At 46.3% G+C, this 72,089-nt stretch overlaps 1 protein-coding gene and 1 long non-coding RNA gene across 5 annotated transcripts; one reads left to right on the forward strand and one right to left on the reverse strand.

Moving 5' to 3' along the window:
* Positions 1-7,276: 7,276 nt before the first annotated feature.
* On the reverse strand, positions 7,277-13,508 carry LOC132208826 (uncharacterized). Of its 2 annotated transcripts, XR_009444954.1 has the most exons (3): positions 13,425-13,508; positions 13,220-13,314; positions 7,277-8,225 (listed from the first exon to the last, which is right to left on the reverse strand). XR_009444954.1 is itself a non-coding variant. In XM_059644147.1 (2 exons), exons 1-2 carry the CDS (start codon positions 11,132-11,134, stop codon positions 8,019-8,021), a joined length of 636 nt encoding a protein of 211 aa, XP_059500130.1. In that variant the 5' UTR covers positions 11,135-13,182; the 3' UTR covers positions 7,277-8,018. The 2 variants fall into 2 exon arrangements, 1 of the variants encoding a protein (XP_059500130.1); XM_059644147.1 differs by lacking the exons at positions 13,220-13,314; positions 13,425-13,508 and adding an exon at positions 10,706-13,182.
* Positions 13,509-21,597: 8,089 nt separating this feature from the next.
* On the forward strand, positions 21,598-33,545 carry LOC132208810 (uncharacterized). 3 transcript variants are annotated; one of them, XR_009444937.1, is made up of 3 exons: positions 21,598-22,165; positions 22,594-22,735; positions 26,567-33,545. It is a non-coding gene; the product is annotated as an uncharacterized LOC132208810 (long non-coding RNA). The 3 variants fall into 3 exon arrangements; XR_009444939.1 differs by having other exon boundaries at positions 26,589-33,545; XR_009444938.1 differs by having other exon boundaries at positions 21,598-21,826.
* The last annotated feature ends 38,544 nt before the right edge of the window (positions 33,546-72,089 follow it).

Genomic DNA, 72,089 nt, shown 5'->3' on the forward strand with positions numbered 1-72,089 from the left:
CCTGGCACATCCCTGGTTCACTTAGAGAACAGTTCACCACTTCAATATGGAGCATACAGAAAGAACTGGGTGGGAATGTGTGGAAGCTCAGAACTGATAGGGTCGACAGTATCACAAGGAACAAAAAGGAATGAAGGTTTGGGGGAATCACCTTGATTAAAGGGCTGAGATATGACTCAAACTGCAATTGAGGAAACAGTTTCTACCAAACTTGGAGTGGGCAGAGTAAGTGGCTGTTCGTGTCTGAGGACACAGGCTCAGTGAGTAATGTGAGAGCCTTCTGGGGTCAAACTACACTAATCAGACACTCAGAGACTGGGTTAAAGAAATCTGTAATCATGTGTCCTGTATGTGAAACCCATGCAGCGATCAACAGTGTGTGATTCAATTCCTGGCCACAAACAATCTTAGCCATGTCATTGATCATCCCATGTTGATCACAGTCATCGCTGTGAAGCAGAAGTAATCTGAGGTCACCTTAGAATTGTCAACTGCAGGGATCAGAGATTTTTGTGAATGGAATCAAAGGTTATTTGGAGGATACAGGAGCAGACATGATCTGAGTGAATGGCAAAGCAGGCTCAAGGGGCTGAATGGCCTACTTTTCCCAGTATGTATATTTGAGGTTGGCAGGAATGACTTTGTCACCTGGTACCCAGAAGCAGCAGTACAAACACCACCAGCTTAAGCAACTGACCAGGGCTCCTGAGATAGCACATTCCAAAACCATAACTTGATCACCCAGAAAGTCAAGGGCACCAGATACTTGGGAAATAATGGTGTCTACAACTTCCCCTCCAAGCCACACACTGTCCTGACTTGGAAATGCATCATGTTCTTTGACTGTTGTAGGTCAAATTTGTAAGCCTCATTGTTCAATCATCGGTTTCTAACTGGAGAGTAACTAGCATATTTGATTAATTGCAGGATGTCCTCTTCAATTAAATGTTAGGCGCATAATTAATTTTATTACCTTACTTCAGTCAAAATAAGTTTAACTGTTCAGAAGATAGAAGCAGAGAAGATAGAAGGATCAGGAGGGCATTTGGCCCTTTGAGCTTGGTCCACCATTCATCACAAGCATGGCTGATCATTCAAATCAATAGCCTAATCTTGCTTTCTCCCCATAACCTTTGATCTCATTTCCCCCAAGCGCTATATCTAGCTGCCTCTTGAATACATTCATTGTTTTAGCATCAATTACTTCCCGTGGCAATGAATTCCGCAGGCTCACCACTCTTTGGGTGCAGAAATGTCTCCTCATCTCCATCCTAAATCGTCTCCCCCGAATCCTCATGCTGTGACCCCTGATTGAACACACCTACCATCAGGAACACCCTCCCTGCAATTATCCTGTCTCGTCCTGTTCGAATTTTATAAGTCTCCATGAAATCGCCCCTCAAAGAAACTGAGCTTCAGCGAAAACAATCCTAACCCAGTCAATATCTCCTCATATGTCAGTCCTGCCATCACTTGAATTGGCCTGGTAAACCTTCATTTCACTCCCGTGAGAGCAAGAGCACCCGTCCTCAGAAAAGGAGACCAAAACTGCACTGAACATTCTAGCTGTAGCCTCACCAATGCCTGTATAACTGTGACAACACATCCCTGCTCTTGATCAAGTTCGATTGAAATTCATTACCCAAGCCATTTTCCTGGTATCTGAAGACATTTGCTTCTTTCCCATATTAGCCCCAATACCTCAAGCAGTGGCCAGGCTATCAAACACAGTTTTATTGAAATATTCATAGAAAAAGATACAAAAATCTCCAAGAGAAGCTTTCTAATTATTAATCTTACCTAAACTTTCTTTTCACTGAATCTCCATCAGCAAAAAGAGTGAACTTAATCCCTTTCGACTCCTCCACCATTCAATGCAAAGAGGACTGATGCTTATTCCAAATTGCTCGAAGACTTTAACAAAAATCTAACACTGCAGTTTTAAAATGTATAGTTGGTCCTTAGTATCCATAACCTGTTGGAGAAAGTTCTACATTTTAATGCTCCATATTGCTGTCACACTGATATTTCTGTCATCGGCTCAATGCACTCTTCCAATGATGCTAAATGTCAGCTCCAAGAAAGCAGCACACCTTTCAATTCAGCACTTTACAGTTTTCTGGATTCACCATCGAGACTAACAATTAGTGTGTGAATGCTGCCCCCTATTCTGTTCTCTTTGTTTGTTTCAACTTGTTTCTTTGTCAGCTGCATACCTGTCCCAGCCACATCTTTTGTTTCTGTTTCCTTCACAGCCCCAATTCCATTCCCCATGGCCTTGAGAGGCGAATTAATGTTGTGTTCCCTGCTCGTCTAGTGGTTAGGATTTGGTGCTCTCACAGCCCTTTCCCAGGTTCAGTCCTCATTCAGGGATTTGTTGTTCTTGTACAAACTGATAAATCCCAGGAATTCTTCACAGTGACAACAGCATAAACAGTGTAACTCCATCTGAATCACTGTGGGTTTTACTTCAGAGATGAAATCAACACGCTACACCGGGAACAAATCACATATTTGTCCACTCCTGAGTATTTAGCTGCTCCTAAATACTGGCCACAGGACTACATAAGCCCTGCTCATATTGAAACAAGACTAATAGACTAATAACTAGAAAGCTTCTCTTAGGAGCTTGACAGCTTCTTGTCAAAGTTGTTTCCCCTTCTGGGACAATCTTAGAACAGAAAATAGAATCTCAGAACGAGGTTCACACATTTCAGACAGAGCTGAGGAGGAATTTCTTCTCTCTGAGAGTTATGAATTTGTGGCATTCTTGACTGCAGAGAGCTGTCGAGACTGGCACATTAAGTCAGATTTCTAATCAGTAAGGGACTCTAGCGGGGAAAGTCAGGAGAGTGGTGTTGAGAATTACCAGATCATCCATAATCTATTTGAGTAAACCATGACTCAAAGCCTGAAAATACATTTCACTGGAGTGGCTGACCGTGAGTAAAATAACAGAAAGTTCCAGCACAGATAGAAGGGCATACTGAAGCAACTACCTGAGAACAAATGTGTTTCTTTTTTGCCAGTGAAATTCACCTAATCTCAAAGTGGGGGCCACTGAAGTGCAGCAGTGATGGTGATGTTCCTGTTCACACCACAACTCTGCAGCATGTGAGCACTAGCAGGTCAATGGTGTAATGAGTAACACATCTGACTGCAGATCTTAGGTTTGTAGGTTCAACACCTACCTGACTTGTGTGCAGTTTGCAGGTTTCCCATCAGGAAATGCCACTGAGAACATCAGAGTCCTGAAGTTGGGTGTTGGGAATTGAAAGTTGCACATGAGCAGCTTATGGGATGATTTCACCTTCCCTTTCTCTGAGGCTGCTGGGACGTTGACTCTGGCATTCTTGATGATATTTACTTATCTGAGACATTGAAAGGATTCTTGTTTCTGCATATCAGGAATTCAAATCTCACCTTCGCTTGAGCATAGTGAGAAAACTGATATGAGAACTAACTCTGTTCTCGTATTTGTAATATACAGGAGAGCTTGTTAAGGACGGAACTTGGTTGTATTTTCTGTTAATTTGATTCAACAGACAGCAAAGTCAGGCATATTGTCTGATGAAGGGTCTCGGCCCAAAATGTCAGCTTTTGTGCTCCTGAGATGCTGCTTGCCTGCTGTGTTCATCCAGCTCCACACTTTGCTATCAGGCATATTGTGTGCTCTGATTAGACTGTGGTGACCCAGGGAGTCCTGGGGATTGAGAATCAGTGCACAACCCCCACCCCCCCCCCCACCCACTGGGAAGGTGATGGCCTAGTGGTATTATCGCTGGACTGTTAACCCAGTGACCCTGAGAATGTTCTGGGGCCTGGGTTTGATTCCCACCGTGGCCCATGGTGGAATTTGAATTCAATAAATATCTGAAATTAAGAAGCGAATGATGACAGTGAATCCATAGCCAATTGTCAGGAAAACCCATCTGGTTGACTACTGTCCTTTTAGGAAGGAAACTGCCATCCTTCCTGGTCTGGCCTACATATGACTCCAAACCCACAGCAATGTGGTTGACTCTAAACTGTTTAGGAATGGACAATAAATGCTGCCGAGTCAGCGACACCCTCATCCTGTGGAAATACATTTCTAAGTGTCTTTTAAACAGTGTAACTGTGCTGACATCCACTACTTCCTCAGAAAGTTCATTCCATGTTAGAAAACGTATTTTTTAAAAATTTTCTCCTCTCACCTTAAAAATATGCCCGCTTGTCTTGAAACCCCCATCCTTGGAAAATGGCACCTACCATTAATCCTGATTTTATAAACCCAATAAGGTCACCCCTCAACATCCAATGCGCCAGAGAAAGCAGTCCCAGCGTATCCAGTCTTCCTCTGTAACTGACATTCCATGCTAGCAACATCCTGGTAAATCTCTTCTGAACCCTCCCTAGTTTAATAACACTCTTTCTTCCTGTTCTTTAGTATCATTCTTTGTTCACTCAAATTTGTACAATCTTCTGACCTACCACTGACCTTTGTAAATGGGTGCAGTGTTTCTTTAAATTTGGAAGTATTCTTAACTTCATTATTTAGTCACTTTCTGACTGGGATGCATTGTTGCTAAGATTTGGTAAATGTCTTCCTGAAGGTCTGCCAGTATGCCGCTACAGTCAAACCCAGTTTCTCCATACTGTCACACTTTCCTGTATTTAGATTTCAAATGCTGTTCTTAGAAATGTAAGAAAATCCCCAAACCTGCCTTATGTATTTTCATGCCCCTAACCATGGACCAAATAAGATGAGAATACCTATGAGCTGTGACTATCACCTGGAACAAACTGTCCAGGTAACTTTCTCCCTGATATTTTGCAGCATTTGTAATATAACATCTAATTCAATGATTATGGGCTGAGGTTCCTCTAGCCGCAGATGCTTATTGAAGATATATCAGTCTGGGATCACACCAGTCTCCAGGAGTTCCCACATCCTGAAGTCACAACACATCACCTTCCCTACTACCTGATTGGGCTTTAAAAACTAATTATTTTATTTAAAATAAGTAAAATTTACTGCATCTACTTATGTTCTTCTTATTTATTATGGGTGTAATTAAACCAGGGGAGGAAATCCACCAAATAATTATAGAATGGGATTAACTTGGTCACACAGCACCACAAACAAACAAGGAGACAGACAGTTCTGACATTTCAAGAGTGCAAAAGGACTTGTTCAATTTTTCTTCCTTCACATGTACAAATTTTGAAACTTTAAAGCGTTCCTTCCATATTCAACACATTTAAACTGAAGAAAGGTTATTTTAAATAGGTTGAAAATTAACAGTAATTCAGTTAATTCTTCTGCATTCTTCATAGTTCTCATGACCCCACTAAAAACATTATCTCATTGATTTCAGTCTGTTCCTGCACACAATGTGTGGTGAATTCAAAGCAGACAAGGGAGAGGGAAGGAAGAGACTGGAGTGGAAAAATGAAATTGTATAAATGCTCGAATATTTAGATTTCAGCCGACGAGGGCCAAGATTAACAGATTCACTACAAGAACAGGTTTAAAAAAGATCCAGCAGAGCACCAAGGTCCCACGAGCAAACACTGCTGCTGCTGCATGCAGACCTGAGAGTTCAACACAGCAAGGGAAATGAGCAGCAACACTCTCAGGGAACAAAGAGGGCGTTGGGTGAACAGGACCAGAATTCCCTCTCATTTTCATTCCGGTTGTGCAGGCCTCCAGGAATGGTGCACGCTCATGACTTCCAAAACTGGAAGTCAATGCCTCAGTCAGACCACTTAAGCTTGGAGTGACTGCACTCACACAGTTTAGTGGGAATGTCAACAGGAATTGCAGAACACAGATTTTGGGAGATCTCACATTTCCACACGGGTCTGGGGTGAACGTGAGAAGGTGATCAGGAATGCATTGCAATTATCAAGTTTAACATGGGTACAGACAAGGATTTCAGGGTCAGATGAGCTGGGCTGAGGTGGAGATGGCTGGCTTTATGGAAATTAGAATATCTGGTGTGAGTGAAAGGATGGTTTTGTGATTGAAAATTCATCTTCATGTCAAATCTGTGACTGAGACTATGAGCAGTGTAGTTCAGCCTTACTCTCAGGAAAGAGTTACAGGTTCAGATTTTGAGAATGGAATGTGTAGCAGTAACTGAAGAAAATGGATTGTTCTTTCAAACGTTTCCCTGGAGGACATTTCAGCTTTTCCAGTATTAGGTGTGGGATCATTGAATAACAATAGAGGAATAGACAGGGCTGGTGATGAGTTAGAACGGGTAGTTGTCAGTGACCATGTGAAAACTAACAAAATGCTTCTGGATGATGTTTAAAAGTGGCAGCGTGTAGGCGAGAAATAGGAGGGACCGAGAACAGCTCTTTGGTGAACACCAAGTTCAAGTCTTTGCAAATACCATGAAATCTAGGCTTTTCAAAAAAAATTGGGAAGATGAAATTTTAAGGGACAGTGAACTTTAACATTATTAGCAAATATGTTTCGTGAGAATAGGTCAGTGGAACGAACATGGGCCTCATGGGCAAGACAAGCTCTGACAGGAGAGAAACTGGAGAAAGCTGGGGATCCGGGGTCAGGCTAGAAGCACTTGACAAGCAGTTTGACCCAATGAGTTCGAGGAAGGGAGGGGAGCAGCAGAGGCAGCCAATCAGATTGTCTCAATTGTACTGGGGTCTCAGCTCCTTGAACGTCTCACCCGTGTCATGAGAAGAAAGAGGGAGAGCCTTCAAAAGGGACTCACTTGTGTTCGAGCTATGAAAAAGACTCAACACACTGGGTTTAACACTAAGCTAATTCATGTGAGTTTTTATTCTGAATATTTGCATTTAAAACTTCTGGAATTTATTAACACCAGTAGAAAAAAGACAAAATGAGAAAATGAATGTGTCTCGCATCTGATTAACAGGAAATCCAACTCCTGTAGTCACTAATGAACTCACTGGCGTCTCAGAAGGTGAAAGGTCTGAGTGAATCTTCTCATGCTCAGACCAAGTGAACAGCTTCCCTATTGTGTGAACACACTGATGCGCAGTGAGACAGACGATTGCCTGAGGCCAGCCCTGCAACAAGAGCACCTGAATGGTCTTTCCTCTGTGAGTAAATACATTGGTGGAAAATCAGACCCATTTTCCAGAGCAATTTTCCCAGTCTGGGCAGAGGCAACTGATCAGATGGTCTTCATCTCAGTGACAATGGAGCTTTCATACTTCTTGTTAAAGGTGAGGGTGGAGGGGAGTGGGACAGCAATTGAAAGGGAATCCCCTGTGTTAGAGACAATAAGAAGATGAAACATTGTATTTTACACAAAACTGGTTTATTTGATACGTATCTACATTAACATATACCTGAACAGGTGGTTATTAATATCAGCAGAAACAGATCACAATGAACCTGGTTAATTCCTGAACGCGGTTAATAGTAAAGCCCAATCACTGCAGTTTCTTGTGAACTCTCTGGTCACTCAGCAGATATGACACCTGTGTGATTCCCTTCCCACAGCTGGGGCAGGTGAATGGTCACTGCACAGTGTGAATGTGCTGGTGCCTCAGCAGATGGGGTGACTGACTGACTTCCCTCCCACGGTCAGAGCAGGTAAAGGGCTTCTCCCTAATGTGAACGTAATGGTATACAGTGAGCCGAGATGATCACTGAAATGTTGTCCCACAGTCAGGACACCCAAACAGTCTCTTTCAGTGTGAGCACATTGATGGAGCATTAGTTCCCCAGACCTTTCATAGCACTTCCTGCAGACTGGGCATTTAAAAGGTCACTCATCAGTGTGAACTTGCCGGTGTGTCACCAGGTTTGAAGAATTGATAAATCTCTTTCCACACTCTGTGGGGGTGAACAGCCTCTTGCCACACTCTGGTGTGTCAGCAGGGTGGATGATTTGAGTGAGTCTCTCTCCACACTCAGAACAGGTGAATGGCTTCTTCCTGGTGTAACTACGCTGATGATTTTTCAGTACTGATGGATGAAAGAAGTCTTTACCACAATCCCCTCATCTCCATGGCTTCTAATCATTATGAGTGTGTTACATTCTGATAAGCCAGATGATTGATTGAAGCCTTACCCAAAAAAGAACCAGTTTCTCCCCACTGGGAACAGTGCTTTCTCCTTCCATGTCCAATATTCTGTTGTATTCAGGTTGTGATACGTTTGGTAACTCTCTCAGATCCTGAGTGACGTTTGGTTTCAGTTTGTAAACTGCAAAATCTCCTCTTCTGAAAACCATGTTCAGCTGATTTGGATGAAACAAGGAGAGTGAGACAGAAACCATAAAATCAAAATGGTAGGTTATAAAATGTGAACTGGATGAATCTTGTAATTTGCAGAGTAGAAGTTGATAGCAGAACACTAAAAACAATTTCTGACTATTAACAATTCTGTGAGAAAATCAAGTTGGTCAGTCAAAAGCACACGGTCAGGGGATAGGCAGTGGTGAAAGTCTAATTAAGGCACAATTAGCAGATGTAACAGTAAAACACAAAACAGAGCTAAAATGCAGGGACAGAAGTTAGACAATTGCAGACAGAAGATCTAGGACAGTAGAAATGAAATACAGCAATGGTGAACATGAATTCAGAGCCAGATTAAAGGAGTCACATCAGCCCTGGACCATGCAAACTCTCACAGATAACAGAACACAGCAGTACCAACTCAAAATTTGCTGAATAGTCCATTATGCTCAGCTCTGAAACAATTTCACTGCTTCCTATATTACAGTCTCCTGCTGGAACTTGCAACTGGAAATATGTCAGAGCACTGTAAACAGAGGATCCAATTCAACACATTACCCTGTTATCCATGCGTTTTTACTTTTGACCAGTTTGCTGTGTGGGATCTTGTCAAATATCCTCACAAAATCTATGAAAACAATATCCACTTCACTACCCACACTGAGACTCCTTACCAATTTCTCAAAGAATTCAGTCAAATTGCTCAAGTATGACCTTCCCTCATCAAAGCAATGCTGACTATCCCGGACAAGTTCATGCATTTCTAACTGACAGTTTCTCTGATCTCTCAGGATTGATTCTTACAGTTTGCCCACCACCAAAGTAAGAGTGACTGGCCTATAGTTGTATGGCATTTCCTTTGTACTTGTTTTAAACAACAACACCACATTTGCATTCCTCCAGCCCCTTGGCACCTCACCTGAGTCAAGTGAAGATTGAAAATTAATCCTCACAACATCTGCTATTTCCTTCAACACGCCAGGGAACTATCTATCTGGGCCTGGTGACTCATCCACTTTCAATGATTCCAGCTCCTCTAACACTACCTCTCTCTATTTTGTCTTGTATTTCACACTACACCTTTTGGATTACTTTATCCACATCATTCCTTTCTTAGTGTGTGTAGCAGGGGGAGGTGGTGGGGTGGGGAGCAGAGCCCTGCAGTGGGTATGCCTAAACCAAACAGTGCCTCAGACTCTGTCTTGTTTTGCCAGAGGGAAATGAAGCAAAAGTGAGGGAACATCACCCACTTCCCGCTTTGGGAAATGCTTTAAAGTGTTGTCAACAAGTGATATCATCTCCAAATCTGACTTGAAACCAAGACAGCAACTGGAGCTTCTTCTTGATTCATGGTCAGTGATAACTTTTGTCCCTCACTCAGCAACACAAGAAATTGCTGTTTGCCTGCAGCAAGAATAATGTTTCTTTGTTTTGGAGACCAAACTTGCTCATAGATTTCATTGTGGCCTCACAAAACCCAACACAGCTGCTGTAAGACCACCTTGCTGCCATACTCAAACCCTTTTGAAATGAAGGAGAAAGTTCCATTTGCCTTCCTAACTGCTTGCTGCACCTACAAGCTTGTATTGAATGACTGGTGTACAAGCACACCCAGGTCCCTTTGTACATGAACATTTCCAAATTGACCACCACTCGAATTATACTCTGCCATTCTGAATTTGGTACCAAAGTGGATAACTTCACATTGATACTGCATCTGCTATGCATTTGCTACTCACTCAAATCATCTAAATTACTCTGAAGTCTCTTTATGTCCTGCTCACTCACAATCCCCCTTCTTTTGTGTCAACAAACCTAGAAATAGTACATTGGATTCGCACATACAAATCATTGATGTACACTTTGAACACATGAGGTCCAAGGGCACTGATCTTTGTGGTGTCCCAATTGTCAAAGCCTTAGACACTGAAAAAAGATCATTTATTTCTACTGTTTCCTGTCTGCTAACCAATTCACAATCGACACCAGTAAATTCCCAACAATCTTATGAACTTTAATTTTGCACACTAACTTCTTAAGTGGGACTTTATCACCAGCTTTGAGAAAATCCAAATGACCCCATCCACCGGGTTCTATCAGTTACATTTTCAAAAAACACTTTTGCAGATTTGTCTAACATGATTTACCCATCCGAAATTGACAGGCTTCAGGTCCAGTAGAAACGCTGACTTGCCTGGTCCCCAGCATAATAGGCAGTCAAAGATTATAGACATGGTCCATGGCAGCTCTTTCTCCACAGCACCCGAGATGGGCAATAAATGCTGATCCAGGCAGCACTGGCCACATCTCACCAACAAACATTTCATAACAAACAATCTAAGGCCCGCTGTTCAGCCCCATCCTTATTTTCAAATTCCTCCATGGTCTTCCTTCTTTGCCTCCACATGGTCCATACCTTTCCCCACAGACAGAACAGGCAAACCATAAACAGACAGAACAGTCAGAGGCTGATCATGGTCACCTTCTGATTCAGCAATTGCCGCCGGAGGGAGGGGGAGGGGCAGATCCCGAGCAGCTTCTCGCTCTGATTCGAGCCGCCCGCTGGTTGCCCCGGAAACCTTGGCAGCAGGAGGGGAACAGGTGGGGGCGGGGCTCCCGTGTCCACGTGCCTGAAACCTGAGACATCACCACGGAGCACAGCAATTCCTATTGGCTGCTTCAGTCCTGGGCTCACAATGCAGATGTTGTCTTTCCAGTGAAACCTCCTCCTCTGTGCAACATCTGGGAGCAAAGCAATGTCTCCTTCCTTTCCATTTCTTTCGTCTTCCTGAGTGGTAGGGTGGGGAAACTGTTCACTTGCAGCAAAGGAAGGGACAGGGAGTGAATCCAGGGAGGGTGCCGACACTGCAAATGTTGGTTCTGGTACGTCTCTTAAATTTACTGTCATCATTTGCTCTCTTAGCTTTACACATTTGTTTTCCTGCTAAAATGGTGGCCTCTTTCCTCATGTTCATGTTTGCATGATTTCTATTAGAGATGATCAAGATTTAGGGGACAGCAAATTGATGAGCAATAAAAGCCAAAATGTGATTTTCGTTCCTCATAATTTGCAGCACCATACATTAGAGCCTCTCATTTGAGGTCTAACTGTGGAGTGAGCAACATGTAGCAAAATTGTCTTACAGCCAAAATCCCCATTTACAATCCAGGACTGTGTCATGGTGTATGTTGATGGGAAAAGGAAATAGCCTTCCTCCCCTGGCTAGTCAACTAATCACAAACTGTTTGATTAACAAATGAATTCAAGGACAGGATAACTTGTCCATGTATTGCTATTCACGAATCTAGATCAAATTCCATTTACCACTGATCAGCCTGTCTGTAAACTAAGGCTATCCATCTCATTATTTACCATCTATTACTTTTGCATCATCTGAACTAACTGATCAACCTTCATACATTCAAATCTAAGGCATTTACCTAAAACAAAAATAAGGGCCCAACATTGGCCACTCTGCCACACCAATGTGCACAGATTTGCGGTTAGAAACAAGAAAAAACCCACCTCTCTGCTTCCTGAACCTCAGCCAATTGTGGATCCAATTTGCTAAATTTCAATGGATTCTATGCGCACTTAGCTTTGCTTTCAGTCTCCCAAAAGCCTTGCTGATGTCCAAAGAGATTAAATAAAAGTATTGGGAACAAAAACAAAGTTGCTGGAAAAGCTCAGCACTTCTTGCAGCAACTGCGAAGGAGAAAACAGAGTTAACGTTTTGGGTCCGGTGGCCCTTCAGAAGGGTCCCTTTGTGGTTAGTGGGGAATTAAGAACCTTGCAAGCACCCTGCTATTTCATCCTAACATCACAGGAGACATTTCACTTGACCTTGGATACTGACCTGCATTTAAACCTTCCAGACTACTCAGTACTTCCTCTCTCTCTCTGTGATAGTTTCTTCACATTCTATCACAGACCTTCTCCCTGATTCATCTATTTCACTAGTGAGCACTGACACAAAGTATTCATTTCGACCCAGGCCAACACTCTCTAGTTCTACGCACAGATACCTCTGTGGTCCTTAATGGACCTTACACATTCCCCCTTATCCTTTAACCATATGTCTACCTGTAAAACAACAGAGCATTTTGCTTCATTTCACTTGGCAGTATCAATTCATATTTCCCTTAGAGCTCTCCTTATCTCTCCATTTATGTTCCCTCTTGCACATGTACCTGAAAGTATCTACTTCCTGTGCACTATGGCCAAATCATATCTTATTAAAATCAACCAAGTTAGAACTTTGATTACAGGTCCATCCTTGTCCTTTTCCATAACAATCCCAAATCTTTTCAAAAGAGTTCTGATAACTGCCTGCAAAATTCTCCCCGCTGATACTTCAAGCACTTGTCCGCGTTGGTTGTCTGAAGTTAGGTCCCCTCTTTCCTCATTGGGGTTTCTACATCCTGGCTTCAAAAACTCGATCCGAAACTTGAGCTCTGATTTCTCTCCAAGATGCTGCCAGATCTGCAGAATGTTGTCAACAATTTCTTTTTTGTTTCTGATTTACAGCATCCCAGTTCTTTCCGTGTTTATTTTATACATCTCAATAGTTCCGGAAATGTTATGACCATTTCTAGCTCGACCAGGCTGCCAGGCAGTGAGTTTCAGTTTCCCCCCATTATCTGAGTGAAAAAAATCCGCTCAACTCATCAAAACTTCCCGCCGCTTACCATCAATCCATGTCGCCCGATACTGATTCCACCACTAAGCAGAAAGATTTGTTCTTGTTTTCTCTATTTCCCTCATAAATTTATACATGTCAGTCATGTCCCCCCCTTAGTCTACAACAAAACGGAAGTTGCTGGAAAAGTTCAGCAGGTCAGGCAGCATCTGGGAAGAAGATATAGCGTTTCGGGTCCGATGACCCTTCCTCGGTCTGTTCTGCTGGAAAGAAACTAACCCCAGTCTGTGAGGGCTGTATGGTCCCTGCTGACAACATTAGAATCTGTCCTGCTGGGCAGAATGATCTGTCATTACCTCAAAAACTAAACCGTCTTCTGTGAACCGAAACCAGCGCCGAGATTGACCACAGCCCCGCATCCGCCAGAGCTCCCTGAGTCAGCAGCGTGTAACTGGGGATTGGGAGAAAGGGGATGAGAGAGGGTTGGCGATATGATCTAACACACAGTGAGCTACAGTTCACCTACATTACCGGGAAACCGACAGAGTTCTAAACACTCACCAACTCGACTGCAGGGAAACATTCACCAAGAAAAGGCGGAGCAGAGGCTGTTTCTGGACTGAAAAACACCCCCTACCTGTCAATCACAAATTTAGTCCCGCCCACTTCACAGAACTTGCAGTTTCCGGAAACTGAACTCAGACCTGCCCAAAAGCGGGGCGGTCCAAGGCGAGTACCACAGGGAGCCTCGCTGTGCTGTCCCCATTCTCTGACCCAGTTACGTGTCTTTATCCCGCGATTCCCAATCCAGTGACTCCCACTTTTCGCTGTTGACCCTGTATCCCGGTATAACCAACAAATTCCCTCCCCATTCCCCTGGTTATCTTGTAGTGTGTGTGTGTCAGACTGTGTCCCGCCTTGCTAAGTGTCTCTTGCATTTCACTGTTAGTCTTTCAGCTTCGAACCATCAGCAGTGTTTTTTCGTTCTATAATCCTATCACACCGATTAAACATTATTAACAATTCAATTCATTGCTCCATATGTGTTTTATAACTTCCTTGAAATTGTGTTCAATTTTCGAGGGATTTTTCAGTTGGGGGAGGATTTAAATGTAATTGCAATGTAACCTGTTCCTCCGATTCGATCACGGCTGCTGGCACTGATGAAATCCTCACAAAACATCAATGGAAGGACTGCATCCACTGTACATCTGCCAATGTGGTATACTGCATCCACTGTACCCGGTGTGGCTACCTCTACATTGGGGAAACCAAGCGGAGGCTTGGGGACCGCTTTGCAGAATAGCTCCGCTCAGTTCGCAACAAACAACTGCACCTCCCAGTCGCAAACCATTTCCACTCCCCCTCCCATTCTTTAGATGACATGTCCATCATGGGCCTCCTGCAGTGCCACAATGATGCCACCCGAAGATTGCAGGAACAGCAACTCATATTCCGCCTGGGAACCCTGCAGCCTAATGGTATCAATGTGGACTTCACCAGTTTCAAAATCTCCCCTTCCCCCACCGCATCCCTAAACCAGCCCAGTTCATCCCCTCCCCCCACTGCACCACACAACCAGCCCAGCTCTTCCCCTCCACCCACTGCATCCCAAAACCAGTCCAACCTGTCTCTGCCTCCCTAACCTGTTCTTCCTCTCACCCATCCCTTCCTCCCACCCCAAGCCGCACCCCTTTCTACCTACTTACCTCATCCCACCTCCTTGACCTGTCCGTCTTCCCTGGACTGACCTATCCCCTCCCCACCTCCCCACCTATACTCTCCTCTCCACCTATCTTCTTTTCTTTCCATCTTTGGTCCGCCTCCCCCTCTCTCCCTATTTATTCCAGAACCCTCACCCCATCCCCCTCTCTGATGAAGGGTCTAGGCGCGAAACATCAGCTTTTGTGCTCCTGATATGCTGCTTGGCCTGCTGTGTTCATCCAGCCTCACATTTTATTATCAATGGAAGGAAGGTGCGTGGAAGGTGGAAGACAGAAGGAGAACAGATATCATGTGGTCAGTTCAGTTATAGATTTCAATGTTCCTCCAGGCTGTAAAGTGACGAAGTGGCGTAAAAGAAAACAAAAAGAAAACAGAAAGAGATATGCAACCAGACAGCAGATGAGATTAAAAAAAAACTTATTCAAAATTTTAGGGGGTTGATACCCTGCTGATGGAGATAGATCGTTTTCTGCCTTGTATGTCTGGGCATTATTATCGACATCTGATTAAAATATGAACTGGAGCAGAACAACAATTGTAATACACAGAAATAAAGTCAATTTGACAAGCGAGTCGCTAACCCTCCAACTCTGGCAACATCCTTGTCAATCCTCAGCCCTTTCACAACATCCTTCCTATAGCAGTGAGACCAGAACTGCACACCATTCAGTCATGACGGAATGGCACAATTCTGTTCGGATGCATTATGGTCTTGTGATCTGAACACTCAGCAAAACCAGCACAGTTTGAACTGACATATCAAACATGGGGAAAGGCATAGCAGCAAAGTAGTAGACTAATGGTCACTGTTTCAGGTCAATCTCTTCAGAATGAACATTTCCCATTCTGTCGAACATCCTCCCCACTCATCCACAATCACAGCCTGCCTGGACTGGCAATAAGCATTATCTTCTTTTGTGATTACACTTGTCAGGCAGGAGCAGGCTTGGCAGCAGAGCTGGGCTGTGAAGCAACAATCAACTTTATTGAAACAGAGTCAGTAGAAGGTGATCTGCTGTCAGGCAAACTGCAGTGATAAATGCAGACAACAACTTACACTCAAACAGTTGTACTGTTCCTGTCAGTGGCTAAACAACAGTGTTAAAAGGACTTCTGGTAGTTTTTGCAGCCTTGATCTTCAAAGTGTCTGTCTTGGGCCTTCATCTTCTGATTCTGGTTGGTCTCCACTGCACAGACACAGATCTATTTTATCCTGGTTCTTATCTGATTAACTCCCCACTGTGCCCAGTCACAGTTCATATAAGCAACACTGACCTTCGTCAACCTCGTGATCTTCTGCATATTTATGCCTGTGCTGTTTTCCTCTTAACTCAGGGCTGCTACATCTATAATCCTTTATTTCACCAGCACTTCTGTACTCACTGACAAAAGAACTGCAAGAGCTTTCTTTAACTGTTACCTACACAAAACAGTTTCAAATCTGACTTAAAGTCCCAGCATGTCTAACTTGGCATCTTTTTGAACTTTTACTTTTTATGTTTTGTTTATCTACTGTCCTGCATGTCCATGAAGACCTCACCAACCTTTACAGATGCACCATACAAAGCATCCTATCGGGTGCATAATGGCCTGGTGCAACAACTGCTCAGCCCAAGGGCATAAGAAACTGCAGAAAGTTGTGTGCACAGCACGAATCATCACAGAAGCCAAACTCTTATCCAGAGAATAACAGGTGTAGAGCTGGATGAACACAGCAGCCAAGCAGCATCATAGGAGCAGGAAAGCTGACATTTCGGGCCGAGACCCTTCTTCAGAAATGGGGGAGGGAAAGGGAGTTCTGAAATAAATAGGGAGAGAGGGGGAGGCGGATTGAAGATGGATAGAGGAGATGATAGGTGGATAGGAGACAGGTCAAAGAGGCGGGGATGGAGCCTGTAAAAGGTGAGTATAGGTGGGGAGATAGGGAGGAGATAAGTCAGTCCAGGGAGGATGGACAGGGCAAGGGGGCAGGATGAGGTTAGTAGGTAGGAGATGGGGGTGGGGCTTGAGGTGGGAGGCGGGGATAGGCGGGAGGAAGGACAGGTTAGGGAGGCAGGGACGAGCTGGGCTGGTTTTGGGATGCAGTGGTGGGTGGGGAGATTTTGAAGCTGGTGAAGTCCACATTGATACCATTGGGCTGCAGGGTTCCCGAGCAGAATATGAGTTGGTGTTCCTGCAACCTTCGGGTGGCATCGTTGTGGCACTGCGGGAGGCCCAGGATGGACATGTCGTCTGAGGAATGGGAGGGGAGTTAAAATGGTTTGCAACTGGAAGGTGCAGTTGTTCAGTGCGAACCAAGCGTAAGTGTTCTGCAAAGCAGTCCCTAAGCCTCTGCTTGGTTTCCCCAATGTAGAGGAGGCCACAATGGCAACAGCCTCCTATCCATGGACTTCATTTACACTTCTCTTTGCTGCAGAAAGGCAGCCAACATCATCAATGACCCGTCCCATCTCGGTAATGCTCTCATCCAACTTCTTCCATTGGGCAGAAGATTGAACACACCCATCAAGGGGTTCAAGAACAGCTTCTTCTCTGCCATTATTCGACTGATGAATGGACTCTATAACTCCAAATAGTGTTGATCTTGCTTTGCACACCTCCTGTGCAGGCATAACCTTGCATGCCTTGCTCTGTCTATGCACACTTTGATCTGTAAATCATTGTTTGCTATGATCTGCCTGCACCACTCTCAAAAACACTTCACTGTACTTCGGTACACGAGACAACATAAATCAAAATCAAAACATTCTAATGGCAATCGATGATAGCTTTCAATAATCTTCAAAGTCAATGTTGAAACTCATCTTGTTGCTGACTTCATAAAATTGCAGGATGAAACCAGAGCAAGAGTGACCTGGCCCTCCAGATCTGAGCATGGATAAGGGTTAGAAGTGGTTCCAAAAAGGCATTTCAGGTGACTATTCAAAAAGGAAACTGAAAATTTTGTCAAGTGTCCCAAACCCCCGGCCTGTCCAAATTTGTACAGATGCACACTTAATCAATTCCAGTTTGTATTCCACATGCTGCCTATTGCTTTGACCTGGTGCTCCTGTAAGTTTCAGCAAAGGTGCAGACAGTCTTCTCAAATCTTTGCTCTCACCGCTCAGATGCTTTTGATCTTCACTCAGAGTTTCAGGTCACCACATGGTCCTGGAAAAGACTCCCACTTCTCCTTGTGCAGGGGCAGACACAGTTATTGTGGGGCAAAGTGCTGTGACGGGAGATAGAGGTGGTATGTTAGGTGCTCCCTTGGTTTTGCAGTGAAAATAGTGAGAAGAGGAGAGCGTTTTATGTGACATTCCTTGCTCCCTGTCTCCTCTTCTGTAGCAGCATCCCAACAATACCATGACTCTGAGGTAGAGGCGATTACTGACATTTTGCAAGCCCATCGATACAAATATTGATCAGCCTGATTAAGGCATCAGAAATCTTCTGTACCTTTGTGGTCATGACTTGTAATGGATTGAGTGCAGAGTAATGCCTTAAGCTCCATGCGACATCCGTACTCTCCAATGACAGTCTCTGAAACCTTTGCCATCATTAAGGCCATATGTGTTTTTTACACTCCTGCAATTCCCCTTTCCAGATATTTTTCTGACCCACCCCACTTACAACACTCCAGGGTTGGAGCTGCTGACAACCCAAACTACGGAATTTCCTCCCTAAACCTCTCTTATTCTTTATGATACATCGTAAAATTGATATCTTTAATCGATGTTTTGCTCATCTGTGAAGCACCTTGAACATAGAACGTAGAACAATGCAGCACAGAACAGACCTTTCGGCCCTCGATGTTGCGCCGACTTGTGAACTAATCTAAGCCCCTTACCCTATACTACCCCATCATTATTCATATGCTTATCCAAGGACTGTTTAAATGTCCCTAATCTGGCTGAGTTAACTACACTGGCAGGCAGGGTGTTCCATGCCCTTACCACTCTCTGAGTAAAGAACCTGCCTCTGACATCTGTCTTAAATCTAACACCCCTCAATTTGTAGCTATGTCCCCTTGTACAAGCTGAAGTCATCATCCTCGGAAAAAGGCTCTCACTGTCCACCCTATTTAATCCTCCGAACATCTTGTATGTCTCTATTAAATCCCCTCTTAGCCTCCTTCTCTCCAATGAGAGAACAGACCCAAGTCCTTCAGCCTTTCTTCATAGGGCCTATGCTCCAGACCAGGCAACATCCTGGTAAATCTCCTCTGCACCTTTTCCAATGATTCACATCCTTCCTGTAATGGGGCAACCAGAATTGCACGCAATATTCCAAACGAGGCCACACTAGCATTTTCTACAGTTGCAGCATGACATCATGGCTCCGGAACTCAGTCCCTCTACCAATAAAACCTAATACACCGTAAGCCTTCTTAACAGCACTATCAACCTGGGTGGCAACTTTCAGGGATCTTAGTACATGGGCACCAAGATCCCTCTGCACAGCCACACTACCAAGAATCTTTCCATTGACCCGGTATTCTGCCTTCCTATTATTCTTGCCAAAGTGAATCACCTCACATTTAATCCATATTAAACTCCATTTGCCACCTTCCAGCCCAATTCTGCAGTTTATCCAAGTCTCCCTGCAACCCGCAACATTCTTCCACACTGTCCACCACTCCACTGACTTTAGTGTCATCTGCAAATTTACTAACCCATCCACCTATGCCTGCGTCCAAGTCATTTATAAAAATGACAAACAGCAGTGGTCCCAAAACAAATCCTTGAGGCACACCACTAGTAACTGGACTCCAGGCTGAATATTTTCCATCAACCACCACTCATTGCCTTCTTACAGAACGCCAGTTTCTAATCCAAACTGCTAATTCTCCCTCAATCCCGTGTCTCTGTATTCTCTTCAATAGCCTACCATGTGGAACCTTATCAAAGGCTTTACTGAAGTCCATGTACACCACGTCAACTGCCCTTCCCTCATCCACATGCTTGGTCACCTTCTCAAAAAACTCAATGAGTTTTGGGAGTCACAACCTGCCCTTGACGAATCCATGCTGACTATCTCCAATCAAATTGTTGCTTGCTAGATGATAATAAATCCTATCTCTTATAATCCTTCCCAAAATGTTTCCTACAACAGATGTAAGGCTCACACGTCTATAATTACCTTGGTCAGCCCCACTGCCCTTCTTGAACAAGGGCACATTTGCAATCCTCCAGACATCTGGTACTGAACCTGTAGATAATGAGGACTCAAAGATCAAGGCCAAAGACTCCGCCACCTCCTCTCTGGCTTCCCAGACAATCCTCAGAAAAATCCCATCTGGCCCAGGGGATTTATCTACTTCACACCTTCTAGAATTGATCACACCTCCTCCTTACTAACCTTAATCCTTTCAATTCTAGTAGCCCGTAACTCAGTCACCTCCTCTACAATATTCTCCTGTTTCTCAGTGAAAACAGATGAGAAATAATCATTTAGCACCTCTCCAATCTCCACAGGGTCCACACACAACTTCCCACTTCTGTCTTTGACTGGCCCTATTCCTCCCCGAGACATCGTCTTATTCCTCACATACCTATAGAACGCTTTAGGGTTCTCCTTTATTCTACCTGCCAATGTCTGCTCATGTCCCTTCCTTGCTCTTCTTAACTCTCTCTTTAAATCCTTACTAGCTAATCTGTAACTCTCCATCGCCTCATCTGAACCATCTTGTCTCATCGTCACATATGCCTCCCTCTTCTGCTTAACAAGAGATACAATTTCTTTCGTAAACCACAGTTCCCTTACCTTATCGCTTCCTCCCTGCCTGACAGGGACATACTTATTAAGGACAGCAATATCTGTTCCATCAACCAGCTCCACATTTCGATTGTCCCCATCCCTTGCATTTTGCTAACCCATTCTATGCCTCCTAAGTCTTGCCTAATCGCATTATAATTGCCCTTCCCCAATCTATAACTCTTGCCCTGTGGCATACTCCTAAACCTTTCCATTGCTACAGTAAACATAACCAAATTATGGTCACTCTGTCCAAAGTGCTCACCTACCACTAAATCAAACACCTGGCCTGGTTCATTACCAAGTACCAGATCCAGTGTGGCCTCCCCTCTTGTCGGCCCTTCGACATACCGAGTCAGGAAACCCTCCTGCACACATTGGACAAAAACTGATGCATTCAACATTCTAGAGTTATAGCATTTCCATTCAATGTCAGGGAAGTTAATATCTGCCATAATGACCACCCTGTTCTTTTCACTCCTGCCCAGAATCATTTTGCCAATCCACTCCTCCACATCCCTGGAACTTTGCGGGGGCCTATAAAAAACTCCCAGCAGTGTGACCTCTCCTCTCCTGTTTCTGATCTCAGCCCATACCACCTCATCAAAAGTTCTTTCAGCCACCGTTGTTCTGTCCTTGGCTAACAAAGCCACACCTCCCCCTCTTTTACCATCTTCCCTGACCTCAATGAAAGATCTAAACCCTGGAACTTGCAACATCCATTCCTGACCCTGCTCTATCCAAGTCTCTGAAACAGCCAAAACATCGAGGAAAATGACAGAGTAAAAGTTTCCATAAAATACAAGCTGTTTTGCCGTACATTAGGAGAATCAGGAATGGCCCTTTTTTTACCCATCTCGGGATGAACCCTCACCATCACTCACAGAGCGAATGAACAGCAGGAAAAATCTTCACCACTGACTACCTGCACTCACCTATCACCTTCCCACCTACCTTCCCCAGCCCCCACTCTGTTTATGTCTCAGCTCCCATCCTCCCCCCCCCCCCGCCGCCCCATTTCTGAAGAAGGGTCCTGAACCATTAACTTTCCTGCTCCTCTGATGGTGCCTGGCTCGCTGTGTCCCTCCAGCTTCACACTGTGTCATCCTTGACTCCAGCACATGCAGCTATTGCTGTCTCCCTGTGAGCGATGTCAGCTTTGGTTCAATCGGAGCACGGGGCGGGGCTTGGAGGACCCAATGGAAGCGGCCTATCCTCCAACCAATCAGAGCGAGTGAGATGTTTGTCTGTTTGAAAGTCACGTGATCGTCTTTGTCCGGAGACGCAATATCTCTGCGACTGAAGGTTAGCTGCTTGCCGAAAGTACAGTACACGGGACAAAAAGGAAAGCTGCAAAAAAACGGGAGGGAAATACTTTCGGTATTGACTGAGAGGCTTTAATAGCCGTTGATGCATGTCAGAAAACAAATTTTAACATGCCGGCCCCGTGTTTTGCAGCAAACGAAAAAACTGCTGCGGACCTGAGGCTGCGATAGGCAGAGGTAATTGCCACCATCTTTATTAGGGGCAATGATCTTCGGGACTCATGCGGGATCGCCATATTTATAGGTGGCAATCTGCAGTGGAACGCAAGCGCAGCCTTTCTTGTTTGGGAGAGGAGATTAAGACAAGAGAAATGTTTGTTTTTGTTTTTCTGGACTTCTTTCCCAGACTGTGAGACATGGCGTGTATTTCCTGGGAAGGACTTTTGACACTGGCGGAGTACTGGCTTCAGGCAGTATAAATTGCTGCAAGTTATACGTTAGATATTTAATGGAGGAGAAATGCCGAAAACGCGTTCAGAACTGCATGTTCAAAAACAAAGTTGCTGGAAAAGCTCAGTAGGTTTGGTAGCATCTGTGAAAGAAAAAAAAATAACGTTTCGGATCCGCTAACCCTTGCTTAGAACTTCATGTTACCTGTTGCACTCTCACTGTAGGAAGTCCTGCTTTAAATATTATGATCTATTAAAGCATATCCGTTTGCCCAGTATTCATATGATTGGGATCAAATCACTGAAAGTGCTCTGAGTCCCCTTGTGCTCCCTGGTCAAATTTATTAATGTCTGACTTCCTCAGTCTCTAATAATGGGTGTATTTTACCTCTGCATTTTTCTGTGTGGGGGAGCAGGGTGCTTTGAAGAGGAGGATTTATACATAACTAACAGAAACCAAGAGAAATGTTTGCCTTTTCCAGACAATCTTGTTGTGTTTTCTGGATTTCTGTCCAGGGCTGACCGTTATTTATCTCTTGTGGATTTGCTTTACAGGATATTTATTGAGAATAATTTGCAGACCAGGATCACAAAGCATGTTCTCCATTAAGCGGAGTGATCAGGATCTGAGTATCATTGACACTTAACTGGGAAAGGGAAGAGGTATAACCATTCTATGCGTGGGAGAATATTCCTGGTAAGTTTGTAACTTGAAAGCAGGATATTCAAATTTTTGGTTTGATCACCCCTGGGATAAGTGTTCAGTTCTATATCCTGCAGCTGAGAAAGGAGATATTGGCCTGAGAGGGGTAGATTTGTCCAAACAACACCTCGTCTCTTTTAAAGAACTGCCATATTTAGTCCCAATCGCCTACTTCATGATTTTAATCCATACATTTTTCATTCTTGAATACCTGCAAACTTCCTTTTAAAATTCCTTATGTGCACAAATTCCAGCACCCCTCCAGGTGGAATCTTCCATTTCCTGACAACTCCATTGATCCTGAAACTGAAGTCTGTGTTGATTCCTGAGGGTTATAAATTACTGCATTTAATGTGAAGATGCTGTTCCCTGAGCTTCCATTGAGCTGCGTTGAAACAGTATGGGAGGCTGAGATCAGAGTGGGTGTGAGCAGACAATGAAAATGAAAAGGCTGCACTGTGAGTACTGCTTGGCTAAGTGAGAGTGCTTTGGAGTTGGGTGAAACAGAAAGTGAAACTGAAAGATTGAGTGTGATGCTCAGTCTCAGTTTGGGCAGTTCAGAAAGTCTCTCAAATTGATATTTGATACCGTAAAGAACTTTCTTACAGTTTTTAAAGTATGTATTAGCTTAAATAAAGTTAGGGGCTTTAGGTTTATAATAGTAATGTTTGAAATGAAGGGGGAGGACCTAGCTTAATTAAATTCTTTTTAAGGCAGAAACTGGTTTAATCTGGAGAGAAGTCATAACAGAAGACATCACATCTGTGGTGTGCTCCTCTTGCACAATAGAACATAGGCTCTTGATGTTGTGTCGACCTGTGAAACCACACTGAAGCCCATTTAACCTACACTATTCCATTATCATCCATATGTTTATCCAATGACCACTTAAATGCCCTTAAACTTGGCGAGTCTACTACTGTTGCAGGCAGGGCATTGCACGCCCTTATTACTCTGAGTAAAGAACCTATGTCTGACATCTGTACGATATCTATGACCCGTCAATCTAATGCTATATCCCCTCGTGCTAGCCAGCTCCATCTGAGGAAAAAGGATCTCAGTGTCCACCCTATCTAATCCTCATATCATCTTGTATGTCTCTATTAGGTCACCTCTGAACCTTCTCTTTAACGAAAACAGCCTAAAGTCCCTCAACCTTTCCTCATAAGACCTTCCCTCGATACCAGGCAACATTCTGGTAAATCTCCTGTGCACCCTTTCCAATGCTTGCACATCCTTCCTGCGATGCGGTGACCAGAACTCCAAGTGCGGCCGCACCAGAGTTTCGTACGGCTGCAATATGACCTCATGGTTCTGAAACTCAATCCCTCGATCAGTAAAAACGAACACATTGTACACCTTCTTAACAACCCTATCAACTTGTGGAAACTTTCAGGGATCTATGTACATGGACACCGAGATCTCTTTGCTCATCCACACTACCAAGAATCTTACCATTAGCCCAGTACTCTGTATTCCTGTTACTCCTTCCAACGTGAATCACCTCACGGTTTTCCGCATTAAACTCCGGGACATTACCAGTGTCCCTATTGGCTATTTGTGCAGGAAGTGTGTCCATCTGCAGCTACTAGTTAACTGCTTTTCAGAGCTTGAGCTGTGGGTGCAGTCAGTATGGAGCATCCATGGTAACTGAGAAGGTTGTGGTCGCATTCTCAACAGATTGGTCACGCAGCAGGTGAAGATTACACAGACAGCAAGGGAATGGGTGACCATCAGACACGTAAAAGGCTCAGAAAGGAAGTGCTAGAGTCATCCCCCTCAAATAGATATACTGTTTTGGGTACTGTTCGGGGGAGGTGGAGGATGTTGGGGTGGCCACTCGGGAAGCAGCATCAGTCGGGTTCATGGCACTCGGAGTGACTCCGCTGCATAGAAGGGGAGGGAAACGATAAATATGACTGTAGAGACAGGGGATTCAATAGAGAGAGACATGAATCCAGGATGGTATGTTGCCTCCCTGGTGCCAGGATTAGCGATGACATGGAGCAGCTTCAGGACATTCTGGAGTGGGAGGGTGAACATCCGATTGTACCAGTGACATAGGAAAACCAAGGGAGGAGGACCTGAAAGCTGAAGATAGGAAGTTAAGAGATACACTAAAATACGAGATCTCAAATGTAGCATTGTCAAGCTTACACCCAGTGCCACATTGTTGTCGGGAGAAGTTTGTGTTGTGTTCAGTTGTACAAGTGACCTTTATTCAGAGCTCTGTTACCGCATGTGTGGGAGAGGTCAGAGTCCACTCCAAACCTGGCTTTCACATGAGGCCTAATTCCCCTCTTAAATACAGCTCAGATTGGAAGAGTGGACAGTGACACTCAAACTTTCCCTGGCTGATTGTGATATTTTTATTCCATTCGCTAGGTGTTATTTACATGCAATATTGTTGTCATTGTTAGCCACACACCCCAAATCAATATATCCAATCCAGTAAGCAAACCATTTTCCTAGGATGGTGACGGCGAGTACGAGGGGGCATAGCTTGAAATTGAGGGGTGAAAGATATAGGACAGATGCCAGAGGTAGTTTCTTTACTCAGAGAGTAGTAAGGGAATGGAACGCTTTGCCTGCAACGGTAGTAGATTCGCCAACTTTAGGTACATTTAGGGTGTCATTGGATAAGCATATGGACGTACATGGAATAGTGTAGGTTAGACGGGCTTGAGATCGGTATGACAGGTCGGCACAACATCAAGGGCCGAAGGGCCTGTACTGTGCTGTAATGTTCTATGTCCTATGTTCAAACAATCGTGGACAACACTATGTTCAGTCCTAAACCCTTCTATAATCTCCTGAGGTTAGCTCGAAAACTACTTCGTCTGTCTTTGGGACCTTACAATGCTTTTGACAGTTATATTCCTCCTCAGACATTTGCCAGCTGCACCACATTTTTTTGCCAAAAACCAAAATGGTATCTTATCACGAAGAACTTTTCCAAATTCTCTACTAACTGTAGTGTGGATTGTTAGGAATTGTGATTAAGTCTTTTAAACTCAACTCTGATATAAAGTGACTACAATTTTGTAATACAGTTGACAAATTGTGGAAAAATCCCTCTCTTACTTCAGCTTAAAAGATCAAACAGTGTTTCTGACTTGCTGCTGCAGTTTACAATCCCAACGATTTGCATTCTGTAAATGATTTTTAAACTGAAGTTTCATTTTCTACTCTAAGCGCTTTCCATTATTACTTTCTTGTTTTAATAAAAAGCATCTATTCCAGTTCCACTGAGTGTGAAATTCAGTCACTTTAGAGCTTTACCAAGCCATGAAACAAAATTTGTTCAGATTTCACAAATAACTAAGGCACTAACCATATCTTCATTTCGGATTTTGTAATCTATCTTTGTCACTCTTCCCTTGATCTTTGGATGTAAGAATTTATTCAAATTATCCGTATCTACATTTCAATTGTTTTATCTCTCTGCAGCCCTGACTTCTCTCTTTATAATCTTCCTTTGCCCCTTCCTATGTTGTTGGTCTTTTCGAGGTTGTGTTTACGCCATTTATTGCTTTTCCTTCCATAATGATACAGTGAGCTGCTTTTATTGCTGACAAACATTTGCTCAAGGAATTCAGCTAACCATTTCATGTTAATTGGTTGTTTGCATTTCTGGTTACAATTACCTAAACAGTTCAGAATGCTGTAGGATCAGACTTTTGCTTCTACTTTTTATTAAGTAACAAACTTGTGATTGTGGCTGAACCAGGCCTTTAAAAACTGCCTCTTGTTAAAATGCTTATGTGTTTTGAACTGTCTGTTTACAGAAACCCAAGTAAATTCCCTAATGTTCCTTCTCAACAGGACTCTTTTATACCCCCCACAGGACCTTTCGTGATCTAATCCCGTAACAGTGTGAGCTGCTACAATGCATGTGCTAGTAAAAGCATAAGAGGACAGATGAGATGAGTGCATGGCTGGAGCTATAACTTAAAAGGTTTGGATTCCTGAGGCATTGAGACTGTTTGTTTGTTTCTGGGGAAGGTGGGACATGCACAAGCTTGAACAATTGTCCTGGGCAGAGCTGGGACAGATATTCTTGTTGATGCTTTTGCTAGTTCCACTGGTGAGGATTTAAACTCGTATGACAGGGGAATGGGAACCAAAGTATAGCTTTAGCAGTAAAAGACTCAAATCAGCAAATGGGATTTGAAATTAGTTCATGATGTTGTCGGTGGCTGAAAGATTAAAAGAAAGAAGGATTAATCAAGATCAAATCTCTTTTCATACATCAGTCCTGTGATCCCAGGAATTGGTCTGGTGAACCTTCTTTCCGATCATTCAGTAGCCAGGCCATCCTTCCTCTGGAAAGGAGAACAAAGGTGCACACGACTCCAGGTGTGGTCTCACCAAGGCCCTTATAGAAAGATATCCCTCTTCCTGTACTCGAATCCTCTCACAATGAAGGCCGAAATATCATTTGCATTCTTCACTACTTGCTGCTGCCTGTTTCCTAAAAGAGAATAGGAGAGAAACACGGAACTAAATGGGGTCAGACACTCGGGTAACATTGTGTTCAACAATGTCCCCATTGTATCGGTGCTGGCCATCAAGCACCTATTGAAGCTAGGCCCGTTTTCTGGCACTCGGTGTGTAACCTGTATTTTGGTGCAGTGGATGATCATCTCAACACTTCTTCAAGATTGCAATGGTTCCTGCATCTATCACCATTTCAGATGCTGCCAGATCTGCTGAGTATCTCTATCATTTTCTGTTTTTATTTTAGATTTCAGGTATTTTTCTGCATCTTAGTCCTTCAGAAGGATCAGAGGGTATGGAGAGAAAACAGGAATTGGATTCATTTTCAGATGAATAAAATGCCTGCCCTTCATGTCTGTCCAAACTCTATCTCTTTTTGTAGTTTTGGACAAACGCTGACTGTTTCCCTTCCCTGAAGGACATTTAATGAACCAGTTCAGTTTTACTGATAATCCAGCAGTGCCCCTCAGTGTTGCATCCACAATTGATCAGATTAATTTCTGAGTTTGACAATCTTTGTGTGTGTTCTTCTGGTTTCTCTCTCTCTCTCTACTTTTTTTTTCTTCAGTTTGAAATTGTGATTGCATTCAGAGAAATCAAACAAAACCACATCCAGATCTGACACTCAATCTGTTTGTCGTAACCTAATTATCTCAGGATTTTGAACATTAAAGGAAGAAGCACTGTTCACACCAGGGAGAAATGCGTATTGTCTGTGTGTCGAAGATTCTGTGAAGATTCATCTGAAATGCCCAAACACCAGCACGGTCACACTGGGGAGAGACTGTGGTAATGTGGGGATTGTGGGAAGGGATTTATTTACCCATCCCAGCTGGAAATGCACCAACGCAGTCACACTGGGGAGAAACTGTTCATTTGCTCTGATTGTGGGCTGGGATTCACTCAGTCAAGCAACCTGCTGAAACACCAACGAGTTCACAGTGGGGACAGACTGTTCACATGTTCCGAGTATGGGAAGGGATTTGCTCACTCAACCAACCTGCTGAGACACCAGCGAGTTCACTCTGGGGACAGACCATTCACTTGTTCTATGTGTGGAAAGGGATTCACTCAATCATCCCAACTGTTAACACACCAGCAAGTTCACCACAACCACATTTGAAGGATTTTGCCCTTAAATCAAGGAATGAACTTTGATCTTTGGGCTGTTTGTACTGGTGTCATTAGTCCCTGCTCAAAACTTGATCTTCTCTTGGGAAATAAGGTAGGGCAGGGGACTGAGGGGTCAGCAGGGGGGACAATATTTTGGGGCCTATGATTATATCTCTATTAGTTTTAAAATAATTATGGAAAAGGATAGACTTTGGTCGAAGAGTCAAAGTTTTAAATGAGGCCAATTTTGACACTACTATGCTTCTTAAAAGCACAGTAAGACCGCCTATGTGTGGGAATGCACGAGATGGGTGAGATACAAAAAAGTATTTTACATCAGTATTTACTGTGATAAAGGATACAAAAGCTAAAGAACTTAGAGAAATGAATGTGTATCTTGAAAAGTTCCATGTTGTAGAGGAGGTGGTGCTGGATGCCATACAGAGCATAAAGGTGGATAAATCCCCAGGACCTCTTCAGGTGTATTCTCGAACTTTGCGGGAAGCTAGGCTTGCGATTGGGCCCCTTGCTCAGATATTTGCACCATTGACAGTCATAGGTGAGCTGTTACACTGGAGGTTGGCTAATCTGGTGCCATTGTTTAAGAAAGGTGGTAACATAAAACCAGGGAACAATAAACTTTTAGTGAGCCTGATGTCAGTTGTGGGTAAGTTGTTGGAGGGAATTCTGAGGGATAGGATTTACATATATTTGGAAAGCGTGGACTGAATGGGGAATAGTTGACATGGCTTTGTCCATAGGAAATTATGCCTTACTAACTTGATTGAGTTTTTTTGAAGAAGTTAGAAACAAGATTGATGGCAGAGCGGTGGATGTTTTCGATATTCCTCATGGTCGACTGATTAACAAGGTTAGATCACATGGAATCCAGGGAGAGCTGGCCATTTGGAAAGGCCTTTGACCTGCAGTATGCTGCAAGGATTGGTACTTAGTAACTATAACTCCTACATTCACATCCAAATCATCTTTATAAATGACACACCACTGGTCACAGGCCTCCAGTCGACAAAGCAACCCTCCACCAGCACTCCGTCTTCTACCTTCAAGCCAGATCTGTTTCCAAATGACTGGTTCTCTCTGTATTCCATCTGATCTGACCTTGCTAATCAGTCTACTATGAGGAACCTTGTCAAACGCCTTAGTGACATCCATATAGAACACATCCACCTCTTTGCGCTACTCAATCCTCTTTGTTCCTCCATCAAAAAAAATCAAGTTAGTGAGACATGATTTCCCACACACACAGCCATGTTGATTATCCCTAATCAGTCCTTCCCTTTCCAAATATTTCAAGTACTATCCCTCAGGATTCCTAGAACGACTTTCCCACCACTAATATCAGGCTCACTGGCCTATAGTTCCCTGGCTTTTCCTTACCACCTTTCTTAAATAGTGGCACCACATTAGCCAACTTCTGGTCCCTCAAATGTGACTATCGATGATACAAATATCTCAGCAAGGGGCCCAGCAATCACTTGCCTAGCTTCCCTCCGAGTTCTCGGATACACCTGATCAGGTCCCAGGAATTTATCCACTTTTATACGTTTTAAGCATCACTACCTCTGTAATATGGATAATTTTCAAGATGTTGCTATTTATTTCCCCACAGTCCATATCTTCCATATCCTTTTCTGTAGTAAATACTGATGCATAATACTTGTTTTATTATATTCCCCATTTCTTGCAATTCCACACATAGGAGGCATTGCTGCTTTTTAAGGGGCCCTATCTCTCCATCGTTATCCTTTTTGTTCTTAATCTATTTGTAGAATCCCACTGGATTTTCCTTAATACTATTTGCCTAAGTTACCTCATGTTCCCTTTTTGCCCTACTAATTTCCCTCTTAAGTATACTATTGTCATTATACTCTTGTAAGCATTCACTCGATCTCTGCTGTCTATACCTGACATGTCCTTCCTCGTTTTTCTTGACCAAAACCTTGATTTCTCTAGTCATCCAGAATTCCCTATACCTACCAGCATTGTCCTTCACCCGAACAGGAGTATACTGTCCCTGAACTCTCGTTATCTCTTTTTTTTTTGAAGGCTTCCCACTTTCTAACTTTCTGTTTTACCTGCGAACATCTGCCCCAATCAACTTTTGAAAGCTCTTGTGTAATACCATTAAAATTGGCCTTCCTCCAATATAGAGCTTTAACTTTCAGATCCGGTCTACTCTTTTCCATCACTATTTTAAAACTAATAGAATTATGGTCACTGGCCCCAAAGTCCTCCCCTGCTGATACCCTAGTCACCTGTCCTGCTTTATTTGCCAACAGCAGGTCAAGTTTTGCACCTTCTGTAGTCGGTACATCACATACTGAATCAAAACATTTTCCTCTACACTCTCAGCAAACTCCGCTCCATCCAAGCCTTTTAGACCATGGAATTCCCAGTCTGTTTGGAAAGTTAAAATCCCTTCCATCACCACCCTGTTATTCTTCCAGATAACTTCTTTCAAAATTATTTGTCAGATTCCTGCTGACTAATGGGGGTGGCTATAGTATAATCCCAATAAGGTGATCATCCCTTTCTTATTTCTCAGTTCCACCCAAATAACTTCCCTGGATGTATTCTCAGATATATCCTGCCTAAGTAATGCCGTAATGTTATCCTTGCTCAAAAATGCCACTTTTCCCTCCTCTCTTGCTTTGCTTCCCCCTCCCCCTTCGACTTTCTATCCTTTCTATAGGAACTATATCTTAGAACATTAAGCTGGCAGCCCTGTCCACCTCTGAGCCTTGCCTCTGTAATTGCAATGATAACCCAGTTTCATGTTTCCAATCTTGCCCTGAGTTCCTCTGCCTTAGCTGTTAGGCCTCTGGCATTGAAATAAATGGCGTTTAATTTATTAGTCCTTTCGCATTAATCTCAATAACAAATACGTAACTGTAGAGTAGGTTTTGAAAATGATAACGTTTTATTGCTGTAGATCAACACATTCACACTGGGTAAAGACAATCCACCCGCAGTGTGTGAAAAGGGATTCCCTCGTTCATTAGGACGGGTTTTCATAGAATTCGGAGTATTCCTACAGTATGGAAACAGGCCCTTCGGCCCAAGAATTCCACACAAAACCTCAGAGCATCCCACCCAGACACATCTCCCCGTAGCCCACCTAATGTACGCATCACTGAACACTCTGGGCAATTTAGCTTGGCGAATCCACTAACCAGCACGTGGGAGGAAACCAGAGCACCTAGAGGAAACCCACGCAGCCACAGGGAGAATATGCCAACAACCACACACTCGGTTGCCCAAGGGTGGAATCAAATCCAGGTCCCTGGCACTGTGAGGCAGCAGTGCTAACCGCTGAGCCACTGTGGTTAAACACCAATGAGTTCCCAAGAATCTGTAGGAATTTTTGTTGCTCGTATTATCTGTATTCAAGTCATGTTATCTGGGCTTGTTTCTCATGATGTTTGAAAACACCACATGTCTGGTTACCTTGTTGGGAGAAAAAATGATATAAATTTTATTAAAACTACTGTGCATTGGATCTTTATCTCAAAAGCAGACTAATTTATTTTGAAAGGGGAGATGGAGAGCCTATCTCCTCTATCCTCACCTCCAACAAGTGCGAGGAACCTGTGGTTTTTATTTTTCACTCAATGACAGTCAGTACATTTCATATGAGCAACTGGGAACCGAGTCATCCCAAAATGCTTGAAACTTAGTGTACTAATGGTACACTATTACAATAATAACCATTACAATTCTTTTCTGAACCTTTTGAAGTTTTACAACATCCGTCCTTCAGCAGGAAGAGTAGAATTACACACAGCGGTTACACCTAAACTGGAATGGGAACTGCATCCTTGTGGGAGCTGGGGATGGGTTTCCAGTACTGTTGGGGGTCATGTAAAAAGTTTAGCAGTGGGCTGAAATCCAGACAATGTTCAAAAATAATAATGGCCAAAAAGAGAAGAAACAAGAGAGTCTGGAAGGCATTGTCATTGGGCAATTAAGATATAAGCGAGTTTGCCACGGGTGAATGGTATTTAATGCTTGGAGTCAGATGAATAAGGCAGATGATTTGAGGATACAAATTAGTGGGGTCAGAAAGCCATTGCTGTCACTTGGACATGGTTAGCAGCTCAGTATTCCAGGATACAGGGCCTTCATGCAAGGCAGTGGAGGTGGTAAAGGAGGAGGAAATATTGTTATTTTGCTTCAGGAATCTATAGAGCAATAAGGACAGGTGACATTTTTGAAAACCCCTTTAAATAAATAAGGAGACAGATTTTGAGAAAGTGTAGAAGTAGCAGGATTATGGTAGCAGAGACTTTCAACTTCCTCAACATTAATGGAGTCGTCATAATGTGAAGGATTTATCAGAATTTTTAAAATACATCCAGGAGAGCATTTTTTCAGCCACTAAGTAGAAGTCCCAACAAGGAAGGGGAAGGTCCTGGACTTGACTTTAGGTTACAAAGTTGAGCAAGTGGTTGAAGTTTCAGTGGGATAGCATTTTGCAGGCAGTTATTATAACTATTCGATTCAGGATTTGTATGGAAAAGGACAAGAATGGGTCTAAAGTCCTAAACTGATGCTGAAGTTATGAAGAAAGTAAATGGAATTTTGGCCTTAACTGCGAGGTGTTGGTGTTTTGAGGATCGGGACATCTTGTAACAACTGTATTGGATGTTGGTGAAGCCATATTGGTTTAGCTACTCGTATTTAAGAAAGGATATGCTGGCGTTGAATGCGGTGCAAAAGAGATTCGCTAAGCTGATTCATGGGATGTAAGGGTCATCAAGAATAGCTGGAGGAAGGGAATTTGCAAAGGGAAAATACTAAATAAACAGGTGGTGCCCAGTGTTGGGCTCATACTCACAACTCTGCACTTAAACAGCGTATGTTCCAACAACTGAGTTAACTTGGCCTTCCACAGTCAATGTTCAAATCCTGCTTTATAAGGTGACAAATGGGTTTTTCACGGACGCCGCTGCAGTCCAAGGAAGTAAAAGGTAACTGCTTTAGAAAATCCCAAGGTTCCAATGTATTCTTCTCATTCACATTGCAATCCATTTTCAGTACTTGCTCCAGGATTTAACATTCAAAATTAATTTCGTGATGTTGTTGCCCTCATCTTTAAGTGCCCTGTATAACTCCAGTCACTCGGTCGAATGGTGAAAAAGTCTGTTTCAATAAACCAATTTTTTTCAGCTACAGTCTAAGAAATGTTCCTTTATTTGCTGAATCTCACACAACATTTTCTTTCTTCTGTGTGTCAACAACTTTTGCCAATTCTCATGTTACGGACTACATTTTCAGAATCTTTTTAACCAGAGGTTTCTGGTGCAGTTGTAAGACTTCATATTAAATGGTACAAAAAACCAAACGGGCTTAAAAGATGAGAAAGGAAATACATTTTTGTATTTTTGCGTGAAGACGGTTCAGTTACTGTGTGCTTGTTTCATATAAAATGGATGATTGAAGTGTTCACAGTGCACTATTTAAATAGCAGATACGAAGACCTTGTGAGCAAGCATTTAAGACATTTGACACATTGAGGGAATTAATTTAGAAACCCAAAATGTCCAGAAAATGTGCTGGATAAATTCAGCAGGTCTGTTATTTTCGCTCTTTTCGATTCAGGATGGGTATGGAAAAGGACAGAAATGGGTCTAAAGTCTTCTGCGGGTGCTGCAAATGATTAAGAGAGAAGATCGAATTTTAGCTTTAATTGCTACATAGTTGTTACAATTTTTAACAATTATGTAGGATGTTAGTGAAGCCATTCCTGCGGAGAGAAAGAAATAGTGCAAATATCTTGAAACTAACATGATTTCACTTGTCTCATTGCCAGACCTCCTATGTTTCTTTCACACTTTCTGTTAAACAGCAAGAAGTTCTTTTCTTGAGAAGAGAAAAGCATGAGAGGTAACCTGAGAGAAATTGGAGACTCTGCAGGGATTTGAGGCAAAAATGGTGTTGAGGTTGAGGTTGTTAGAGATTTAAGAAATGGTAATGCAGTCTCGAGGCCTCTCCTGCTCCATGACTAAAATTTGGTGCAGCGACATCATCATTGAAGACAATAAGGATGACCACGACTTGTCAGTTACTGTGGCTGAACAGTCTTAAGGAGCTGAATTAAGACTCCAGTCTTTTCATTGATGTGGGTTTGAATCCCACTGTTGCGAATGTTCCTTCAGCAACTGGCATTTTCTTCTCAGCAGGATTTTGCGAGTGTAAGAAAAGAGGAGACAATACACATATGACTTGCTGCATGAAGCAAAAAAGAATATACTTGAAGTTTTATTAAAGTTATCTTTTCAAGGAGCTACACAGACATGTTTGAGTGTACAGGAGACATAGAAACAAAATGGTACAACAGGGATGAGGAAGAACAGTGCGAGAGAGGGAGGGGAAAACCTATGTTAGCTCATCCTCAGCGTTTATCCAGAACAGCATTCGGTGAGAGTAACTACTGTACAGTCCTGTGGAAAGTAGGTCCCATTCTCACTTTGAGAAAAACTTATCATGCTGTATGGTACTATCACGATGCTAAATTGGATAGTCTTTTAACAGATCTGTTGATGTATCTTTTTAGCACCTGTGATGCACTTTGGGCCAATAACACTAGAAATGAGACAGCAGAGATTTGAATCACTCCAACATTACAGGAAGGTTGAATGTAGGGGACCGGTCTGTGTTAGAGTAGTTAAATCTAGAAGTAACAAAGAATGGATAGGGTTTCAGCAGCAGATGAGCTGAGATGTGGATGGAGTCAGGTGATGTTACTGAGATAGAAACAGTTAGTTTGGTGATGATGCAGGAGAAAGCTCATCTTAGTGTGAAGTATTTCATCAGAGTTGTGAACAGTCTGGTTCAGCTTCACACAGTTACTAGACAGAAGGTTGCAGTCAGTGTAGAAGCTGTCTCAGTGTTTAATTGGAGGAAATTGCTGTTCATCCTGCACTGGATTCAAACAAGTCAGGATGATGTGTGACTTGGAGGGGGTCCTCACCGTGATGGTGTTCCATAGATCTTCCACACTGGACATTCACAACAGTGAAGATTAAGGGTTTGTGACATGATGTCAAAGTCCTGATTGAGATGTGGATTTAGTCAATACCTGTATTTCACCTCTTTCTCAACATTCTTTGTCTGTCCACTCACAAAGACGCCAGAGTCTTGTATAAGTCCAGACCAGGTGGCAGCTTCTGTTCCCTGATCGACATTAGTGAATCACTGGCTTTTGTGGTCACTTTTTTTTAAATAGTGTGTCATTAATCCTACGGGGTGGCACGGTGGCTCAGTAGTTAGCACTGCAGCCTCACAGTGCCAGGGACCCGGGTTCGATTCCAGCTTCGGGCAACTGTCTGAGCGGAGTTTGCACATTCTCTCCATGGCTGTGTGGGTTTACTCCAGGTGTTCCGGTTTCCTCCCACAGTCCAAAGATGTGCAGGCTAGGTGGATTGGTGGATTAGCCATGCTAATTTGCCCGGAGTGTTCAGGGGTGTGTGGGTGATAGGGGGATGGGTCTGGGTCCGATGCTTCAAGGGGCAGTGTGGACTTGTTGGGCCAAAGGGCCTGTTTCCACACTGTAGGGAGTCTAATCTAATCAAACTACCAGATTCATTACGAGCTGATTGCATCGGCAGCCTGGTGTTTGTGTGGACTCTCTCTTCATTGCATTGTTCTGTTTTAAATTGATTTCACAGTGTACTCAAAGGGAAACTGACACCAGGCATAATCCCAGGGTCTTATGGACACCTCAGTTTATTGTAAACAGAACATTATCAGATTTTGAACATGTAAGGAGAAAGCATACACGTATTGTGTGTGTGGACACGGTTTTAGTTAATTACCAGGACTGGCACAATGCAAGCCTTGATTGTGGGGAGGGATTCACTTGGTGAACCACAGTCCTGGCATACAAGCTGCTCACACTGACGAGAGACCTTTTAAATGTCCAAACTGTGGGAAGTGCTTTAAATGTTCTGGGCAACTGATGAATCATCAATATGTTCACACTGCTGAGAGACTATTTGTGTGTTTTTTGCAGACATATCTTCAGGTGATCAACTAGCCTCAATATACGCCAGCGAGTTCACGCTGGAGAGAGGCCATTCGTCTGCTCTGAGGGTGGGAAGGGATTCACTCATTTATCTCATTTGCTGACACAGAAGTGAGTTTGTAGGTAGCTATTGGATGTTTGGATTTTGCTTTCAATCACAGTCAGTACTGAACCATTTCAATGGAATCTGTTTCCACTGGTTTATAACTCCAGTTCTCAGTCTTTATATTTAGCATAAGAGCCAAATCAGCTTTCTGTGTGACCTGCAGTATGTTTATTTTTTAATGATATCTCTAATACAAGTTTGTTCTCATTGAACATTTCTTCCCCCTCCCCCATGTATCCTCCATCCTCACCTACAACAACAACTGAGGAGCTCAAAGAGCTTCATTGTCTCACTCATGGTGGCAATCGATCCACTGCCTCTGCTGCTTCCGATAAGGCCAAGGGGCTCCTAAATTTTGCCCTGTGTCTGAGCCCAGAATCTGCATGTTTCTCTCCTACATTGTTATAGCCAGTGTGTTACCAGCCCCTCTCAACTGGCTGCCAACCTTTTCTCCTAACTGTCTCCCTTCCTTGTGTGCTTTTTCATCTGCTTGCCCCAACTTCTGGACCTTCTGTATTCCTTGTGACTGTCAATTTGGACTTTTCTCCTTGACACCTATCATAAGTGTTTTTTTTAAATCTTATCTTAAATTCTAATTGTCATACAAGCAGCCCTGAATGTTTGCACTTCCTTTCCTTTTTGAGTGTACTTGAGCCATCTTCTCTTTGAAAGTAGCCCTTATTATTATTTATACTTTGTCCCATCAACCTGTCACTCCAGTCATTGCTGTCCAGCTTTGACCTTGCCCTTGAAGACAACTTTCCATCAATTGAGTTTTCTCATTCTGAATTAATGCTGGTTATTATCTGACATTATTCTGTACCTTCCTACACGGGATCATGGTCTCCTGAATGGTCTGACACTGACACTTGATCTACTTGGCTCCCATCATTCCCAAGAAGTAGGACCAAACGAGCGCTCTTTCTTTTTGAACTGAATGCACTGTTTTCGGAAATTTATCGTGCATACAATCCAGGAAAACTTACCCTTGCTGCCTCTTACTCTACCAATATTCCAGTCTGTATTTGAAAAACTGAGGTCTCAAATAACACTACAGAACAGGAATAGTCCCTTTAGCCCACAAGCCTCCATTAACGCATGATTTTCTAATCATGAAATCTCTTTCTTTCCCCTGCACAGTTTGTATCTCTCTATTCCCTGCCAATTCACAAATCCATCAAGATGTCTTTTAAGCATTGTGATTGTACCTGCTTATCCCACTTCCTCTGGCAATGCATTCTAGGCACATACTGTCCTGTGTGTAAAAACTTACTTTTCACACTTCCTTTACATTTTCCCTATTACTTTAAACTTATGTCCCCTACACAAACTGTCATTTCTACTCTAGACTCCAACTATCCATGTCTCTCCCAGTTTTGTAAATTTCTACCGGGTTGCCCCTCAGCCTCTGATGTTCAAAAGAAAATAAACCAATTTTATCCAACATCTCCTCATAACTAATATCCTCCAAACAAGGTGACATCCTGGTAACCTGTTTCTGTACCCTTTGCAAAGCTGATCATCCTTGTGGTGGTTTGGTGAGCAGAATTGTACACAACATTGCAGATGTAGCCTCACTGAAGTTCTAGCGAGCTGCAACATGACCAGTTTTTATACACTTTGCCCTGACCATCTTCTCCACTAGACTTGTCATTTTCAGGGAACTGTGAACCTGTAGACCTAGATACTGCTCTATGATTGTGCTTCTCAGAATTCTACCATTTACTGTGCACTTCCCTCCTTCATTAGACCTTCCAAAATGTATCACCTCACATTTGTCTGGATTAAATGCCACCTGCCATTTTTCCATACAAGCCTCCAGTCAATCTATATCCTGCTGTATCGTCTAGCATTCCTCCTCACTACTCACAGCTCCACAGATCTGTTATTCACATATTTACTAATTTGATCACCTATGTTCTCCTCCAAATATTTTTTATAATAAATATGTTAACGACAGCGGTCTGATTCCTACAGAAAAGCACTGGTTTCAGATCTATAGCTACTCTTCATCTTCTATGACAAAGCCAGTTCTGTACCCAACTCATGGTGTAACCAAGGTCACTTCGACTTCTGTATCAGCCTGCCACGAGGAACCTTGTCAAAGGCCTTGCTAAAGTTCATGTGGATAACATGCAACGTGGCTTCCTGCAGAAGAGGTCATGTCTCACAAACTGGCTTGTGTTTTTTTTGAAGTCACGAAGCTGATTGAAGGCAGCGCAGTGGATGTTGTCTGCATGTACTCTACGGAAATATTTGACAAGCTCCCTCATTGTAGGTGGTTCCAGTAGATTAAGTCACATGAGATTGATCCATGGTGCGTTGGTAAATTGGATTGGGTTAGAGGACAGAGGGTGGGTGGCGATGGTGTTTTTTGACTGGAGATCTGTAACCAGGGGTGTTCCACAAGGTTTGTTATTTTTATAAAAGATTTGGATGAAAATCTAAGTTGGTTTGCTAATGCTGTGAAAATTGGTGCAGCTGAGGATAGTGAGTTAGGGTGTCTAAGGACACAGCAGGATGTAGATCAATCGGAAAGTTGGATGGAGAAATGGCAGACGGACTTTAATTCAGAGAAAATTGAGGTAATGCAGTTTGGGAGGCTAAATGCAAGAGGAAAGTATACAGTAAATGGCAGGGCCATTAGGATCATTGGTATAAAGGGGGATCTTGGGGCCTAATTCCAGATAGCTCCCTGAACACAGTTGGATAAGGTGGTAAAGAAGAAAGTTGAGTGCACCAGTGCACTGTCATCAGTGTAGGGTAGAGGCTTAAAGACAAGCTTTATTTTTGTCTTTGTTTTCGGTCTGGATTGAGAGTCAGGCTTGCTGCCTGACCAGGTATACAGGTAAACTTCTTCATTTCAGAGGGGAATGTCAAGGCCAAGAGAAAGAAGAAGAAAATGTGAAACAAAGTTAAAGTTATGACAATAGCCCAGTTTCACTTCATTCTTTACCCTGGCCCTATCAGATGTGACGCTGTTAATCTGTACAATACAGGGCAGTGAAAGGAGCAGTTGGCCCTGCAAGCATTGATGAACAAAACTTGTTTGGTCATCTCCTTTGTCAGCTTTCTTTCTATAAATTGATTTTTATGTTTTCCCTTTCACAAGGCATCTGCTTCTTTCTCCAAACACAAATCTTGAATTCAGAATGACCGTTGGTGCTTTTAAAAAGGGACACTTGTCCAAACCATCAGCAATATATCCAGATTACCAAACTGCAGCCAATTATAGTTGTGTTTACATCAGTTGAAACAGATCTAATATTGTCAGACTTAATTTTGGTAGCAGAATTCAATTCTTTCTTAAAATACGGAAATCTCTTGCTGGGCCATCATTAGTCACCCTGGAGAAGATGCTGGTGAGTTTCCTCCTTGAACTACTGCAGTATAAAAGTATTCAGGTTCACTTATTTATCTCTAGTTGAAGGACTGAGTGAATCGCTTCCCACAAATGGAGCAGATGAAAGGCCTTCTCTCGTGTGAACTTGCTGATGAGCAGAGCGAAGATGAACACCTGAAACTACTCCCACAGGAAGTGCAGCTGAACAGCTTTTCTCTGGGATAAACTCGCTGGTGTCTCAGCAAACTGGATGATTGACTGCAGCCCTTCCCACATACAGAGCAGGCGAATGGTTTTCTCCCCCCCCCCCCCCTTGGCGTGAACTCGCTGGTGTCCAATGAGGGCAGATGCGTGTCTGAACTTCATTCCATAGGAGGTGCAGCCAAATAGTTTCTGCTCAGTATGAATTTGCTGGTGTGATTGAAGGCTGGATGAATGAGGGAATCTCTTCCCATGCACCGAACAATTGAATGGCTTCTCCCCTCCTCGGTGCAAATCCACTGATGTCACATGAGCCAGAATGTCTGTAAATCTCTTCCCGCGCTCTGAACAGGTGAACGGTCTCTCCCCAGTGTGAATTCTCTGATGTGACATGAGTTTGGTTGTTTGATTAAATTCCTTCCCACACACAGAACAGGTAAGTGGCTTCTTCCTGATGTGAATTCATTGATGGATTTCCAGCTGGGATGGGTAATTGAATCTTTTTACTATAGTTCTCACATTTCCATGGTTTCTGCACAGTACTGTCACCTTTGTATCACTTCAGAATGGTTGATCAACTGAAGCCTTGACAGCACATTGCTCGAGCAGAGTATCTCCCCACTGTGAATGGTGTAAATGTTTTCCCAACCTTCTTGATTGATTGGTTCAATTTCTCTCCACAAGAAATATGCTGGAATGCTCCCACATTGGATGTGTAACAGGGTAAATCTTTTATGCAGTCTCCTCACTGCAATATTGTCAGCTGAATATTGTGTGTATCACCTACATACAGGTCAAACATTTCTCCTTCCACATTCAGAGGCTGAAGGGACTGAGCTCCTCATAAATTGCATGAGTCAACCATTCACAGCAGGAAATTTGATTTGTGTTTAATATCTGCAAATACTTCTCTTCTAATATCCTGCAAAAGGAGTTTACAAAAGTCATTTACTGTCATTGCAGGAAAAAATTCAGAACAGACATGTCCAGATCCTAAGGAACATTATTCTTCTCTCTTATTTCTCAATTCTGTAAACTCCTGGCTCTACCCTCCTTCCTCTTTCGACTGAAATCCAGAACTATCCCCCTATCTCTGTCCTCCTCTTCCAGTTTTCTCCCTTTCTCCGTCCTCTTCTCTCTGGATCAAGTTCCCAACTCCAGTCGGCTGACTGAAAATCAAATCAGTGAGTCTGATTCGGGGTTTGAGTCTCCAGTGGCTGTTTGGTGAATCCTCCCCATACACCTCTAGGATTTCCTTCTTAGTTTCAGCCTCATCGATTTCTGCCCAAGTGAGACACGGCTTCCCTTTCCGAAAATGGCGGCCAAGTATCTGGGGAGAATTCCCGTCCCCGACCTAACCAAGATGGCGGTTAGTAATCCTTGGCCTGATACATGGGGGCCCCAGGCCTCCCCTACGAGATTATAAACTGCCCAGGCCATCACCTCCCGCGGTTTCCATTCCTACCCCGTCTCACAAACTCCTGCCTCGAGAGCAGGACAGGGATTTTGTTGCTTGAGCCTGGAGAGCTTCTCAAATTGAGTCCCCTCCTCCAACCTGGCACCACCTGCAGCCTGCTGCAATGCCTGCACTGCGCACTGGGCCTGTGTGATTGGCCTGGAGCTGCCGTCAATGTGAATGTTGGGGCGGGGGGGGGGGGGGGGGTGCAGATATGAGTGACCAACAAAACACGGGCGATTGTCTAACCAATCGGAGTGAATGACGGGCAAGAATATATGTAGCTCTCGCTCATTGGCTGAAACTCATACCAAGCGTCATAGTTCCGGGGCGGACACGACATATCATACACCCAGTGAACTGAACAACACTGCATGACACCAGGGCAACTGCACCCGGAGTATTCCGTTCAGTATTGTTCTCCTTATCTAAAGAATGATAGTCTGTCTTTGTAGTCACAGTGCTATGGAGATATACCAGACTGATTCCGGGAAGGGGGTTTCTTCATTCAGAGAGGAGTAAATCTGTGGACTTCAACTACCAAAGAAAGTGGTTTAGCAAAATATTGAACGTTGTGAAGAAGGTTTAGATTATTGTTCAGAGGGATAAAGGGATCAAAGGGTGTTGAAAGTGAGAAAGTACTGAGTTGGTGATCAGCAATATCAGCATGAATGGCAGAACAGTCTCAAGGGCGAAAGAGCAATCTGTTCATGAAGAAGGTCTGAGGCTCCGAAAGCTTGTGTTTTCAAATAAACCTGTTGGACTAATAAGCTGGTGTTGTGTGATTTCTGACCTTGTCCACCCTAGTCCAACACCAGCACGTCATGTTCTTATTTTCTAAGACTCTAGATCACTATTCTTAATTTCCCTCCTAGTCATGGATAGGCCCCATTTCTCATTTTATTTTTGTGCCAGATAGGAATGAACAACTGTTGCAGTTCTCCAATATTTTCTTTAAGTGTTTTCACTTGCCTATCCAATTCTATCTCCTTAAGTTATGCTCCCCAATTTATTATGGCCAGCTTGTGTGCCATGCCATTCACGGCTTCCTCTTTTTAAATTCAGGATCTTAGTCTCAGAAGCAACTCTGCCACTCTCCAACTTAGAGCCACAGAGTTGTACAGCATGGAAACAGAATCTTTGGTCCAATGCGTCCAAGCTAACCAGGTATCCTAATTAATGTGGTCCCATTTAATACCATTTGGCCCATACCCCTGCAAACTCTTCCTGTTCACGCACCCATCTAGATACCTTTTAAATGTTGTAATTGTACCAGCCTCTACCACTTCCTGTGGTAGCTCATTCCATACATGTACCACCCTCGACATGAAAAGAAAATGCCCCTTAGGTTCCTTTTACATCTTTCTGCTATCAACTTAAAGCTATGTGCTCCAGTTTTGGACTTCTAGCCTGGGAAAATGACGTTGACTACTCACCTTTGCCACGTCTCTCACGATTTTATAAACATTTACAAGGCCACCCCTCAGCCTCCAATATTTCAGGGAAAATAGCCCCAGCTTATTCAGCCTCTCCCTGTAGCCCAAACCCTCCAACTCCAGTGAAATCCTTTTAAATCTTTTCTGAACCACTTCAAGTGTCTTTACTGACAGCAACATTCCAAAATTGGCCTAACCAATATCCTGTATAGTCACAATATGACACTTCAACACCTATAATGCATTGACCAACAAATGCAAGAATACCAAAGTCTTCCTTCACTGTCCTATCTAACTCTGGTTCCACCTTAAAGGAACTCTTGAACCTGCACCCCAAAGTCTTTGTTCAGCAATGTTTTCCAGGACCTTACCATTAAGTGCATGACTCCTGTCCTGGTGTGCCTTCCCAAAATGCAACACCTCACATTTATCCAAACTTAACTCCACCTGTTACTCCTCAGCCTGTTGGCCAATCTGATAAAGGCCCTGCTGTACTCTGAGATAACATTCTCACTGCGCACTGCACCAGAAATTTTGGTGTCATCCACAAACTTAATAACCATGCCTCCTATGTTCACATCCAAATCATTTACATAAATGACATCAAAGGATGATGTGACTGCACAAGTGCAGAGATCCAGCAGGATGTTGCTTGGGCTGGAGTGATGGGGTTATGAAGAAAAAGTAGAGAGGCTGTGTTGTTTTCCTGGTGGAAGAGGAGGCTGGGTGGGGACCTGATTGAAGTGAACAAAGCTCTGGAAGGCATAGATTGCTTAGATAGGGATAATCATCTCCCCCTAGTACAGAAATCAATAACCGGGGCGGGGGAAACACTTTTAAAATAAGTAGTTGGAGGTTTTAAGTGGATTTGAGGGAAAACAAATTCTTCCAAAAGGAGGTGAGTGACTATCTGTAAGTTACAGCCTGAAAGTGTCAGAGGGAGGGTTCTGGAGTACTGACCACTTACACGTTAGCACTATCCCATCACCTCCTTTCCATTTACCCATTGCCATGTAGTTACAATTTTAATTTTAGATGGGTACCGCTCGAGACTTATTTAAAATAAGTTAACAAAATTGTCTTATTTATAGATTCAGACTTGAAAGATGGAAAAAGTAAATATATATACATTGTCTATGAATAGGAAGGGAATAGAGGGATGTAGATCTTGTAGAGAAGACAGTTTTAATATGGAAGGGCAAAATCTGTCAGCGCAAGCTTGGAGGGCTGAAGTGCCTGCGTCTGTGCTGTATTGTTGTTTTGTACTGCACCCTTCTCCAACTGCCGCATCACAGTAAAATTTTTATTGATTGAGGGTTTTCAATGTCACGGCCGTTACCCAGCAGTCCCCGCGCTGGTAAAGGTCCCTGATTAACATTATAGGCGAGCACTGCGCAGGCGTCGTGCCGTTGAGTTCTTTGGAATGTATGCGCTGAGAGTGACGGCGACGGGGGAAGATGCTCTGCTCTTTTGTCACATTCGCAGTCAGTAAAGATTGAAAGTGCGAAGGGAGCGATGGACACCACTGTGGCCTGAGAGGGGTTTCTAAACACCTCTGGAAGGCAATGAAAACTAAAAATGAATCTACAGGCCTTTGACCCGGAGATAATGGGAACTGCAGGTGCTGGAGAATCCAAGATAACAAAATGTGAGGCTGGATGAACACAGCAGGACAAGCAGCATCTCAGGAGCACAAAAGCTGACGTTTCGGGCCTAGACCCGTCATCAGAGAGGGGGATGGGGAGAGGGTTCTGGAATAAATAGGGAGAGAGGGGGAGGCGGGCCGAAGATGGAGAGAAAAGAAGATAGGTGGAGAGAGTATAGGTGGGGAGGTAGGGAGGGGATAAGTCAGTCCAGGGAAGACGGACAGTCATGGAGGTGGGATGAGGTTAGTAGGTAGATGGGGGTGCGGCTTGGGGTGGGAGGAAGGGATGGGTGAGAGGAAGAACAGGTTAGGGAGGCAGAGACAGGCTGAACTGGTTTTGGGATGCAGTGGGTGGAGGGAAAGAGCTGGGCTGGTTGTGTGGTGCAGTGGGGGGAGGGGACGAACTGGGCTGGTTTGGGGATGCAGTTGGGGAAGGGGAGATTTTGAAACTGGTGAAGTCCACATTGAAACCATTAGGCTGCAGGGTTCCCAGGCAGAATATGAGTTGCTGTTCCTGCAACCTTCGGGTGGCATCATTGTGGCACTGCAGGAGGCCCATGATGGACATGTCATCTAAAGAATGGGAGGGGGAGTGGAAATGGTATGCGACTGGGAGGTGCAGTAGTTTGTTGCGAACTGAGCAGAGGTGTTCTGCAAAGCGGTCTCCAAGCCTCCACTTGGTTTCCCCAATGTAGAGGTAGCCACACCGGGTACAGTGGATGCAGTATACCACATTGGCAGATGTGCAGGTGAACCTCTGCTTAATATGGAAAGTCAACTTGGGGCCTGGGATAGGGGTGAGGGAGGAGGTGTGGGGGCAAGTGTAGCATTTCCTGTAGTTGCAGCGGAAGGTGCCGGGTGTGGTGGGGTTGGAGGGGCGTGTGGAGCGAACAAGGGAGTCATGGAGAGAGTGGTCTCTCCAGAATGCAGACAAGGGTGGGGATGGAAAAATGTGATACTGGTGGTGGGGTTGGATTGTAGATGGCGGACGTGTCGGAGGATGATGCGTTGTATGCCGTGGTCGACCCATTGACTCAACGTGTTCCTGCCCCACCGAACTCATCTCCACCTATCTGGACTCCATTTTTTCGCCTTTGGTCGAGGAACTCCCTCCCTACATCTGTGACACCACCCACGCCCTCCACCTCCTCCAGAACTTCCAATTCCCTGGCCCCCAACACCTCATTTTCAGCATGGCCGTCCAGTCCCTATACACCTGTATTCCGCATGCAGATGGCCTCAAGGCCCTCCGCTTCTACTGCCCCACAGGCCCAACCAGTCCTCCTCGACTGACACCTTCATCAGCCTAGCCAAACTCGCCCTCAACCTCAACAACTTCTCTTTCGATTCCTCCCACTTCCTACAGACAAAGTGGGTGGCCATGGGCACCCGCATGGGCCCCAGCTATGCCTGCCTCTTTGTAGGTTACGTGGAACAGTCCCTCTTCCGAACCTACACAGGCCCCAAACCCCACCTCTTCATCCGGTACATTGATGACTGTATCGGCGCCGCCTCTTGCTCCCCAGAGGAGCTCGAACAGTTCATCCACTTCACCAACACCTTCCACCCCAACCTTCAGTTCACCTGGGCCATCTCAATCACATCCCTCACCTTCCTGGACCTCTCAGTCTCCATCTCAGGCAACCAGCTAGTAACAGATGTCCATTTCAAGCCTACTGACTCCCACAGCTACCTAGAAGACACCTCCTCCCACCCACCCTCCTGCAAAAATTCCATCCCCTATTCCCAATTCCTCCGCCCCCGCCGCATCTGCTCCCACGATAAGACATTCCACACCCGCACATCCCAGATGTCCAAGTTCTTCAAGGACCGCAACTTTCCCCCCAAAGTGGTCGAGAACGCCCTTGACCGCGTCTCCCGCATTTCCCACAACACATCCCTCACACCCCGCCCCCGCCACAACCGCCCCAAGAGGATCCCCCTCGTTCTCACACACCACCCCACCAACGTCTGGATACAACGCATCATCCTCCGACACGTCTGCCACCTACAATCCGACCCCACCACCCAAGACATTTTTCCATCCCCACCCTTGTCTGCTTTCCGGAGAGACCACTCTCTCCGTGACTCCCTTGCTCGCTCCACACTGCCCTCCAACCCCACCACACCCGGCACCTTCCCCTGCAACTGCAGGAAATGCTACACTTGCCCCCACACCTCCTCCCTCACCCCTATCCCAAGCCTCAAGATGACTTTCCATATTAAGCAGATGTTCACCTGCACATCTGCCAATGTGGTATACTGTATCCATTGTACCCGGTGTGGCTTCCTGTACATTGGGGAAACCAAGCGGAGGCTTGAGGACCACTTTGCAGAACACCTCCGCTCGATTCGCAATAAACAACTGCACCTCCCAGTCGCGAACCATTTCAACTCCCCCTCCCATTCTTTAGAATGCATGTCCATCATGGGCCTCCTGCAGTGCCACAATGATGCCACACGAAGGTTGCAGGAACAGCAACTCATATTGCGCTTGGGAACCCTGCAGCCCAATGGTATCAATGTGGACATCACCAGCTTCAAAATCTCCCCTTCCCCCACCGCATCCCAAAACCAGCCCAGTTCGACTCCTCCCGCCACTGCACCATGCAACCAGCCCAGCTCTTCCCCTCCACCGTCTGCATCCCAAAACCAGCCCAGCCTGTCTCTGCCTCCCTAACCTGTTCTTCCTCTCACCCATCCCTTCCTCCCACCCCAAGCCACACCTCTAGTTACTACCTACTAACCTCATCCCACCTCCTTGACCTGTCCCCTCACTACCACCCCACCTGTACTCTCCTCTCCACCTATCTTTTCTCTCCAGCTTCGGTCCGCCTCCCCCTCTCTCCCTATTTATTCCAGAACCCTCAACCCATCCCCCTCTCTGATGAAGGGTCTAGGCCCGAAACGTCAGCTTTTGTGCTCCTGAGATGCTGCTTGGCCTGCTGTGTTCATCTAGCTTCACACTTATAATCTGTGTCAACAAAACATGGTGTGGATGAGACTTCATCTCACAACCTCGGCAATTCTTACCACGGTCTCTGCATGTCTGATTGCAATATTAACTGATCCCTTACAATATCACTTCAGGATATGTTAAGAGGAAATATTGGGGACAACAGTCAGTGGTTTGACTCAGACTCGAGCCGAAGCTCATGCTGCCACATTACAAAGAACGGGTCACGACACTGTCACAGTGCCACATAATGAAACGAGCGGGAGCAGGTAATAAGTACAGTGATAGAGGGTTTGTAAGGAGCACCATCAGACCCTCAACAGGAATACTCATCAAACAGTAAACTGTGATGAAGGAACACTGAATGAGGGCACGGAGCTACTCTGTGCCTCCAGTGATGCAATCGGTGAGCGCGCGGTCCTTCTCTGACGGTACAGAGGCGCGTGAAATGCCCAGCCTGTGAGCTCCAACCTCACCCGGGCCAGCTTTTAGTGACACGGACCAGCAGGACAAGGATAAAGAGCATTTTTCAGCATAATAGCCTCTTTTGATAAAGATTGGTTTCTGGGTTTGAGAAATGTCTGGTCCTGGGGAACTGTCCCAGTGGTCAAGGAAAACCCTGCAAATATTCAACTCGCGAAGAAGCATCTATGGAGGTAAGAATGAAGATGGCATTTGAGCGCCACGACCTTTCTCGTATGGCTGGCCCTGAACGTGGTTAAATTCAGGGCAAAGCTGTTTTGCTCATTATACTTTGCACCCACACATACAGTTCATTGCAATAGTCGAAAATGAATGAGAGTTATCTAATTTTTAACATTGTCCCGCATTTATTTCAGCTTAAAGAAAGCGCTGCTGATAAGAAGAGAGTTAAACTGCAAAACCAATGTGACTTGTTCCTGTGTTTCTTGGGTGGAGATTACTGAGTACTAAATGGATTCTACATCTTGGTATTGATTACTGTTGCATTTTTAAGGCACTTGATTAAAGCTGGAAATGGATCTCCGAGCAACTGTTCATTCGGGAATATCTTTCCTGTACAATTTTAAATCAAGTTTGGTCAGTTGCAGTCAGAATTGATCACATGGAAATTTATGCCAGATCTTCCAAAGCCATGAGCTTCTGTTTTACTCAATCTTATACAGCGGCACACGTTCACGAAATTTCGTTACATTTCAAGTCAGAGATTGTTTCTCAACGTTTTCCCTGACCACACCCTACCCCTAATCCCTCAACCACCCACAGACTCTCTCTCTCCCTGAGAATGCACTCCTTGTGCGACTGCAAACGAGTCTTTCAAAATATTTTGGAAACGGTTTTTCGGTGTGACAGGAATTCAGCTCCTATCTTTTATTTTTCGTCAATGGTTTTGAATGTCTGACTTCCAGTTATTGGTTCACTTGAAAGAGGGAACTTCCCCCTTTTTCCTCTCTCCACAACTCAAATCATCTGCAAAATGTCCATGAGGTATTCCTTTCGTTAGTGTGAGCATTTCCAACTTTTCTAACATCCCTCGTGAATAAAATCCTGTCGCGGTAAACCCCATTGGTGTTCTCTGGAATGTTTTAACACCCAAGTAAGCTCCATCATGCCCTTCCTTTTCAAACAATAGAATCACTAGAGTGTGGAAAGTGCCGATCGAGTCTGCCCCGACCCTTGAAAGAACATCCCACCCAGACCTAGCGGCCGCCCTATCTCTGCATTAACTATGGTTTAACCTACACATCCCTGACAGCACAGAGCAACTTAGCAAGGCCAATACACCGAACCTGCCCATCCAACAGCAGTGTAACCACTGAGACACTGTACGATCCTAGTAAACCCTGTCTGTGTCATATCTGATATCTTTACAACCGTGAACCCCAGTAAGCACCATCTGTGCCCTTTCTGATATCTTTATTCCCGGTAACCCAGTTTAGTGAAAGCACGCGGGACCCACGAACCCAAATGCAGTGCAGCAAAACTCTCCTCTGTGCTGTACAATCTCATTAGCGCTGCAGGAAAGGTATTTGCTGTTACTGCACTCAAATCGGGATCGGTTTATCCAGTGCCTCCCTCGGATTTCTGCTTCCAGTAAACACTTCACTCTGGAACAAATCTATCAAATCATTTTGATTTCAACGCAGACAAAAGGCGCAGCTTGCAGAAGGCATGTGTTGGCACTTTCACTGACACTCTGTCTCCCCCGGATGTAGTCCTGCCCAGCACTGAGTCAGACAGCACCGTCCTTCCTCTGACATGTCCCATCGAGAATGGAAGGACAGATAGTAATAACCCACACCTGTAAACGGAGCAGGCAATTTCAAATTCCTAAGAGAGACACAACTCAGAGTCAGAGATCACAGAATCCCTACAATGCAGATGGAGATCTTTCAGCCCACTGCTTCTGCACCTAACACCACTCGAGCTTTCCACTTCTCCACCCTAACCCCACAAACCCACATTTACTACGACGAACCATGACAGGACAATTTACCGAAACGGCACAACTTTGGGGAGAATGCGCAAACTCCATACAGAGAGTCTCACAAAACTACAGTCGAAACTGTGTTCTCGCCACCACGAGGCAATGCTGAACCACCCTGGAATATGAGGATGGTCTCCTGTGGGGAGTTTAACGCTGCTCTCCCACGTGAGACGCAGGGATACGAACCAGTCCACTACTGCTGTCTTCCACACAGCATAAGGCCCTTCAGTCTATTGCGGCTGCACTGGACAAAACAAGCACTGAACTATCCCAATCCTATTTACCATCACTTGGCTCAGCATCTGCTGGCTGAAACAAGTCTTTCTGAGTATCTATTCAAACCGGCCTGCCTCTTACCTTAAATCTACGGCTCCATGGTGATCGATCAAAGAGAAACAGCACCTTCAGTCTCCCCTGTTCGTATGCCTCATTAGTTTGCATATCTCGATCACCTTCCCTCGCAATCACCCCTGCTCTAAGAAAACAACCCCAGTCTGTCCAATCTCTCTTCGTAACTGAAACTCTTCAGCCCGGGCAATATCCTTGTAAACCCCTTTTGCACCGTTCCCTATAGGAGCACATCTCTACAAGAGGAGAATTGCAGAACTGCACACAATGCTGTCGCTGTAAAGGAATGAACAAATGAAATAAATGATTCAAACAGCTACAGAAACTGTTCCTTTCCAATAAAGATTCTTTTGCTCAAACGTATCCTGTGTCTTTTTCCTGAACCTGATGTCCCAACAATCACTGGTCCATGTCTGTAAAAGATATTCTACTCCCAACTGCGGCAACTAAATGGATCGACTGATTTGAAGGTCCACATGGTGAGACTGGGGCACGCTCACCCAGCAGCAATGACCGCAAGAGCAGAGGCTAAATGGTGTGAATATGGCAGTGTGTGATAGATTGTGCAGTGCCTCAGCGAAGTGGGAGAAGGGACGTAAAGGAGAGTTAGTGATTGTGGGAGGGAGAAAAATCTGCGGGAAGAGATGGGTTTGTATTCTGATACATCAAACACAGACATGGGAGAGAGCGGGTGTTTGAGGGAATAAGTTCATCAACTGGGAGAATATTTTCATGCGAATCAATTAATTCCTTATCGAAGGATGATTCACAAGGAGCAACATGGGAAGAACACCCATTGCTACGGCTCAGATCAGAACTGAGGTTGCTCCGGCCACCACTCAGAGTACTCATCACTGTACAAGCAGGGCCACACAGGGAGACACTCTGGAAAAGTGTGACAAGTACAATGGCTGAGGATGTGTCAGGAACAGCTCCATAAATACAACGGGAATACTTGGCGAACAGTGGACTAACATGTGAGAACTCAGAGCGAGCCGAATCTTTAACTTCGATGCCTCCAGAATCCATTAACTGAGACGATATTATTGAAATGTAATTTCAGTAACAATGTAGTTTAACATCGGATACTTCACCAGTTCCCTCACACAAGGAAGTGACCACTGCTGCAGATGGCCATATAATCCCAGTTCCCAGGCCCAGAATCAGACCAAAACAGTGGCGCAGCAGGGGAGGTGGAACCAGAAACGGGGCTGGAAATGAACAAATAGAGAACATTCTTTCCTGCCTACTATGCCACCAATTTTGGTGTCGTTTGTGAACTTACTATCCATGCCTTCTGTCAGTTGTTTCTGGTGTAGATCAATGATTTAGGTGTAGCTGTAGTGGCTGTGATTTCGATATTTGCAGATGATGCAACAATTGGTCAGATGGTTAACCATGAGGAAGCAAGCTGTGGGCTGCACGGGGACATTAAATAATTAGGAAGAAAATAAGGAATTCAATCCAGGGAAGTGGCTGGTAATGAAACTGGGAAGGGTAAGTTATGGGAGTGCTCAAAAACAGTAAGGGCACTGAGTGGATTAAAGTAAAGAACAGAGCTTGGAGTGGGCATTCACAGATCCATGAAGGTGGTTGGATGGGAAGATCAGGTGCTTGAGAGAGGGCTTGAGGACTGGCTCTTTTGAGACCATCTAGAGGCTGAACACAAGTTTGGTCACTGCACTAAACAACTGGAAAAAGTATCATAAGGCAGAAGATGGAGGGCAGAAATAGGCCATTTGGTCCATCAAGCCGACTCCACCACTCAGTGAGATCATCCCTTATACTGCTCCAACTCAGGCTGGAATGTTCCTTACAGGGGAACTTACAGATGGAGTTGTTCTAATGCACTGTCTGCTCTTGCCCATTCAGGCGGTACAGTCCATGGGCTGCGTGACTTACTCTAGTGCATCTTGTAGATGGTGCATTCCATTGCCACTGTGCCTCGGTGTTGAAGGGAGTTGATATTGAAAGTACTGAATGCGGTGCCAGTTAAGGGGGCTGCCTTTCCTGCACTGTGTCAAGTTTCTTGAGTGTTGTTGGAGCTGAACCCATCCAAGCAAATGGACAGTATCCCATTATACTCCTGCCTTGTGCCTTGCAGGCGATACACAGGCTTCCGGGAGTCAAAATTTGATTTAATCACAAAATTTCGATTCACTTGTAGCAACAAAATTTACATGGCAGGTCCAGTTCTGTTTCTCTCCAACACTCGTCCCCAGGATGTTAGAGTGGAAAATTCAGTGAAGATAAATGAAAATAAAGTCAATGGGATATGAAATCATCAGCCAGCATTCCCACTTCTGCATTATGCAGTCAGGGTGATGAAGGGTAAGGAGTCAGCAGTGTGTAAAAGGGGAATATAAGTGTAATGGAGAGAGACACTGTAGTATATACCATACAGGAGTAAATACACATGGACAAATCACACAGGGTAGGGCTGAGTGAAATATATCTATAATAAGGACATTACTATTGTAGCTCAGGTATTTTATATTATATCCATAACAGGGAACAGTCAGCAGGCACTTCGGCTTCAGAAATCATCTGTATAATTTAAGATAGTCACATAAGTGTTACTCCTAAAAGGAAAGGCATGTGCTGAGAGCATGTGCTGTGTCACAGATAAGCTCTGAGGAAGTCGAAATTACAGAACAGCATCTTACTTATGTCAACCATTTACTACAAAAAAAGTTTATTTTTTACTTCTTCGTGAAGCAAGGGGGCAAGGGATTGGGGTGCGAGGGATGGGGTGCAAGGGATGGGGAGGGAGTGAGCAAGGGAGCAAGGGATTGGGATGGACTGAGCTACAGGGTGGGAGCAATTGGTGGGGATGGATTGAGGGACAGCAACGGAGTGAGGGATGGGGAGGGAGTGAGTGAGTGAGGGACAGAGTGAGGGAGCGAGGGATGGGGAGGAACAGACAGGGAGTGAATGAGCAAGGGCAGGGAGTGGGCCAGTCAGGGATGGATTCAGGGGATCAAGGAATGGGGAGGGAGAGACAGGGAGTGGGGGATGGGAAGCGAGGGACAGAGGAGAAAATGAGCGAGGGATGGGGAGGGAGCAAGGAAGGGAATGAGGAAAGTGGAGGCAGGGAGCGAGGGACAGAGATGGAGAGAGGGAGGGAGATAGGGACAGAGAGGGAGCAAAAGCAAGGGAGACAGGGAGGGAGGGAGCAAGGAGGGAGTGAGGGATGGGGCAGGAGGGAGGGAGGGACGGACAGGAAGGGAGAGAGCAAGGGACAGAAAGGGAGGGAGATAGGGACAGAGAGAGAGCGTGAGGGAGGGACTGAGGGACGGTGAAGGAGTGAGGTAAAGGGAGGGAGTGAGGGAGCGAGTGAGGGATGGATGGTGTGAGAGAGCGAGGGACAGAGAGGGAGAGAGTGAGGGATGAGGAGTGAGCAAGGACATGGATGGAGGGAGCAAGGGAGTAAGGGATGGGGAGGGAGGCAGCAAGGGACAGGGAAGGAGTGAGGTAGGGAGCAATGGATGTCGAGGGAGCGAGAGAGTGAGTGAGGGCGGGAAGGGCCATAGCGAGGGTTGGGAGCAAGGGAGAGAGGGACAGGAACGAGGGACAAGGGAGGAAGCCAGGGAAGGGAGCAAGGGATGGGGAGGGAGTGAGGGACATAGAGGGAGAGGGAGGGGAACAGGGAAGGAGAGGGACAGAGCTAGGGATAGGGAGGGATACAGGGAGAAGAGGGAGGGATACGGAGGGAGGGAGAGAGTGAGTGAAAGAGGGATGGCAAAGGAGCAAGGGATGGGAGGGAGGGAGCGAGGGACGGGGAGTGAAGGACCGGGAGGGAGCAATGGAGTGAGGGACGGGGACTGAGGAAGGGAATGCGGGACAGAGACCAAGCAAGGGAGGGAGCAAGGGACTGTGAGGGGAGCAAGGGACGTTGAGAGAGTGAGGGAGTTAGGGACAGCAAGGGAGCGAGGGGCAGAGAGGGAGCGAGGGACAGGGAACAAGGGAGGGAGCAATGGGTCGGAGCGAGGGACAGGGAGTGAGTGAGTGAGGTTCCGACAGGAAGGGACGGGGAGGGAGTGAGGGACGGGGAGGGAGTGAGGGAGTGTGTGAGCATAGGATGGATTGAGTGAGCGAGAGACTGAGAGAGGCAATGAGGGACAGAGAGAGGGATGGAGTCAGGGACAGAGTAAGGGAGCGAGGGACGGTGAGGGAGAGAGAGTTTGAAGGACAGGCAGTGGGAGAGCAAGCGATGGGGTGCAAGGGAACAAGGGATGGTGAGAGAGTGAGGGACTGATTGAGCAAGGGAGTGAGGGACTTGGAGGAAGCGAGTGAGCAAGGGGCTGTTAAGGATGGGGAGGGAAGGATCAAGGGACAGGGAGGGAGCAAGGAGCAGTGAGGGAGTGATAGATGGGGACAGAATGAGAGATGGGGAGGGAGCGATTGAGTGATGGCCAGAGCCAGGGAGCAAGGGATGATGAGGAAGGGAGGGAGTGAGGGATGGTTAGTGGGTGGGGGTGGAACGAGGGATGGAGAGGGAGGGAGGGAGGGAACGAGACAGAGAGAAAGAGAGGCAGAGGGATCGAGTGGCAGGGAGGGAGTGAGGGATGGGGAAGCAACAAGGAAGCGAGGGACGGGGAGGGTGGAGGAAGTGAGGGAGTGAGGGATGGACCGAGAGAGCAAGGGGCAGGGAGGGAGGGACTAAGGGATGGGGAGTGAGCAAGGGGCAGGGAGGGAGGGAGGGAATGAGGTGCAGGGAATGAGTGAGGTAGGGAGTGATGGACATCGAGGGAGCGAGAGAGGGGGGTGAGGGAGGGAAGGACCATAGCAAGGGCAGGGAGGGAGGGAGAGAGGGGCAGGAGGAGGGATGGGAGAGGAATCTAGGGAAGGGAGCAATGAATGAGGTGGGAGTGAGGGACAGGGAGGGATTGAGGGACATCGAGGGAGGGGGAAGGGGACAGGGAAGGAGAGAGGCTGAGCGGGGATAGGGAGGGATACAGGGAGGGAGCGAAGGACAGGGACAGGGATGGTCGAGGCAGGGGTGGGACAGGAAGGGAGCAAAGAACAGGGAGGGATGGACTGGGAGGGTGTGAGGGATAGGGAGTGAGTGACATGGAGGGGGACCGGAAAAGTCAGGGAGAGAGCGAGGTACAGGGAGGTAGCCAACGTTGGACAGACAGAGAGGGAGCGAGCGGCAGGGAGGGAGCAAAGCACAGGGACAGGGTGGCACAAGGAGGGAGCGAGGGACAGGGACAGGGTGGCACAGGGAGGGAGCGAGGGACAGGGTGGCACAGGGAGGGAGCAAAGCACAGGGACAGGGTGGCACAGGGAGGGAGCAAGGGACAGGGACAGGGTGGCACAGGGAGGGAGCAAAGCACAGGGACAGGGTGGCACAGGGAGGGAGCGAGGGACAGGGACAGGGTGGCACAGGGAGGGAGCGAGGGACAGGCACAGGGTGGTGGGCACAGGGAGGGAGCGAGGGACAGGGACAGTGTGGCACAGGGAGGGAGCGAGGGACAGGGACAGGGTGGCACAGGGAGAGAGCGAGGGACAGGGACAGGGTGGCACAGGGAGGGAGCGAGGGACAGGGTGGCACAGGGAGGGAGCGAGGGACAGGGACAGGGTGGCACATGGAGGGAGCGAGGGACAGGGTGGCACAGGGAGGAAGCAAGGGACAGGGACAGGGTGGCACAGAGAGGAAGTGAGGGACAGGGTGGCACAGGGAGGGAGCAAGGGACAGGGAGGGAGCAAGGGAACGAGATGGGTGGGGACAGGAAAGGAACAAATGACAGGGAGGAACTGGGAGGGAACGAGGCAGCCAGGGATGTGTAGGAAGCAAGGTAGCGAGGGACAGGGAGGGAGTGAGGGATGGGGAGGGACCGGCAGGGAGGGAGCAAAGGAGAGAAGGACAGGGAGGGAGGGACTGGGAGAGAGGGAACAAGGGACGGGGAGTGAAGAAGTGAGGGAGGGGAGTGGGGTGGGACAGAAGGATGGCGATTGAGTGAGGGAAAGGTGGATGGAGTGAGGGATAAGGAGGGAGCATGTGATTGGGAGAGAGCGTGTGGGACAGGGATGGTGAAAGGGATGAGGGAGCGAGGGATATGGACTGGGAGGGACAGGGAGCGAGGGACATGGTGGGAGTGAGGGACGGGGAGGGGGTGAGGGACGGCGAGGGAGCAATGGGGAGGTAGCGAGGGTGTGAGGAATGGCGAGAGAGCAAGGGACGGGGTTGGAGCAAAGGACGATGAAGGAGCAATGGGGTGGGAACGATGGAGTGAGCGACAAGAAGGGAGGGAGTGACAGGGACGGAGGGAGAGAGCAACAGGGGAAGGGGCTAGGGTACAGGGAGACGGGGCCCAGACAGCCAGATACAGGGCGTGGAGCCAGGGGGTTACAGAGATAAGTGAGGGACTTGAAGGGAAAGAGGAGGATCAGGAAGGGGGCAGAGAGAGAGAGAAAGTGGGTCAAAGATCGAGAGTGAGAGGTGAGAGCGAGGGAGGAGGAGACAGATAAAGGGTACAGAGGGGGATGGGGACGGAGAGAGGGAAAGAGTGTGATCGGGGATGAGGAGAGGTGGGGCCAGAGGGAAAAATACTGAGTGGGAGATGGGGCTTACACATTGCAGATGGTGAGAGAAGGGGGTGTGGGCATTTGAAGAGGAGGGAGAGAGAGAGACAGGACTCAAGGAGACAGGGTGTTTTGGGGAGGGTAGGTGGAAAAAGAGAAGGAGGGGAATGGAGAGAGGGATGGGGAACAAGGGGGTAGGGAGAAATGTGGGCCGGAGAGGGAGTGAGCGGGGAGGGACTGGAGAGAAAGAGGCAGAGATATCCCAGAGGTGAACGCAAGGACAGAGTGACTTATACCAACTCCTGAGCTCAGTCCCAGAATTGTCCCATTCCCTTGGGGCCGAGTCTGTCTCTCTCCAGGTGAGCTTCTTCAACACAGAGACAAACAACAATATAGTTTGCTGAGCTGCTTGGCACTTTTTAATGAACGTTAATTGCATATTGAAGTTATGGATGCAGTCAGTGGAATGGTGCCTTTTCTCTTTGGCCTGTGAGTTGAGAGAAACATTGACATGTTTCCCTGTAACCCCCTGTGGGATAAGGTTGGATAAACCAGCACTACCCTCAGTCTGTTACCATAGCGACAGGCTGCTTCATTGCTGAAACATTGAACTGAAATGAGAAAATCCTGGATGGATTGATTAATGAGTGAATTTGATTGATTGATGAATTTGGGTAAAGGGATATTTCAGCACATTCTTCAGCTGCTGCCTGAACTTAGTCTGGGTCACGGCATAAATCGCGGTGTTTGTGCAGCAACTGAGGAGCTGCAGCATGAAGCCCAATTCCTGCACAAAGGGATCCAGATACACAGACCGATACCCAAACTCCCACATCCGGGACCATATAGAAAACACCATTAACATTGACCATAACAGGATGAAATTGGCCGAGATCACAAACAGTAAAATGATGGATTTTTTTCGATTTCTCATTTCTGTGTCACACTGACCGTCCCCATTGGTGTGAGCCCGGAGTCTCCTGCGGGCTCTGCTGGTCACTAAAATGTGTCTGACGGTGAAAACATTGAGCAGCAGAATCAGGAGAAATGGGAGAGTCGGGGTTAGAATGTGGTGGAGGAACTCGATTGTGGTCCAGGCACGAGATGATTGAACAACGATACTTTGCCCACAAAACCAGGGGGTGTTCCCCAGCGAATAGTGAGCTGTGAGCATGAAATACCAGAAAATGTCCTTTAAACAGCTCAGCACAGTCACTGTTCCCAGAACCACAGCCGCCGTTTTCTCACTGCAATATTTACTTTTCAGCTTCTGGCAACAAATGGCCACAAATCGATCAAAGGTGAAAGTGACGGTGAACCAGACAGAACAGTCAGTGGCTGCATAAAGCAGGACGGCGTGGATATTACACACAGGGATGTACCGCAGGAAATAAAACTGTTCGTAATAAACAATGGGAATGTGTCTCAATATCAGGTCGAGGATAATGACCAGTAGATCCGCCACTGCCATGGCCCCCAGGTAACGTCTGACACATGGAGACAATCCACAATCTTTATAAAGCAGGACGTAGATCGTCACTACGTTAACTGTGAGGAAAGAAAACAAATAAATTACACATCAGTCTGGAGGCACAGTTACCAGTTTGATTGAGGACCCAGTGACATTTTCAAATGTATCGCTGATTTATTGAAAAAAAAGAAGCTGAAATAACCCGTAGTGATGTCTCAATTTGTTTTATTTTACAAAAAAAACTAACATAAAATACAAGAAACTCTCCCTCCTGAAATACACAAACACACATCCATAAGGACAGACGGCTTCTAGAACATTCCCACTGACTCATTCACTCGAGAGCAGGCACAGGTCATTTCCTTACAGTTCCTGATATAGAGGGTGAAGACGTTGCTGTCCTGAAGGATTCTCTCCCAGTTCCCTGCAGACAAACGGAGGATGGAAATTTCAGTCTTTTCGTCCACATTGTGGTCAATTTTTGTTTGTGAAGAAACATGAACACAGGGAAAATGTATTCACCCCATTAACTACCTGAGGGGAATTTGCAACAGTGTCTCCTTCTCTCTGGAATGGGATCTTTTCCCTCGGGGTCTTATCTTTTGTTCAATTAACTGGCATCCAAATGTTCACAAATAATGTCGGATACAAAATGTTCCGGGGAATGTCGGTGACAGAATGTTCCAGGGAATGTCGGATACAGAATGTGATGGAGTCATAAAAGATCCACATCACAAAGGCCCTTCTGTCCATCAGTTTTGGTGAGACCCACACACCCTCGCGGTGGAAATCTCTCCCCAAACTCAACACAACTGGCAAACACAAATTAAAGGCATTGCCACATCAGCTGAAGTGGTCAGTTATCTCACATTCTCAATCCACCTCACAGAACCAGCCCAGACACCACAAACCCAGATGGAATATCTGTTCAGCATGGAGCACTGTGCAGACCAGGCTAGTGTCCTGCTCAATACAACCCGGCAATCTGTCCAGAGTGGGACACTGTGCAGGCCTCACCAGTCAAATAGATATCAGTCCAGCACGGGGAGCTGTGCAGACCACACCAGTGCATTAATATATAAATCCGGACCAGGTATCTGTCCAGCACGGGGGACAGTGAGGTGAACACCACTGAACTGATCTGCAAACCTGGAGCAGTTACCCTCCCAGTGTGTAGATCTGTACAGACCACCCCAGTGCAGTCCCTGGTAACGCTGTGTTAAATCACCTCCCAGCCTGGGGAAACTTGCAGCCCATGCTGGAAGTGACAGGATGTGGGGCTCCCATCCATTTACAGCTCCATATCTCCAATGTGCCATGACAAGGGGTGCCATGGGTGTGAAAATCACTGCCAGAGAGAGATGGTGGGGAATCACTTTAAATACGAACAAATGGGATGGGTTGGATAAACAGACAGAGACGGGGAGATTGAGAGACTGTGTCATGGAAGGATGTGTTCACAACTTTAGAATGCTGACATGTAGACATACTCCCCAACACTGAAAACACTGCATCGATCCAACATTGTCGACTGATTCAATCCGGACACCTCACCACTTCCCCCTCACCTACACCATCACTAACAGCAGGGCCATGCACATTCACCTTCATTCCCTCCCTCCCTTTCCCTCATTCCAGGAGGAACAGCCTGGAATAGGACAGAAAAGGCCAAGCAGGGCAGTGGTGTTCCCCACATCAGTTCCCTCACCCACCTTCCCCCGCCGCATGGGGAGGGCCCTGGAATGAGCCAGAGAGAACCAGGACGACTCGTGTGGAGATTCCAAAATATACACGTCCCACCAACCGAGTAAGGAGCAATGTTCAGTGAAGGGTAATTCTCACTTTAACCCCACTGTCAGTTCCATTTCCACCTGGCACAGCTTAGAAACCGTGCCCCTGATGCCATCTCTCTTTTGTATCGAGCCGGTACGAATGGAATTCCCATGGTCTCGGTGGGCAGGAGGGTGAGCTCACTGCACATCGTCTCCACCAGCTCCCAGGAAGGGAGCACGGAGTCTCCCTCCTACACCTCCTCCTTCAGACAGCTCAGATACTGAAACGAACCTATAATATTTACTAGTCTCCCAAATTGTCCTTACATCTTCAATAATCAAGCACTGAAAATCTCACAGAGTCACAGTCCCCATGGAACAACTGAAACACTGTCACACTCACTGGAGAGAGCAATAACTGATGTACTCTCATGGAGTGACTCAAATAATGAAATGCTGTCCACGGAATAACAGTAATCCCAACACACACCAAATGGAATGAATGCAGTTATTAGCAAAACACAGAACCAGGGAAATTCTGATAGGTTCCCCTTATTTGTGTAAGTATCGGTGTATTTGTGTATGTATCTGTGTGTCTCTGTGTGGGGCAGGTCTGACAGTCTCTGAGATAATGGGAACTGCAGATGCTGGAGAATCCAAGATAATAAAGTATGAAGCTGCATGAACACAGCAGGCCAAGCAGCATCTCAGGAGCACAAAAGCTGACGTTTCGGGCCTAGACCCTTCATCAGAGACGGGGATGGGGAGAGGGTTCTGGAATAAATAGGGAGAGAGGGGGAGGCGGACCGAAGATGTAGAGAAAAGAAGATAGGTGGAGAGGAGACTATCGGTGGGGAGGTTATATCGAACGTCATCTTGGGGCCTGGGATAGGGGTGAGGGAGGAGGTCTGGGGGCAAAGTGTAGCATTTCCTGCTGTTGCAGGGGAAGGTGCTGGGTGTGGTCGGGTTGGAGGGCAGTGTGGAGCGAACAAGGGAGTCACGGAGAGAGTGGTCTCTCCGGAAAGCAGACAAGGGTGGGGATGGAAAAATGCCTTGGCTGGTGGGGTCGGATTGTAGATGGCGGAAGTGTCGGAGGATGATGCGTTGTATCCGGCGGTTGGTGGGGTGGTGTGTGAGAACGAGGGGGATCCTCGTTGGGCGGTTGTGGCGGGGACAGGTTGTGAGGGATGTGTTGTGGGAAGTGCAGGAGACACGGTCAAGGGCGTTCTCGAACACTGTGGGGGGAAAGTTGTGGTCCTTGAAGAACTGGGACATTTGGGATGTGTGGGAGTGGAATGCCTCATCGTGGGAGCAGATGCAGCGGAGGTGGAGGAATTGGGAAAAGGGGATGGAATTTTTGCAGGAGGGTGGGTGGGAGGAGGTGTATTCTAGGTAGCTGTGGGAGTCGATGGGCTTGAAATGGACATCAGTTACAAGCAGGTTTGTGGACTTTGGGAAGGAGATAGAAATGGCCCATGCGGGGTTGGGGAATAATAAGGTTGGAGGCTGTGGGTGGGAGGTCCCCTGAGGTGATGAGGTCATGAATGGTGTTGGAGATGATGGTTTGTTGCTCGTTGGTGGGGTCATGATGAAGGGGGCGGTTTTAGGAGGTGTTGGAGAGTTGGCGTTCGGCCTTGGCGACGTAGAGGTCAGTGCGCCATACTACCACTGCGCCACCCTTGTCTGCGGGTTTGATGGCGAGGTTGGGGTTGGAGCAGAGGGAGCGGAGGGCTGCCCGTTCTGTAGGGGAGAGGTTGGAGTGTGTGAGAGGGGTGGAGAGGTTGAGGCGGTTCATGTCTCGATGGCAGTTGGAGACGAAGAGGTCAAGGGAGTGCAGGAGGCCTAGGGGTGGTGTTCAGGAGGAGGACTTGTGTTGGAAGCGGGTGAAGGGATCAGTGGAGGGAGGGTTAGGTTCCCGGTTGAAGAAGTAAGCGTGGAGGCGAAGGCGGTGGAAAAACTGCTCTATGTCCAAACAATCCACAAACTTGCCTGCCCTGGTCGACACATTGTCTCAGCCTGTTCCTGCCCCACCAAACTCATCGCCACCTATCTGGAATCCATTTTCTCCCCTTTGGTCCAGGAACTCCCTACCTGCGTCCGTGACACTACCCATGCCCTCTACCTCCTTCAGAACTTCCAATTCCCTGGCACCAAACACTTCATTTTCACCATGGATGTCCACTCCGTCTACACCTGTATTCTGCATGCAGATGGACTCAAGGCCCTCCGCTTCTTCCTGTCCTGCAGGCCCGACCAGTCCCCCTCCACCGACACCCTCATCGGCCTCGCTGAACTCGTCCTCACCCTCAACAACTTCTCTTTCCATTCCTCCCACTTCCGACAGACAAAGTGGGTGGCCATGGGCACCCGCATGGGCCCCAGCTATGCCTGCCTCTTTGTAGGTTACGTGGAACAGCCCCTCTTCCGCACCTACACAGGCCCCAAACCCCACCTCTTCCTCCGGCGTTACATTGATGACTGTATCGGCGCCACCTCTTGCTCCCCAGAGGAGCTCGAACAGTTCATCCATTTCACCTACACCTTCCACCCCAACCTTTAGTTCACCTGGGCCATCTCCATCACATCCCTCACCTTCCTGGGCCTCTCAGTCTCCATCTCAGCTTGTAACTGATGTCCATTTCAAGCCCACCGACTCCCACAGCTACCTAGAATACATCTCTTCCGACTCACCCTCCTGCAAAAATTCCATCCCCCATTCCCAATTCCTTCGCCACCGCCGCATCTGCTCCCACGATGAGGCTTTCCACTCCCGCACATCCCAGATGTCCAAGTTCTTCAAGGACTGCAACTTTCCCTCCACAGTGGTTGAGAACGCCCTTGACCGCATCTCCTGCATTTCCCGGGACACATCCCTCACACCCCGCCCCCGCCACAACTGCCCAACAAGGATCCCCCTCGTTCTCACACACCACCCCGCCAACCTCCGGATACAACGCATCATCCTCCGACACTTCCGCCATCTGCAATCCGACCCCACCACCCAAGACATTTTTCCATCCCGACCCTTGTCTGCTTTCTGGAGAGACCACTCTCTCTGTGACTCCCTTGTTCGCTCCGCACTCCCCTCCAACCCCAACACACCCAGCACCTTCCCCTGCAACTGCAGGAAATGCTACGCTTGCCCCCACAACTCCTCCCTCACCCATATCCCAGTCCCCAAGATGACTTTCCATATTAAGCAGAGCTTCACCTGCACATCTGCCAATGGGGTATACTGCATCCACTGTACCCGGTGCGGCTTCCTCTACATTGGGGAAACGAAGCGGGGGCATGGGGACCGCTTTGCAGAACACGTCCGCTCAGTTCACAATAAACAACTGCACCTCCCAGTCATGAACCGTTTCCACTCCCCCTCCCAATCTTTAGATGACATGTCCATCATGGGCCTCCTGCAGTGCCACAATGATGCCACCCGAAGGTTGCAGGAACAGCAACTCATATTCTGCTTGGGAACCCTGCAGCTCAATGGTATCAATGTGGACTTCACCAGCTTCAAAATCTCCCCTTTCCCCACCGCATCCCAAAACCAGCCCAGTTCGTCCCCTCCCGCCACTGCACCACACAACCAGCCCAGCTCTTCCCCTCCACCCACTGCATCCCAAAACCAGTCCAACCTGTCTCTGCCTCCCTAACCTGTTCTTCCTCTCACCCATCCCTTCCTCCCACCCCAAGCCGCACCTCCATCTCCTACCTACTAACCTCATCCCACCCCCTTGACCTGTCCATCTTCCCTGGACTGACCTAATCCCTCCATGCCTCCCCACCAAAACTCTCCTCTCCACCTATCTTCTTTTCTCTCCATCTTCGGTCCGCATCCCCCTCCCTCCCTATTTATTTCAGAACCCTCACCCCATCCCCCTTTCTGATCAAGGGTCTAGGCCCGAAACGTCAGCTTTTATGCTCCTGAGATGCTGCTTGTCCTGCTGTGTTCATCCAGCCTCACATTTTATTATCTCTGACAGTCTCTGTGCTGTTTGATGTGATGCAATGCCTCCCTCTGCTGGCCTCCATACGCCACTGCACAGGCAGCAGCATGGGATGGGCACCATCAGGGATTTGTTCAGAGAGGGACTGGGAGGGCAGCAGCGCACGACACCATCCAAACTGATTTCTTCCTCATGTACTTATCTAAATGTCTTTTAAACGCTGTAACTGCACTCACTTCCACCATTTCCTGTGGAATTTTATCCCATACGTGAACCACTCTCTGTAAAATAATTGCCCCTCATGTCTCTTTTAAAATGTTTGATCCTCAAAATTTGAAACATCCCCACAGCCTTGAAATCCTCCATCCCCAAGAAAAGGTAACCGACATTCAACTTATTTGTGCACCTCATGATTTAGAAGCCTCAATCATTTCACCCCTCATCCTCCCTGTGCATAAGTCCGTAAAGTCCCAGCCTATCCAGCCTCTGAAAACACTCTGAAGTGGTGATGTATCCGGATTGAATCAGGCGACAGTGTTGGACCCATGCAGTGTTTTCGGTGTAAGGGAGTATGTCTACATGTCAGCATTCTGAAACTTGCGAACACATCCTTCCATGGCACTGTGTCTCTATCTGCCCCTCTCTATCTATATATCCAACCCATCCCATTTGTTCATATTTAAACCGATTCCAGACCATCTCTCTCTGGCAGTGACACCCATGGCACCCCTTGTCCTGGCACAGGCAGCACAGTGGCTCAGTGGTTAGCACTGCAGCCTCACAGCACCAGGGACCTGGGTTCAATTCCAGCCTCGGGCAACTGTCTGTGTGGAGTTTGCACTCTCTCCCCGTGTCTGCGTGGGTTTCCTCCGGGTGCTTCGGTTTCCTCCCACAGTCCAAAGATGTGCAGGCTAGTTGGATTGGACATGCTAAATTGCCCGTAGTGTTCAGGAGTGTGTGGGTTATAGGGGGATGGGTCTGGGTGTGATGCTTCAAGGGGTGGTGTGGACTTGTTGTGCCAAAGGGCCTGTTTCCACACCGTAGGGAATCTAATCTAATCCTTATATCTCAAACCATCCATTCCCACCGACATCCTGGTAAATCTCTGCTGTTCCCTCTCCAGATTAATATTATCCTTACTATAACAGTGCGACCAGAACTGGACACAGTACATCAGAAGATGCCTCACCTACATCCTGTACAATGTGAAAATGACATCCCAACTCCCAAACTCAAAGGCCTGAGCAAAGAAGGTAACGAACGAAATACCTTCTTAACCAGCCTGTCTGTATGTGACACAGAATTCGAAGAATTATACCTGATGGCCGAGTCTCTGTTCTGCAACACTACCAAAGGCCCTAATTTAAATTGTATAAGTCCTGCCCTTGTTTGTTTTACCAAAAGCAATGTCTTGCATTTATGCAAATTAAACACAATCTGCCACACCACAGCCCAGTGAGTGATATTCCCACCCGCCACACAACCCTGACATGTTTTGAAAGACCCGCCCATCTCCAGAAGGCCTTCAAACTCCTGCCTTTATTTTGGCAAAGACCCTGAGCTTGGTTTGCCTTGTGCGGGCAGCAGGAGGCGTGGGGTGGTGGTGGTGGGAGTGTGGATTGCAGACCAGCCTGTGATGGGGAGATTCATTTTCTTCAGGGTAGAGAGTTTGCCATGGGCACCCAGATGGGCCCTAGTTATGCCTGTCTCTTCATTGGGTACGTGGAACATTCCTTTTCCCAGTCCTATTCTGCTACCCTCCTCCACCCACAGCTCTTTCTCCACTGTATCAATGATATCATCGGAGATAGTAGGAACTGCAGATACTGGAGAATCTGAGATATCATCAGTACTGCTTCTCTCTCTCGTCTGGAATTGGAAAGCTTCACATATTTTGCTTCCAACTTCCACCCTGCCCAAACTTTCACCTGGTCTATCTCTGACCTTCCCTTCTTCAACATTTCTGTTTCCATTTCTGGGATAGACTGGCCACTAATATTCATTACAAATCCACTGTCTCCCACAGCTACCTGGGCTATATGTCCTCACACCCTCCTTCCTGTAAAATCCTGTAAATGTCTTGCATTTATGCAAATTAAACACAATCTGCCACACCACAGCCCAGTGAGTGATATTCCCACTGCACCCCCACACAACCCTGACATGTTTTGAAAGACCCTCCCAGCTCCAGAAGGCCTACAAACTCCGGTCTTTATTTTCGCAAAGACTCCCTCCATCTCATTCTCTCAGTTCCTCCGTTTCCAGCACATATGTTCAGATGAGGCTAACTTCAACAAGAGAGCCTCCGACAAGTCCACCTTCCTCCTCAACTGAGGATTCCCCAGCTCCTTTGTTGACAGGGCCCTCAACCAGGTCTGATCCATCTCACACACTTCTCCCCTCACTCCTTCTCCTTCCTCCCGCAACAGTGATAGGGTTCCCCTTAGCCTCACCAACCATCCCAACAGCATCCACATCCAGAAGATCATCAGACGCCACTTCTGCCACTTTCAGTGAGATGCCACCACCAGACCACCTCTCCCTTGATAACAAAGTGTGAAGCTGGATGAACACAGCAGGCCAAGCAGCATTACAGGCCTGCCTTCCGCAGGGACTGTTCTCTCCGGGACACCCTGTTACACACTTCCTTCACCCCCAACAATTCCCCACAGCCCTACGGCCCTTCCCCTGTAACCGGTGAAGGTGCTACACCTGCCCATTTACCCCCTCCCTCCCCAGTATCCAAGGGCCCAAACATACCTTCCAGGTGAAGCAACACTTCACCCGCACTTCCCAGAATCTAGTCGACTGCATTCGCTGCTCACAATGTGGTCTCCTCTACATTGGGAAATGAAGTGAAGACTTGGTGAATGCGAGGTAGAACATCTATGCGCGACTTGTAAAAAAAAGTCTCTGAACTGCCTGTTGCCTGCCACTTTAATGCACCACCTTGCTCCCTGGCCAACATCTCTGTCTCGCTGCAGTGTTACAGTGGTGCCCAAAGCAAGCTGGAGGAACTACACCTCATTTTCCACTTGGGGACCCTGCAGCACTCCGGACTCAGTATTGAGTTCAATAATTTTAGGGGCTAAGCTCTCCCATGTCCCACACCCCACTGCACACACCAGGCCTTGTTACCACACAGCCTGCCATTACACACTCCCTGTTGTTAGTCACTAACAGTCCCTATTAGCAACTACTCACCCTCCCAGCCTGATCGTTATTAACTCCTTTGTCTGTCCAACTTCTTTCTCTCTCTTTGGGCCCTAGCATCTCGGTTACTCTCTACCCCACCCACCTCCCTATTTTCAGCATATAAACTGACATTTTCTCAGCCACCAACAATTCTGAGGAAGGGTCACTGAACCCCAAACATTGACCGTCTTTTTTTCCTTCAAAGATGCCGCCAGATCTGCTGAGCTTTTCCAGCAACTTTGTTTTTGATCCTAGAATATAATTTGTTGCTGTGTAACGTTTAATGCTTTTAAGATGAGAGCATTCACACCTTAGAGGTGGGAAATAGTGATCTGCAATATGATCTTTTGGGGTTGGAAATTACACTCTTTTGTCATGTCTGGTGTTCAGTAATGTCTAATCGAGATTCTTCATAGTGCAGAACATGTCTGCAGAATTTCTTTCCCGAACATTGCAGTCTCCAGATATAGTAGGAACTGCTGCTGCTGGAGAATCTGAGATAACAAAGTATCGAGCTGGAGGAACACAGCAGGCCAAGCAGCATCAGAGGAGCAGGAAAGCTGACATTTCGGGTCTGGACACTTCTTCAGAAATGGGGGAGGAGAAGGGGATTCTGGAATAAATAGAGAGGGAGAGGGAGAGGCGGATGGAAGATGGATAAACGAACAGATAGGTGGAGAGGAGACAGACAGGTCAAGGAAGCTGGGATGGAGCCAGTAAAGGTGAGCGTAGGCGGGGAGTTAGGGTGGAGGTTGGTCAGTCAAGGGAAGCCGGACAGGTCAAGGAGACAGGGATGAGACTGGTTGGTAGGAGGTAGGGGCGGGGGTTGAGGTGGGAGGAGTGGATCAGTGGGAGAAAGGATGGACAGGTCACTGAGTCAGGGATGAGCTGGGCTGGTTTTGGGATGCATTTGGGGGTCGGGAGATTTTGAAGCTTGTGAAGTCCACATTGATACCATGAGGCTGCAGGGTTCAAAAGCAAAATATGAGGTCCTGTTCCTGCAGCCTTTGGGTGGTATCATTATGACATTGGATGAGGCCCAGGATGGACATGATATCCAGGGTGTGGAGCGTAGATGTTCCACAAAGCGGTCTCAAAGGCTCTGCTTGTTTTCCCCAATGAAGAGGAGGCCACATCAGGAACAGGGGATACAATATACATCAGCAGATGTGCAGGTGAACATCTGTTTGATGTGGAAGGTTTTCCTGCGGCCTGGGTTGGAGGGTATGGGGTGGTGGGGTAGGGGCAGGTTCTGCACTTCTCGCAGTTGCAGGGAAAAGATCCGGGTGACGTGGAGCTGGAGGGGAGTGTAGAGCGGACAAGAGATTCATGGAGAAAGTGGTCCCTCCAGAAAGCAGGGAAGAGTGGCGAGGGGGAAATGTCTTTGGTGGTGGGATCAGATTGCAGACGGCACAGGTGCTGTAAGATGATGTGTTGGATCCGGAGGTTGGTGGGGGTGGTCGGGGCGCATGGGGTGCCTCAGGATGAGAGGATTCTCTTTTGGTTTTATCGAGGGGAGGGGGTGTGAGGGATGAGTTGCAGAAAACATGAGAGATGCGTTCGAGGGTATTTTCAACCACTGTGGAGGGGGAGTTGCAACCCTTGAAAAATGAAGACATCTGGGATGACTGCAAGTGGAAATCCTCATCTCAGGAACAGATGCAGAGGAGGCGAAGGAATTGGGAATAGAGAATAATATTTTTGCAGGAAGGTGGGTGGGAAGACGTGTATTCAAGGTAGCTGTGGGAGTTGGTAGGCTTGAAATGGATATTGTTTTCCAGGTGGTTTCCAGAGATGGAAACACAGAGGCCCAGGAAGGAGAGAGATGTATCACACATGGTCCAGGGAAACTCAAAGTTGGGATGGAAGATGTTGGTGAAGTGGATGAACTGTTTGAGCTCCTGGTGGGAGCATGAGGTGGGACCGATACAGTTATCAATATAACGGAGGAAGAGGTGGGGTTTAAGGCCAGCGTAGCTTTGGAAAAGGGATTGTTCTATGTAACATACAAAGAGGCAGGCATAACTTGGGCCCATGCCGGTCCTACGGCCAACCCTTTTGTCTGTAGGAAGTGGAAGGACTTGAAGGAGAAGTTATTAATGGTGAAGACGAGTTCAGCTAAGCGGACAAGGGTGTCAGTGAAGGGGGACTGGTCGGGCCTGGGGGACAGGAAGAAGCAGAGGTCCGTTAGGTCATCTGTTTGGGGATTACAAGTATACAGGGATTGGAGGTCCATGGTGACGATGAGGTGTTGGGGACCAGGAAATTGGAAGTTCTGGAGGAGTTGGAGGGCGTGGGTGGTATCATGGACATTGGTGGGGATTAGCTGGACCAAGGCGGGGAAAATGGAGTCCTGATAGTTGGAGATAATTTCGGTGGGGCAGGAGCAGGCAGAGACAATGGGTTGACCAGGGCCGACAGGTTTGTGGATTTTGGGAAGGAGATAGAAGCGGGCGGTGCAGGATTAGGGAACAATGAGGTTGGAGGCTGTGAGTGGGAGGTCACCTGAGGTGATGAGGTTGAGGATGGTCTGGGAGATGATGTATTGGTGGTCAGGGGTGGGGTCATGATCAAGGAGTCAGTAGATGGAGGTGTCAGAGAGCTGGCATCTGGTCTCAGCAATGTCGAGGTCTGTGTGCCATTCTACAAATGTGCTTCCCTTGTCCGTGGGTTTTATAGTGAGGTGAGGGTTGGAGACAAGGGAGCGGAGGGCTGTATGTTCTGCAGGGCTGAGGTTGGAATGGGTGAGAGGGGTGGAGAGGTTGAGGCAATTGATGTCTCAATGGCAGTTGGAGATGAAGAATTCGAGGGAGGGTAGGAGGCCTGGGAATGGTGTCCAGAAGGAGGGGGTGTGCTGGCGGTGGGAGAAGGGGTCAGTAGAGGGAGGATTTCAGATAATAACCATTTAAGCTGGAAATCATAGCCAAGCAATTAAAGATGCTAATAGTTTATCTAAATGACGCAGCACATTCCCTCAACATCCTCTCGTTGAGGCAAGTACCTTGCATTTGTTCAACACTGAAAAATCTTCCCTGTGTAATTCAGTAAATTTAACCAGAATTTGATAAATTCAAATTCAGCTGAAATTTGGCACGTAAAATGTGACTCAAAATCTGGGCATGACTTTGGTCTTGTGTAATGGGTAGCACCAATGCCTGTGCCAGAGGTCTGATTCAATTCCAATCTCTGAATCTATGATAATGTCACTGGCTCTGGATCAGAAGTTCTGGATACAACTCCTGCCAGCCACAGAGGTGTGTCACAGCCTCTCAGAACAGGTTGATGAGCAAATATACGGGACAGTCATATTGTAGATTCAGGGGCCATTGCAGTGTGGTGGCCTTCACCTTTGGACCAGAGGCCTCAATTCAAATCCCCCAGCAGTGTTTCATAAAATGTCTAAACAAGTTGGTGAAATTTTTTCCAGAATTGTGGCTTGATTGAGAAGGACCAGTGTTGAATTTCAGAATTCAGGCCCGGGATAACAGAAAGCACAGCCATTCGTGTTGATTGGAGTAAAATGTGCATCTGATATATGTTTATAAAAACATGAAGGGCATAGATAGGGTGAATAGTCAGGGTCTTTTTCTAGAGTATGGGGAGTCAAACATTAGAAGGCACAGGTTTATGGAACAACGGGAAAGATTTAAAAAACCATACGAATGAACTTCCAGATAAAGTGCTGGAGGCTTGTGAAAACACCATTTCAAAGGATGGGTATATGTATTGGAAGGGTCCAGAGGAATGTAGGCCAAACGCTGGCAAATGGGATGAGATTAATTTCGGCTACCTGGGCAGCATGGACATGTGGACCAAGGGATTTGTTCCCATACTGTACATCTTTATGATTCATTCCTTTGCTCAGGATCTCTTTGTAATCTTGGATAACCTTGTCTGTCCATGGTTCATATAATCTCAGTGTCATCCGTAAACTTGCTAACCTTGCCTTCTATAATTTTCATCTGAATCATTCATTTAAATGACAACCAAAAGTAAATCTAGCACTGACCCCTGTGGATCACCACAAACCACAGGCTTCCCGTCTGAAGGACAATCCTCCATGACCACCCTGTCTCCTGTCATAAAGCAGGAACACACACACACACACACACACACACACACACACACACACACACACACACACACACACACGCAACACACACACACACACACACACACACACACACACACACACACACACACACACACACACACACACATGGACACGCACACGCACACGCGCATGCACTTGCACACATGCACACAGCCGTGGAGATAGATACATTCTGATGAATAAGCAGTTCAAGGGTTATGGTGAGAAGGCAAGGGAATTGTTTTGAGAAATATGTCAAGCATAATTGAACAGCAGAGCAGACTCAATGGGCCAGATGGCAAATTCTGCTCCAATTTCTTAAACTGTCTGGTCTGAAGGTATTGGGAATATTTAGAGGAGGTAATTTGCTGTGTGGCTGACGCACTTTAAGGAGCCTCCCAATTAAGACTGAGGTACGAATATATCTTTCTCTTTAACATTGTGCTGTCTGTGGTGTTCTCATCCCCAGGGAACAGTGAACACTGGGTTAGTGAAGATATTCAAGGCGGAGCTCAACTGACCTTTAACGGACAAGAGAGTCCATTATTGGGAATAAACAGGAAAAGTGTGTTCAGCCACAAACAGATCAGCCATGATCTTTCTAAATTAAGCAGCAGGCTCGAGGGTCCAATTGGCCAACTGCAGCTCGTATCCTGTTTGTTGTTGTCTCACTCCTCCCTTCAAAGCTGTTACAGAGGAAAAGGATGTCCCCATTCAAACAGTC

Source organism: Stegostoma tigrinum, unplaced genomic scaffold (genome assembly GCF_030684315.1).
Source record: "Stegostoma tigrinum isolate sSteTig4 unplaced genomic scaffold, sSteTig4.hap1 scaffold_54, whole genome shotgun sequence".
NCBI lineage: Eukaryota > Metazoa > Chordata > Chondrichthyes > Orectolobiformes > Stegostomatidae > Stegostoma > Stegostoma tigrinum.

Excerpts from the sequence above, each read along its gene's own strand:
- LOC132208826 (XM_059644147.1), bottom strand. The coding sequence starts at position 11,134 with ATGATGACAGTAAATTTAAGAGACGTACCAGAACCAACATTTGCAGTG. Across the intron at positions 8,226-10,705 it reads GGCAATTGCTGAATCAGAAG|CTGAACATGGTTTTCAGAAG; the intron begins GTGACCATGATC and ends CATCCAAATCAG.